Source organism: Pyrus communis, chromosome 13 (genome assembly GCF_963583255.1).
Source record: "Pyrus communis chromosome 13, drPyrComm1.1, whole genome shotgun sequence".
Taxonomy (NCBI): domain Eukaryota; kingdom Viridiplantae; phylum Streptophyta; class Magnoliopsida; order Rosales; family Rosaceae; genus Pyrus; species Pyrus communis.
In genome coordinates, this window is record NC_084815.1 from 8,923,664 (window position 1) to 8,995,752 (window position 72,089).

General features: G+C 37.8%; 2 protein-coding genes across 2 annotated transcripts; both read right to left on the reverse strand.

Annotated features, from left to right (window-relative positions):
• Positions 1-16,492: 16,492 nt before the first annotated feature.
• On the reverse strand, positions 16,493-18,165 carry LOC137711981 (transcription factor bHLH106-like). Its single transcript, XM_068451128.1, has 2 exons — positions 17,808-18,165; positions 16,493-17,102 (listed from the first exon to the last, which is right to left on the reverse strand). The coding sequence occupies exons 1-2, from the start codon at positions 18,102-18,104 to the stop codon at positions 16,677-16,679; spliced, it is 723 nt and encodes a 240-aa protein (XP_068307229.1). The 5' UTR covers positions 18,105-18,165; the 3' UTR covers positions 16,493-16,676.
• Positions 18,166-45,544: 27,379 nt separating this feature from the next.
• LOC137713021 (probable auxin efflux carrier component 1b) lies at positions 45,545-48,942 on the reverse strand. The gene is made up of 6 exons (XM_068452248.1): positions 47,453-48,942; positions 46,942-47,218; positions 46,771-46,856; positions 46,511-46,668; positions 46,330-46,406; positions 45,545-46,216 (listed from the first exon to the last, which is right to left on the reverse strand). The coding sequence occupies exons 1-6, from the start codon at positions 48,582-48,584 to the stop codon at positions 46,150-46,152; spliced, it is 1,797 nt and encodes a 598-aa protein (XP_068308349.1). The 5' UTR covers positions 48,585-48,942; the 3' UTR covers positions 45,545-46,149.
• Between the last annotated feature and the right edge of the window lie 23,147 nt (positions 48,943-72,089).

A 72,089-nucleotide genomic window follows, 5' to 3' on the forward strand; every position in this document is an offset into this window, starting at 1 on the left:
AGTTGTCATTTTCAAATTCACATGTAATCACAAAAAGAAAAAAAAAAAAAAAAAGTTTTTGTAACATGCTTGAAGGAAGGAACTCAAACTAACGCTACAACCCTGAGAGACTTGAGCCTAAACTTTATTTGGAGAGTTATTAATCTGTGATGTTTTTGTTTTTTAAAGTCGTTGCATGATCTCATTAGTTCTTTGCTTGGTTGCTACTTAGAAAGCGTTTTCATCATTATAGATCCAAATACTAGAACTCATGTCCATTTCATTCAAAGCATAAAATTGAGTGCATAACAAATAACAAGATGAAGTTGTTTAGTTAAACCAAAGCCAAAAAGCCTTACCTTTTGCATATGTATTGTAGGTTTAACCCCGTTGAGCCTTAGTTAGCCTATTTTCTTTGTTAGCCACATTATCCTTACCTAGCCTAGAATAGGACTATCCATACCCTTGCTCTTAAAGAATAGTGGAGCATGACTTAGAGAGAATTCCTTTTGATCTACAATTTGCAGAAAAACAAGTGTAGGGGAAGGATTTGTCTTTATGAATTGGTGAAGTAGTACGTTTTGTGTTTCAAAAGAAAGAAGAAAAACAAACGTGGAAAAAGAAAGAGAAAAGAAAAAGTTGTGTAGAAAGGAAAGGAAAAGAGTTGAGAAATAAGTGAGAATGAACTCACAAGTATTGGTTGTTGAAGAAAGGGTCCAAAAGTTTGAATCTGGCCCTAAGTGATGTGTGAATCTTCCCTTCGTGGTTAAAGTTGATTTCTGCAATCAAAAGTGAATTCTAAGTATTAATTTCATTACTTTGCTTGCTATCGCTTTAAGAACTTTTGTTTATCCTTACCTTTCTTTGTTAGCCAATACCTTAGCCCCGTTACAACCCTTAGACTTCTATCTTGATTGTTATATGTTTCAATATGTGGAGTTTGAAATTGGTATGAGCATAAGTTATCCCTGGTTTTCGCGTCTAAGTAGTGGCATTCCATTCATGAGATCATATACATGTTTATGTTAATAATTCCAAAAAGTGCTTTCTTTGTTATAACATATGTGAGTGTTAGTCTACATGGTTACATCAATCTTCTCACATATACTTAGTGTAGGGAGTGTAGTCAGAAAATCTGTGTGAAAATAGAGAGTATGTCCGATGAGGAATTGAGGGATTCTCTAAGATGTCCGGTGAGGAATTGAGGGATTCTCTAAGGCATGTTACTACTTTCAAAATTTTGTTTTAATTGATTATATGGGAGCTAGTGAGTGGTAATTGCGGTTAAGTGTATACTCAAGAGTAAGGATGGCTAAAATCTATGTGAGTAGTGATTTTTAACTTGTCATGTTTCATTGGAAATCCCTGAGGCAATTGTTGGAAGGTTTAAGTTGTGTTTTGGTTTTTTTTTTTTTTTGCTCGGGGACTAGCAAAAGCTGAGTGTGGGGGAATTTGATAGGAGCATATTTATGCAACTTTGTTAACCTATTTCCTTGCATTTACTCAGTTAGTTTCTATTTATTAGAGTGTTTTAATTCATTTTTGTGTGTTTGTAGGTTCAAATGGCAAAAGTGGCAAGAAAAGGCAATTTGGAGCATTTAGAGCAGTTTTGGGCTTGGAATGGATAGCACATGCATGGAGCGAGGTGGATGGATGCTTTTGAATATCAAAAGAGGCTATGAATGTGCTTAACATCTGGAGAAATTAATTCAAGATTTGGATGATAAGGAATCAACCAAAAAAAAAAAAGGAAACATTATCCAAACTACCTTATCTTATCCAAACCTTATCCAACCTTATCTTATCTTATCCTATCCTAATCTTATCCTACCTTAATTCCAGCTGCAAGGGGGAATCAATTTCACATTAAATCACCTAAATATCTGGTTCTAGAAGCCCTATCCTCTGCCCCTAGATTTGTGCCGCACCGCTCTATCCTTTTCCCCCTAGAAATCTGCCGTGCCCTATCCTTGTCCTCCAAGGATTGGTGCCGTGAACCCTAGCCTATATATACATATATTATGCCGGACAAAATCAGAGAGCTTTAGAGAGATTTTCAGAGAGAAAAATATAAAGAGTGCCATAACAAGGAAGGAAGAAGAAGAATGACTTGTGCCGTGACCTGCCATCCAAGGCCATTGGAGTGCTGGAGCGTTTCTGGGTTCTTTCTATCCTTAGTTTTAGTTCAATGTTTAAATTAGATTGGTTTTGTTTAATTTCAAACATGTGGAACTAATTTCGTTTTAGCTAAAGGTGAATTCAAAGCCATAACCATATGTGATATGAATTGATTACATCCAGTTATTGTTTCGTAAAACATGAATGCAATTTACTTCTCTGTTTGATTGATAACTTATTCTTGTATGTTGATTAAGGATGCATACTTAGTTTGCATGCATGAATCTAATGCTAAAATATAAAGGAATTTCTCCTAATAGCTATGAACTTATATTTATAAGTAGTGGAAGTCATTAGTCATGATTGTGTTAAGTAAAACCATGGCAGGAGTATCATGCAATTTATAGTTACGAATGCCATGTCAATGCTTATGATTTTCATAGAACTTAATGATCTTTGATATGTATCTCTATCATGCAATTCATATAAGGAACTTAAAAAGAATAATTTGATTGCGTCGCTGAGTCCAATTCAATGAAATTAGGAAAATCTGAGAGTTAATTAGTGATGTTCATAGTTAAGTTGGGGCATTGTCATTCATGGTTTATGGGAATAATAACTGGAAATCGATTTGTATGCATATGGTTCATGTGTGGAGAAGAATCCTCTAGCTAGCCTTTCACCCCTTAAGTCACCTTAATTTCGTGCAACCTTTACTTAGTTTTGCAACTTATTAGTTTTAAGTTATTTTTCGTCCAAACAAACCCCCTTTTTGTGTTTTGAGTCAATTTAGTTAGATTTTCGTCCAAATCACCCATTTGTGCTTGTTTTGAGTTATTTGAATCAGTTGAGCTTAGTTTTACGTTTTTAAGTCTAGTTTGTGTTGATTAGCATCCCTTCTAATCCCCGGCCTAGAACGATCCCTACTTACGTGTACTACAATTGTCTAAAAAGGGTTTAATTTGTGTGTTATTTTCTATCACATCAACAATGTGTTGTTCAAGGATGTTGTAGGAAATCGATAAGCAAAAGAAATAATTGTTTAAGCAAGGAGAAGAAATGTTCAATCTCCAGGTGGGCAAAAATGAGATGGAAGAAGAAGAGGATAAGGATTGTAAAAAGAGAGATGACGAAGCAATAAGCCAAAGAGCCTCACATTCCCGTCAAGTCATCTAAGATGTGGCTCAAATCTCCAGTCCCAGCCGTTCCTCAAACATTGATAGAAGCAAGTAACGACGAGGTACGAATCTCTTGTACGATTATTTTGTCCATAACAGTGTATTCCTTGATACGTACTTTAGACGTCGTTTTAGAATAGAATGACATTTGTTCAACAAAATCATGATTGCTGTTTGCAACCATGATTCTTACTTTGTGCAAAAGAATGATGTTTTTAATGTTATGGGTCTCCTTCCTGAGCAAAAAATTATTGCTGCCTTATGGATGCTTGTATATGGAGCATCTGCAAACCAAGTGGATAAGATAGCAAGGATGGAGAAATCAACCATTCTTGAGTCCCTGATGAGGTTTTGCTCCACAATCAAATCTATCTACACTATAGAGTACCTCCGGAGACCCACTGAGATGAACTTGCAAAGGCTTCTGAAGAAGGGTAAGGTGCGAAGTTTTCCTGGGATGATTGGAAGCATCGATTGTGTGCACTGGACCTGCAAAAAATGTCCAAGTGTATGGCATGGAGCTTATGGGGACAGAAAATGAGCAAAAAGTATTATTTTGGAGGTGGTGACATCATTTTATACATGGATTTGGCACGCTTTTTTCGGTGTTTCGGGAGCTCGAAATGACCTCAATGTCCTTGCCCAATCCCTAGTGTTCAACGATGTCTTGCAAGGAAAAGCACCAAGAGTCACGTACTGGTTCAACGAACATAAGTACCACGGGCCATACTACCTAGTAAAGGACATTTACCCAAGGTGGTCATCGTTTGTCAAAACAGTGCCACATATATGAAATGCAAAGGAAAAACACTTTGCACGCTGTCAAGAGGGGTGTAGGAAGGATATGGAGCATTGTTTTAGTATCCTCCAAGCTTGTTGGGCGATTGTTAGGGGTGTTGCCAGAATGTTTGATTTAGAGTTGCTTCGATACATCATGATGATGTGCATCCTTCTTCACAACATGATTATGGAAGATGAGTATGATTATGATGTCGTTGATGAATATAAGCTATACACGATGAACAATTCCAAAACATAAATATATTGTGCTCATGATGCCACCGAAGAACCTGTGCAACATGAGCCATTACAAGGGGATGGACGTTACAATGAAAGGCTCATTCAACAATATACTTCACTTCAGGACGCATATATTCACAATGCCCGGCAAATTGACTTGATAATGCACCAGTGGGAATTAAAACAAGCTCAAGAAACTTAAGTTCATTTAGTGTGTTTGTTTTTATTTGGTGTTTATTTGATTTTATTTGGTGTGTTTATGTCATTTGAATAAGGATTCTCTTAGTTTAAATAAATTATGAAATTAAATAAATATACTCTTAGTTTAAATAAAGTACTAAATTCAATAAAGTGGAAACAACATAAAGTACTTTATTCAATAAATAAGAAATTACAACCCAAAGTGATTGGAAAATTATGGGCTTCGATTAAAAACAAATTCTCTAGTCCCTCGTGAATGGAAAATCATCACCTAACCAATTTGTGGTGCTAGGACCATCTCCTCTTGCTCTCGCTTCTCTTGCACACCTCCTTCGCACCACTTCCGTTTTCTCCTAATTCCAGAAATATTTAGAATTCAGAGACATCACCTCTACAAGCTCCATCATAATGTCATGATCTTGTTGAGCCCTTTTTTCTTCTTTAAGCTCTTCCTTTTCTTGCCTATGTAGCTCTTTTTCTCTCTCATTAGCTTGAAATAATCTCTTAGTAGCTGTAGCTTTTGTCTCATCTCTAGCCTTATCAGCCTCAAATTTAGCTATTTCCTACGCCAAAGTCAATTCACCTTGGCGAACAAGTTCTTCCATATATTTTGCTTAATCATTCTTGGAAGCACTCCCTTTTCTCTTTGAAGCCTTCTTACCTTGAGGCCTAATTAGATAACGGGTCGACCCTGACCCATGTTCAGGAGTCGTTTCCAGCACTTGTTCTGTGTTGTTTTCATGAACATGCAAGTCATGATCGGGCGTAGAGTGTAAAAGGGTGTTGTTCATGACAACATTTGGATTTAGGACAATCTTTAACAATATTCCAACATTCCCACCGGGTGAATGATTTGTTTTTTATTTTGGTTTTGGCATTATACCAAGCTTGTGCTTGAAGTGTCTACACAAAGCGGGAGAAGAAATAATTATAATCAAAGTAACTAATGTAAATTTGGGTATAGTACAAACAAATAAATCATATATCGTTACCTGATCTGTGAAATTTTCCTCACTTCGAATATTACTACTAGCTTGTGCCAATGCGTCTATCCAATGACTAAACGATTGGCTGAGTGTTCTCCAACGACTGGACATCGATTCTTTGGTTCTTTTCCCACCAATTTTCTCAAGAAAAAGGGTATGAATAAGACTCCACATTTCTCGCAACTGCATCTCATTACCTGTAATTGGATCATAAGTAAATTCAACCTAGCTGATAGGAGCATATTTAGGCGACTTAGTTGGCTTGTTTTCGTACATTTATGTTGTTAGTTCATAGTTATTTTAGTAGTTTAAGCTATTTACGTGTGTTTTTAGGTTCATATGGCTAAGAAAGCAAAAATGTGCATTTTGGAGCAAAATTGGACTTGGAATGGATAGCTTATGCTTGGAGCAAAAGGAATGGATGAAATTGAAGACCTAAAGGAGTTAGGATTCCTAATCACAAGAGGATTCCTAATCAAATGAGGAATCCTAGTCAAAGAAGGTTTCCTACTTGAAGTAGGAAAGTTAAGCCAAGGTTTCCTATTTTGGTTTAACCTTTCCTAATCCTAAATGTCCTTAAATTCCAGCAAGTTTGAAGGCACCTTATGTATTTTAGGACACAAATAAAGCTTCCCTTGCAACCCAAGTTCCTTGCCGTGCATCCCTTAGGTGATTCCTTTCCTTGCCGTGCAAGGGAGGTCCTTATTTCCTATTTTAAGTCATTAAAACAATTCCTTTTTCACCTCAAACTTAGCCACATCTCACGTACCTTTTCTAGTCCAAAATCCTTGCCTAATTTCAGAAATAAAGCACATTCCCTCTTTCCTATCCTTTGCCGCAAATTACCTTTCCTTTTCCCTTTTTATTTCTGACTTTATGACTCATTTTCCTGATGGATTTGGGGTCTAATCCTTTCCTAAACTATGTAATAAACTCTAGGGATTCTTGCTCCCAAATAAATACCCAAGCCGAACCCTTCATTCAGCCCTAATCACCCTTATATACAATCTGCCCTCATTCACATAGAAACACATCCTTGCCGCAGCCTTCCATCAATCCTTCCACCATTCTCCTATTTCCATACCTTCACCCAAGCATCCATAGACCATCCCCAACCTTTGCCGCACCACCCTACCCTCCTAAATCCATTCACAACCCAGAAAATCATCCACAAATCACCCTAGACTTTTGTGCCGTGACTTAGCAAGGAAGAAGAGAAGAAAGACGAAGCCTTGGACGTTTGTGCATTCAAGTTGGAGTGTTGGAACGTTTTTAGGTGTAATCTATCTTTTGTTTTCAATGTTTAATTCAATTTTCCTTTGTTAACATGAGAGGCTAAACTTGTTTTAGCTAGGAGAGGCTTTGAAACCATGATTATATTTATGATATGAATTGATTAAGTCTAGTTGTGATTTCATAAATTGTGAATGCAATTTACTTAACCGTTTAATGGATAACTTATTCTTGTATGTTGATTAGGGAGGCCTACTTAATTTGCATGCTTGAATTTGGTGCTAGAATATAAGGGAGTTTCACATAATCGTCACAAACTTTTATTCACAAGTAGTTAAGGTTGTTTTCACAATCATGTTCAGTAAATTCCTAGCATGAGTATCATGATGTCATAATTACAAGTGCTTTGTCAATACTTATGACTTCCATTGAACGTAATGATCTTTTGAAGAATGCTTTGGGTTGTCGTATGATGTCATCCAATCCACTAACTTAAGGGAAATTTGAGGGTTAATTAGTGATGTCACGGTTAATCTGGGGTGTTGAGGTTCATGGTTTATCGGAAAAGCAACTGGAAATCAATTTATGTTTGAATGTATCGTGTGTGGAGAAGTATCCCTTGGCTATTTAATCATCCATTGGTTTTTCCCAAATTCGTCCAAATCTGTTTTAAGTCTTTAATTTACTTGTTTTTCTCTTAAATTCGTCCAAAACCAAATCCCCTTTACTTATTTGTTTCAAATCTGTCCAAAAGTGTGTTTTTGAGTCTTTTGAGTCAAAACCAATTGCATTTTCGTCCAAATTGAGTCCTAGAGTCTAAATTGAGTCTTTTTGATTGTTTTGAGTTGTTTTGAGTCTTTTAAGTTTGTTTTGAGTCATACAAGTTTAGTTAAGAGTCTTTTGAGTTTGTTTACGTGTTTTGAAGCATATTTTTACATCTTTGAGTCAATTTTCATTAGATTAGCAATCCCACCTAATCCCCGGCCTAGAACGATCCCTACTTATATCTATACTACAATTGTCAAAAAGAGGGTTTAATTTGAGTGCTATTATTTATCACATCACTAGCTAGAACACAACGTAACAGCTTCAATAAGCATCCAATTCGTACCTGCATCATTAGTCATTTTGTTGGAAACCAATTGGATTGAAACTTTGAGAGAAAGATTGGAATGTGGTTGAAAGTATTTGAGAAAATATGAAATTGTGGTGTTCGGTAGAAGATAATGAGAAGGTATTTATAGAAAAGTAAAATCAATTTTTTTTAATTTAAAAAAAAATTTGGATTTTTTATTAATTTTTTACATTTTTCATTAACTTAATTAATTTCTGCCGTTGGATTAAAAAAAAAAAAAATTTGAAATCCAACTCTCCAGCTTGTGCCACATGGCACAACGGTAATATATCTAATTCTTTTTCCTTTTTTTCTTATTTTTAAAAGCGAATAACGTGGACCCATCTGAAATCCAACAGATGATATTGTGCCACGTCATCTAGCCATTGGGGAGGGGAGGTTTGAATTTTTTTTAATGTTGCAAATCCAACGGTCCAAAAAATATATCTGTTGAAATCCACCGGACGAGAATGTGCCACGTGCCCCCATAAATGGTAACATTTCATACCTTTGGATTGTGGGCCCCATCGATTGAAAAGCTGTTAGTGATGCGCCCTTACGCAAATGTGTGCGACACACGCCTGATGCAAATTTTTTAATTACGTGGCTAACGTCAGCTTTTTAATCACGTCGCTGATGTAACGCTGACGTCAGCCTTGCATCATCCAGCCTCAGGTACTCGGGCCTGTGATTCGAGCCCGCCCTCTCACTCGGGTCCCCCTAAGCTCAATCGCCCACATGGGTTGGAGCAAGGAGCTAAGGCAGTTGGGTAGGAAATTCAGCCGGTCCATCGGGCTATTGAATACGGTAGAGTTGCTCTTATCCCCGTAGCCTTTTTTTCCTAGCCCCTTCATCTTAAGTAAACTAAAATAAAATTTTACTTCCTTCTCTCTCTTCTCCTTTTCTTTCCCCTTTCTTTCCCCAGTACGCAATATCCACACCCCACCATCCAATATCAATATGAACCACGAGGCCACGACCCACCCCATCAACAAAAACAAAATCCAATTTTCGGGTGAGAGTGATAAAAGTTGTTTCTTTCTCTACTGTTTGGGTCTGCAAATCGCAATTTCCTTAAGGATTTGGGCATTCGTTGTTCTAGATCACGTTCATCGTTGTGGCGTCATTTCAAACCCTGGTCAATTGTCGTTCCAAATCGCAGCATTCGTCGTTCAGTGCTACGGCATCGTTTCAGATTGCCAATGTGGGGTGGTCTATGCTATGAGAGAAACAAATACAAAGGGGATTGATCGATGAAGGTAGGAGTTATTTTAGGAATATACATGGGTATTTTAGGTAGAAAACTTTGATTCGTGATGGATCCTAAACCTGGAATCAGAGCCGGCCGTGAGATTTTAGGGGCCCTGTGCGAAAGTGAATTAGAGGCCTTCAAATTGAGAATTAATTTTTTTTTTTATTTTCAATTTTCAGTTTTGCTTTCTATAAATTCTAATAGCACAAACAAATAAAACAAATCAACTGACAAAAAGGTGAATTATTTTTTTCTTAATTACTTAAAGGTCTAGCCACTTAGTACTACAATCTAGTGGTATTCCTCTTCACTTATAAGTGAGAGGTCTTAGGTTTGATTCTTACCAAAGACAAGTTTGAACCACATCATTGCTAGTCTATTGTGATGCTAAGCTTCATCCCTTCTCCTTAGCATAAATAAGATCGTTGGTTTAAAAAAAAAAAAAAAAAAAAAAAGACTTAAAGGTCTAGGGTTAGAATTTTTATTTTAGTTTTGTGGAATTTTTATATTATTTTTATGGAAGTTTATGCATTTAATAATTATAAAGTAAAAAATGATGTTAGCAAAGCCTCGAACCCATTCCCAAACGGATACAGAGAAACATAAGTACCACTTGTGCTAACAGTTGATTTTATAATGTTTTTACACATATTGGTATATAAACGTATATTCATGTAAAATTGAAAAATCGGGGGCCCTGTGTGGTGGCACCACTTGCACACCTTCAGGGCCGGCCCTGCCCGGAATTTGATTACCACCTCTTCAGATGTAATCCAATTCTGGGGAAATCCGGAATTTAACTCCTGAATTGGGCGGACCCCACATAAAATCTGATTCCCCAATTGCTGGTAAACAGCAGAATGCTTCGGGAGGAATTCAATTTTGTTTCTCTCCATTCCACTCCCGATTGGTAAACATGCCATAATATTGGAGATACCCTAATGCACATTCTAAATTTGTTAAAGTTTATGTGGGGAAGTAATTCCGCACAAGCGCAAAACTGCTTTGGTGTTTCTGTAACTAAAAATGAAAAGACAAGTAAGACCTTGTCACTTCAATTTGGTGTGAGCCAAAAGCTCTTCGATCCTGAGTCGGGCTTAGAAAATGAGATGAAAACTAAGCTCTTTTTCTTGGAGTAGGATTCTCTCTCTCTTTTTTTCCCCTCTCCTTCCCTCCCCTCCTATTTGAATGGTCACGCTTAAGCCACGTCAACATCTTATATTAATTTTTTATAGAAAGAGAAAGATAAAATAGAGAATGTGAGAGGAGGGAATGGAAGGGGTTGGAAAGAAGATGGGAGAGAATCCTAATCCCTTTTTCTTTGGGCAAGAAGACCAAGCTCTACATTTCATGGCCAAGGACAATTAGTACTCGTTGATGGGTGACATGCCTTTATAAAGTGGCAAGTTTGAGATTAAAGATCATTCATTAGTGTAAATTTTATAGGCTCAATATGGCCTACCATTATTATCACCAATATTTTTTCAACTTAATAAAAAAAGCCATTGGTGATATTAAGATTGGAATCTCTCATGTATTAATTGTATATTATTTTGTTGTATGGCCGATGAGAGATCCTATTCTCCACCAATTAAAGTATGCATGTCGCTTCTTAAGTGGTTGGTTTGAACTCCAAGTTATCCCACCCATTTTAGTTTGTAACATTTTACTAATGAAGACATGATGAGGGACACCAATTAACAGGCTCATTTATACAAGACACTTAACTTCATCCCATGTCATGCATGACTTATGTCTGGCCCATGATAATAGGGTATACTTTAGTGATCCAACGGATATTTTCATATCGAGCCTTGCTAGGTTTAGTCTCATGCATCTCCAAGCCAACTTGCACTTGTAAACGCTAGCTATGTGTCTAAAAAGTATATTATTCTTCCAATAAACAATTAACATGTAGTAAAATAGTTTTCTTACCAAGCACAATAAACAAACTAAATGATTTTTTTTAAGAACAAACATGTACTGTAGTGGTGGTGCTCCAATATTGGGGAATGTGTCACTTGCAAAGAAGGTTTTCGCATCATGAACATGTGACTAGGTACGTACATGTCTACCTAAATTACATACTAATAAAACATCGTTTGTCAACCAAAAACTAATAAAAGTATTATTTTACCCTTTAATATAAAATTGAAAGGAGATATTAGAAAAGAAAACAATGTGAGCATTAAAGTAATTTTGTACGAACAAATTTTTACTGTTTGTTTTCTAAACCTCATAACTATGTTACTTTATCAGTAACTTCTAAACTCATTTTATCTCTTTCCTAACTACCTACTCCTATTATTTTGGGATGCCTGCCAACATGTTAAAAAAAAATAACTCCTCTCATAAATAAATTAAAAAACAAATATTAATAATATAAAAAATATATTTCTCAACACACAGAATGTGTGATCTTTGCTAGTATATATATATTTGAAGCCTTTAAGGGAAGGGATCTCCATATTTTACAAGGATGATCTACGAGGTGCAACTTGTAAAATATACGGTTCAGATTGATGAAGTTCGATGTGGAGTGGATCTCACAACTAATCCCCATTTTTTTTCAAAAAAGGGGGAAATGGTGATTAGTTACGGGGCCCACACCACATCAAACTTTAATGATCTAAACTGTCTATATTTCCAGTTGCACCTCATAGATCATCCTTGCAAAATATTAGTCAAACCAGAAATATTTGAGGCTTTTAATTGAGTTCAAAGAAATTGATGAACATTTTGTTCTCCAAAAAACATTAAAATTTCATCATGATAATTAAATAGACTAATGGTTTTAGATTGAATTGAATTTTTGTAAGGATGATCTATGAATCGAGACTTACAAAATAGACGGTTCTAGTCATTGAAGTTCGATGTGAAGTAGGCCCAATAACTAATTCCTAGTTTAAAAAAAAAAAAAATGGGAATCCATTCCTTTAAAGGGCCTATGTGTGTGTGTGTGTGTGTGTGTAGGTCTTTTAAGGAAAGAGATTCTTACCTTTTGAAAAAATAATGGGATTAATTTGTGAGACTCACTCCATATCGAACTTCAAAATATTTGAACTGTCTATTTTGTAAGTCTCCATTCATAGATCATTCTTGGAAAAATTCAATTTAATCCGAAATATATGCCCATTTGGTTGTCACGATGAAATTTCATGAATATAGTGGTAATCAGTTTCTTTGAACTCAATTAAATGACACAAATATTTCCAATTTGACTAATATTTTACAATAATGACCTATGCGGTTCAACTTGCGAAATAAACGATATGAATCGTTAAATTTGATGTTATGAGCCACATAACTTTACCTCATTTAGAAAAAGAGGGATCCTTTCCCTAAAAGTTTACGTATCTATATATGCGCATCAATGTTAAGAGAGAGAGAGAGGGAGGGAGGGAGAGGGGAGAGAGAGAGAGAGAGAGAGAGAGAGAGAGAGAGAGAGAGGAGTGAGAAGTTGTCCTCCCTGCAACTCTGTCGTCGTCCAGCAGCTCATCTGGACTGGAGAAATGAGTCTTCCAGTTCCCGCCATTAATTCCAATGCATACAAAATCAAAATACGCCAGAAACTGACAACATAAACCCCAAATTCATAAACCCATGACTTATTCCATCAACAATTCCAAAACCCACCAATCATTTCATACAAATTTTCAAACACAATCAATCATTTCATGTTTGATCTTAGTGACTTAAAGGCCCACTCAGCTAACAGACTACAATATTCATCGGGTACACATGGATTATATAACCATCACTCATTAGAAACCAAGACAAATATAGTCGAATGCAAAATCATTCCCACAGGATGGACTACCATTACTCCATTCGTTATTTTCGTGCTCTGCTTTTTTTTAACGGACTTTAAATTTCTTATTCGCATTAGCAATCTTATATAGATATCTTATAAAAAAAATTACAGATTATTGAATCTGGGATCAACAGAAGCAATTTACAACATTTCAGATATGGGATACAATACTAATTGACGTCTATAATGGAATTAAATTTGAAATCTAGAATTGACCCAAACTGAAATTTCTATTTTGGAAAAGCACTTACATTAGAGGACAGCCCACGAGGAGAGGATCATTTTTACCTCTTAGGTCGAGGTCCAATTCCTGCAGGCTTGGCTAGAAATTGGCCCGAAAACCCACAGTCACCGTTTCTTAGATCTGAAATTGAGAAAATTCGGTTACAAATTTGCAGAAACAAACTTAGGGGTTGGAAAGAGGACTGGAAGATGATTTTGGAGATAATTTGGCAGCCATTGGTGACTAGTGGACGGCGGCGTTGTTGCGTTAAAGAGAAAAGGAAGAGAGAGGATATGAGAGGGAGGAAGATCATTGAGGAGGAAATGGAGGATAGTTTAAGTGAGGTTGTGGTTGACAAGGAGAGCCCGGGGTTGGTGAGAGGCTTGGGTTGATTGGGAAAAGGAGAGACAGAGGAGAGACGGGACGAATTGAGAGGAAATGCTGAGGTTGAAAAGGAAGTGATAGGAGCATATTTATGCGACTTAGTTGACTTGTTTTCTTGCATTTACATAGCTAATTTCTACTTATTAGAGTGTTTTAGACTATTTTCATGTGTTTTCAAGTTCAAATGACTAAGTTGGCAAGAAAGTGCAATTTGGAGCATTTTAGAGCAGTTTTGGGCTTGGAATAGATATCACAAGACTGGAGCAAGATGAATGGACGTTTTTGAATATCAAAAGAGGCTAGGAATGTGCTTAACATCTGGAAGAATTAAATTAAGGCTTGTAAGACAAGGAATCAGCTGAAAACAATATCCAACCTTATCCTTTCTTATCTAGTCTTATCTTATCTTATCCCATATTATCCAAACTTTATCCTATTTAATCCAACATTATCTAAACTTATCGCTAGCTGCAAAAGGAGTCCTTATCCTATTCTAAATACTTCCCATCTGATTCTAGGAGTCCTAATCCATCCAAATAACTCAATCCCTTTCCTCCTTGGATTTAGCCATTTTAACCCTATATATATATATATATATTAAGTTCCTACAGAGATTTAGGGGGAGTCTTTAGAGAGCCTTAAAGAGAAAAAAATCAGAAAAATTGCCACAACTTTGCAAGGAAGGAAGGAGAATAAGAAGTTTTGTGCTGTGACCTGCCATCCAAAGCCTTTAGGATATATATATATATATATATATATATATATATATTAAGTTCCTACAGAGATTTAGGGGAGTCTTTAGAGAGCCTTAGAGAGAAAAAATCAGAAAAATAGTTTTGTGCTGTGACCTGCCATCCAAAGCCTTTAGGATTGCTGGAGCGTTTCTAGGTGTATTCTATCCTTAGTTTTAGTTCAATGTTTATTTTAATTTGGTTTTCAATTATGATGAACATGAGGAACTAATTTCGTTTTAGCTAGAGGTGAATTCAAAGTCATGAACATATATGTGATATGAATTGATTACATCCAATTATTGTTTCGTAAAATATGAATGCGGTTTACTTATCTGTTTGATTGATAACTTATTCTTGTATGTTGATTAAGGGTGCACACTTAGTTTGCATGCATGAATTTGATGCTAAAATATAAGGGATTTTCACCTAATCATTATGAACTTATATTTGCAAGTAGTGGAGGTCGCTTGTCACGATCGTGTTAAGTAAATTTCTGGCAAGAGTATCATGCTTTTCATAGTTACGAATGCCATGTCAATGCTTATGATTTCCATAGAACTTAATGATCTTTGATATGTATCTCTATCATGTTGTTCATATAGGGAACTTGAGAAGAATAATTTGATTGTGTCGCTGAGTCCAATTCAATGAAATTAGGGAAATCTGATGGTTAATTTGTGCAGTTCACGATTAACTTGGGGCATTGTTATTCATGGTTTATTGGAATAAGAATTGGAAATCGATTTGTATGCATATGTGTCATGTGTGAAGCAGGACCTTCTAGCTAGCTATTCACCCATTAAAACACCTAATTTCGTCAAAAGTTATTTAGAGTCTTTAAATCTGTTTGCTTTTACTTTAAATTCGTCAAAACCAATCCCCACCTTTAATATTTCGTGTTTTACTTAGCTAGGACTTGTTTTACATTTGTTTCTTTTAGTGTTTTGAGTCAAGGTTAAGTTAAAATTCATCCAAAGTCATCTGTAGTTTCTGTTTTGAGTCAATTTGCTTGTTTTGTGCTGTTTTGAGTCTTTCTAGTTGTTTTGAGTCATTAGAGTCTAGTTTTCTGTTTTTGAGTCTAGTTTAGTGTTTTAGAGTTTAAAATTGAGTAGATTAGCATCCTTCCTAATCCCGGCCTAGAACGAACCCTACTTATCCATACTACAATTGTCAAAAGAGGGTTTAATTTGTATGGTACTATATATCACATCAGGAAGGGAAAGAGAGAGAGGAGAGGCGGAAGGAACGAATTGAGAAGAGTGAGGAGTGAAGATTGACAAGAGAGAGAGAGAGTGGTATTTTATTTTTTTTTTGGTCTAAAGAGAGAGTGGTATTCTTTTTTTTTTTATTTAAAACAAAAGGCACGAAAATATTATTGTGTTAGTTTGAAATTAATAAACAATCTTATTATTGTGGAAGGGAATTGTTATTAGCATTCCAAAAATCTCATTCTACACTCCTCATAAGTATATTTTTCTTTCTAATTATAGAAAATTTGGAGTGCCAAATGATATTTTTTGAGTGCTAATAACAATTCCCTTGTGGAATAGGAAAAAGTATATATGTAGAGGACACAAAGAACATACTTTTTATTTAAATATATTAAATTAGAGGGCACCAATACTGTTATCGTGTCTTTGTAAATTAATATTAAATTTTCATTTCTGACATTAAAGGGACACGTGAAAGCTGGATGGACATTTGGGCACAAAGTCTCGACTTTCATGCCCAATAATGTGTTTGTGTCAACTTTTTTTACATTTGGGCACAATACTTGGTGCCCTTTATAAAATGTGCACTGTTCCACCCTATTAGTGTTCAAAGGGACACAAACTCCTCATCTGTGTCCTCAATTTTGTATCCATAGCCCATTTTTCTTGTGATGGTAATTTCCAATTTTGAGCTTGTAGACTTACATAAGCGTTTATATATCTTACAGAAAGACTTACATGTCACGCATACACTGGTATCATTGTGTTCCATGCCAACAATACAATGATGTGTAAGTTTTTTTTTTTTTTTTTTTTTTTTTTCTACTTAGTATTGTACCATTAACATGGGACGCTACAATAGCAATATACATGTGCATATCAGTTGCTCGCAATAAGCTTTGTATTCAACATTAGGTGCACTAATATCTATCTACTTCATGATCATAAACTCGTCAGATTCTTATAATTCATCAAATATATTTCTGCAAACTTACATGAATACAAATATCACATGCATGCATTGCAAAAACGGTACTTTCAAAATCCAAAACCCTAAATCAACAAATTGAACCCCGTTGATTACTTTCATTTCCCAACGATGTTTCTCATGGGAATTATTTAAACACAAACCCACACAACTAATTCCAAATAATATATATATAAGAAAATACATATATAGAATCGTAGCCAAAGTTTATATTGAAATTAGCAATAAGTACTAGTACTAATTATAGGACTAATGTGCGGTCTAATACGCGTCTTCTTTTCGATCTTTCACTAGAGTTGGAGCGTTCAAGTAATGACTTCAACGCATTCTGCAAGAAGTTGACTGATTCAATCGTGTGATCTTTGTCTGCGGCAACAATAAACACGTTGCGAATTCTTCCCCCAAGAGTGGCAATTTCAGCTTTGATTGTCTTCAAATGGAGGGATTTTAGAATTTCAATTAGGTCAGGTAGGAGGTCGGAGCGGTCCTCGCAGCACAAAGAGGCCTTGAAAACAATTCTTCCATCGTTTGTATAATCATTAGAAGAAAGTACAGTGATTTCATCAGTTTCAGAAGGGAAGGTCTCGAGCTCTGCGATCTCTGACGTTTGTTGTTTCAGCTCTTTCACTCTCTGGACCACCTTGGCCAACAGGGAGGCTTTGTCTGTCTGAAAATTTTGTTTAAAAAAAAAAATAAAGGAGGAAGAAGAAAGATAAGAAACCCTAGTTGAGAAAAGCACAGCAACTTTCCCAGATAAGCATTTACCCTAAAGCCCAAAGTCTGACTACAACACCATATTGATCCCTTTTTCATTTTCAGAAACGGAATGTGCCACCGTACTTACAATTTGAACAATCAAAAGCTTCAAAGGACCGAACATATCCCAGACTTAGATTCTCATTTGTAATTTGTAAAAGCAATTCATGACAATAAATTCATAGAATTCTTGTTGGCATTGAGTACGTAAGAATGAATTAATTAATATCTAAATTAATTAGTACAAAAAGAAAAGTGTACATTAAATCAGTGAACGTAAAATCTTTGTTTCCTTGGTCAAAAGTAGCATAAAGTAGGATTTCAGGTCCAGTAGTACTGTCTTTTCTCGCCAACTTTTTTGGTTCTCACCAACAAAACATTAGTCAACAAAGAGAAAAAAATGATTGTGGAAGTGAAAAATGATCGATCTAGCGGCAAAGAAAAGTAAACTAGGAGGCGTCAAAGCTCAAAATTTCAAACTTCAAAGCGAAACCAATAGTAAATTAAACAACAATATTATAACCAGTTAACTTTGCAAAAACAAATTTGATAAATATTACCACAAAAATAAGAACAACAAATTTGATAATAATCGAGTATGTATATAGACAGGTACCTTGGAATTGCAAGGAAGAAGGCCTCGAAGCTTATCGAGGTGGGAGTTGATTCGCTCTCTCCTTCTTTTCTCGGCCTCCTTGTGATTCTTGAGAGCAGCAAGGGCTCTATCCTGAGGCGAGGCGTCATGTTCAGTACTAACCCCAGACAACTCCAAAGGGTAATAACTATAATTATTAGAAGAAGAGCTGCAAAAGCTCTGCATAGCTGACAACTGATGATCATTATTCACGCTGATTAAGCCGTTTTGGACAAGAAATCGGTAGAGTTCTTGGCTTTGATGATTACCCGGCTGCATGTTTGTGTGTGTGAGGAATTAGGGTTCTTTCTTGTGATTCTGATGAGTCTTCTCTCTGACTGGTTTCTGTTGTTGTGTAATTTGGACCAACCAAGTGATAGCTATATAAATGAGTGATGTATATGATATGAGTAGTGCTGAAATGAGTGTTGAAGACTTTCGGTGGTTTACTCTTTTCTCTTTAGGGTTTTTTATATATCCGTGAATTTTGGGGTGCAAATGGGTTCCAATTGATTTCTTTACTTTGTCCTTTATTGGGGGAAAAAGTGAACTTCTTATATGATATGAGTGAGAAAAAATGCTAGTTGAGTATTCTATATTTTTCTTAAAATAATACTTGGCTACTCAAAGGATGAGTTGGAATTCTTACTCAAAATTGTTCATTGTCAATTCATAGAACTTTATGTTTATGATCAGAACCATTTATATTATAAATCACTCTATAAATATCGCATTTACAAAAAAATCAATTAAAGCTGAGGTCATTTAGTCATCGAACTATACAACAACAGATGAACAGAATTTGTAAAAGTATTACAAACTGGTTGCGTATTTGCTGCAATAGACTGAATAAACGACCTTATTTTTAGTTCATTTTTTGCAAAGATGATCTTTATAGAATGATTCATAATATGGACGGCTTTGTTCATTAGCACAAAGCTTTATGATTCGAACACAAAGAGTCTTGAGTAGAAGTTCTTACTCATCCTAAATAGCCAAGCTTTGTTTTTTCTTCTTATCACAAACGACAATACTACTTTAATCTATACTAAAGAGAATATCATATTCATCAAAACAATATATCACTTGCAATCCCATATTTTTATTTTTTTCATGACATTTGCCACTAAAAAGATAATATAATATTATTAATTAGCACATCGTTGCTTTTTACAAATAATTTGATGTCTATAGCATTGTATATTTTTATTGTATATTGATAAAATTGTCGCAACCCAGCATTCCAGCAAGACCAAGCTTCGCATTTTCAATGTTACAATGTGTACAACATGACCCACCTACTATTTTACCATGTCAATGTTTCATTTCAAATTAATGGTACGCAAAGGAGAAAGGGGGCCAAAAGTCAAGCCATTTTTGTTGTTCGTATATTCTATTCTTTGTAACAATAAATTGCACAATCACATTTCTAGTTTGAAATTCAAATCAGAATCTATATATCCAGCATAAATATCTTGTTTGTTTAATTCGTTTTAAACGTTTGACATAGTTTTGTAAGCATAGATCGCTCATTTTCTTATGGTCCCTAAAAGAAATCATAGTTTGTCATGTTATTAATTTTTAAACATATAATAAACATATATAGATTTTTGGGTGAGTTCTCCATTTTTTTGAAAAAAAAAATAGAAATTAATTGTAGGATCCACTCCACATTGAACCTTAATGATGCAAACCATTTATTTGTAAATCTTGATTCATAGATTTCCATGCAAAAATTCAATTCAATCTAAAATCATTTGCCTATTTAATTGTCACTAGTGTTCACAATTTTTTTGAACTCAATTAGATGCCCCAAATATTTTCAATTTGGCTAATATTTTGTAAGGGTGATCTATGAGGTGTAACTTGAAAATAGACTGTTCGAATCGTTGAAGTTCAATGTGTTGTAGACCCCACAACTAATCTCCATTTTCTGAAAATAAATATGGGGATCTCTTACCTTTCAAGGCTCATGTAAATATATATATACACACACACACACACACACTGACTCCTTAAGGGAAGTGATTCCCATTTTTTTTTAAATGGGGATTAGTTATGGGTCCATATCACATCGAACTTCATCGATTCGAACCATCTATTTTATAAGTCTTGATTAACAGATCATCAGTCACAAAAGTTAATTCAAGCAAAAACCATTTGTCTGTTTCATTGTCATGATGAAATGACACACCCCGATCGAGATCAGGGCATGCTGGCCGTCACGTGGAAGTGACGTAACCATGTGCACAGTGCGGAAGCTAATAAAATAATAATAAAAGTAGTACGAATAAATAAAAAACCAGCTTTACACAAAGTAATAACAACAAGTGCAAGCGTAAGTGTGAACACAAAGCTCAGAGCACGAAGACCTAATGCAGTCCGGGAGAAAACGACACTACAAAATCACACTCGAAGGTGGTCCTACACTGGTAATAGTCTGTCAGATATGCCGGGGAAATCCTCAGGGAAGCCACCAAAAGTGCTAGCCAACTAAAACCTGGAGGGGCACAAAACAAAAAGTGTGAGTGGGCAAAAACAAAGCTTTTCAAAAAACCATTTCATAAACAAGTTCTAACCCCTCGCCGTAAAACCTGTATACTTCCCAGAAAATATAGTATACATATATATAAATCATGCTCGGAAAATATGCTACACCAGAACCTCGAAGTAAAATGCAAGTGCTCAGGTAATATCACATCAATGTCATATAATCTGTCAGCCGGAGTCACCTAACGTGACCTGTACGGCTGAATCTAGAGCTCAAATCTCCATCTCACTAACTATACCTGCACACGAGTCGGAACCACCTAAAGTGGTCTGTACGACAAGCCTGTGTGTAATATAAGTACGCTCAAGTGCTACAATCATGTGAAGGCTGGGCGAATAATCGCGGGTCACCTACGAGTCGGAACCACCTAAAGTGGTCTATACAACAGGACTGTGCACCTAACTTGGATCCAAGACGAGCATGTGGTGCGGGAGGTGAACATCACGTGAAGGACTGTGCCCTACTCTGGGCGGGAGCACTAACACCGGGGGTGCAGGTTATGAGCTCTCTATGCATCTCAAATCACTACTGAACGTAAACATAAATCATACTCACCTGGCACTTACATGTGCGTCCGCAGCACCAAACATATATAAACATATGCAACTCATAATGCGTAAATAGATGGCAAACAATAAGCATGGCATAAAAACGAATAAACGTCCATTTCACTTTCTGGGAAAAGTATAAGTATAGAGGTATATACGGAAAACCAAAAGCCCACTCACTGGTATGTAGAAGGGTCGTAACCCCTTACCTCGAGTGACCACGCTCGTCCTCGGGATAGGTATCACCTATATGCGAAACAACTATAAAAACATTAATTTTAAAGCACATAACCAACCTTATGAAATAACTTCTCATATGATGCGTGATTTATACGCACACAAATTAAACCCTCTTTTCGTCAAATTATAGTATATGTATAAGTAGGGATCGTTCTGGACCGGGGATTAGGAGGGATTGTTAATCACTTGGATTTGACTCAAAAACGTAAAAACACAATATAAAACACTAAACTAGACTCAAAGAATGTAAAACTAAACTTTAAAACACTAAGACAAACCAAAGACTCAAAATGCTTTTAAAAACACAAACTAAAATGATTTCTAACTAAATTGACATTAAAGTAAAGGGGGATTTAAGTTTATACGAAAATTGAAATAACGAAACAAGTTAAATAAACTAGACAGAATGTAAATATGAAATTGATGAAATGGAATGAATGGATGATAGAATAGCTAAGGGGGTGATCTCCACATATGTTACACTTGCATAATAAAAAGATTTCCAGTTGATCTTTTGATAAATTATAAAACTCATCACCCCGGATTAATTAGGTCCGCTTAAATTAACCGTCAAGTTTTCCTTAAGTTAATGAATTGGATGGGTTAGCGCAACGCAATTCACAACATTCTCCAAAAGTCCTTTACGTGAACAGCACAATAAAGATACAATCAAAGATCATTAAGCATTATGAAAACTATAAGTGTTGACGAGGCATTCGTTACTATGATGAGCATGAAACTCGTGCCAAGAATTCATTTAACGCGATTGTTTATAAGCAACCTCCACTACTTGTGAATATAAGTTCATAACGATTAGGTGAAAATCACTTATATTCTAGCGTCATATTCATGCATGAAAATTAAGCACGCATTCTTAATAAACATACATAAATAAGTTATCAATCAAACGGTTAAACAAATTGAATCAACAACTTATGAAATGCAATTAGAAGTAATCAAATCAAAATGCAAGCATAAACATATATTTCGAATCACCCCCTAGCTAAGGGGGGGTTTAGTTCCTCATACAAAACAAAGAGAATTAAAATTAAACATTGAAATCAAAGAAACACCTAAACATTCCAACAACTCAAACTTGAATTGTATGAACGTTTAGGCCCTCTTCTCTTCCTCTTTATTGTAGCATAAGGTCTAAGGATAGTTGGTTTGGGGGAATGGAAGTGTGGAATGGAGTGAGGAGTGATGGAAATGGAAAGATGGTTTTTGGATTCTAAGGGAGACTCACGGCTAAGAGAGAAAGGGATGTGTTTGTGGTGTGTTGTGTATGAAATGAGATGTGATTTTTGTGTATGAATGCATGGGTTTTTATAGGGGGAATGGGAGAATATGTGGGTGATTGTTTAAGAGTGAATGTGGTTGTTACGATTGAGAGTGCATGTGGATGAAATAATGATGGAAAAAGAGCTAGGTTGTTGGTGTGTGAATGCATGTGTTGAATTGGTGGTGCAATGATGAAAGAGTAAGTGCATGTGTGTGTGAATGGTGAATGGTGGTGCAATGATGAAAGAATAAGTGCATGTGTGTGTGAATGGTGGTAGCTAGGGTGAATTATGATGAATGCATGTGGAATAAAGATGGAGAAGGTGGTGTAATGATGAAGGAGTAAGTGCATGTGTGTGTGAATGGTGGTGCAATGATGAAAGAGTAAGTGCATGTGTGTGTGTGAATGGTGGTGCAATGATGCATGTGAATGCATGTGGCTAAGGGTTGTTGATTGGGCTAGAGGTTTTGCATGGCTCAAAGGATTGTTTGATTGGGCTAGGCCCTTTGTTTTATGTCCAAAGTGCATACAAGGCTTTCAAATTCGTCCAACACTTTGGCTCCAAGCATATGCTATCCATTCCAAGCCCAATTTTGCTCCAAAATGCTCCAAAATGCATCTTTTTGCTTCCTTAGCCATACGAACCTAAAAACACACGAAAATGGCTTAAACTACTAAAACAATTATGAATTAACAACATAGATGCACGAAAACAAGCTAAGTAAGTCGCCTAAATATGCTCCTATCATCATACAATGCTCAAATGTGGTGTATGAATACACCAACGTGATCTACTCAACCTCAGGAACATCCCCATATTTTTAGAAAAAAATTTCACCGTCGCACGCGCCCCCACGCGCCGGCCAAGGCACGTGCCTGGCACACTGACAGCGTCAGTTAACGCCGTCAGGAATATTCCGTTAAAGCCGTTAGGAATATTCCGTCCAAACTGACGGAATATTCCGTCGTCTTCTCCGGCGAGGATCCGGTGCCGGAAAATGGTATAAACTTCAAACCTTCATATCTTCTTCGTTTTTCAACCAAATTTCACAAAATTGGTACCAAAATGAAGCTTACAACGAGAGGAACAAAGCCATACCACTTTCAAGTGCTAAAACACACAGAATCTCACCGGGAAAACACCACCAACTCCGGCCAACCTCGAAACTCACGATCCCGATGTCCAAAACCTTCAAACGAACCACCCCGAGCCTCCTAAGGACCTCACCAAGCTTCCTACAAGCTTGAAATTCCCAAAAACACAAGAATTAACGTGTGCATGAACAGTGACAAAATCGGGTATCCCGAGTTCGACGTGAAAACGAAGGTATCCTTACCTGAAATGGGTATGGTTGAACTCCTACGGACCTCACGAGCATGAATATATACTTTGTTTCTTCGATCTGTGAAGGTTTGGAGGGTTTTGGGGTATGTCCGTACAAATGGGATAGGAAATGGGGAAGGGAAATGGCTCGGGACAGGGTGCAGGTTATGGGAAAGGTGAGGGTGTGTGTGTGTGTGGAAAGGTGTGGTCCACAATCAGTCAACAATAATCCAAAAACAACCACACAACGTAAAAATCACACTAGGGGCAAAATCGTCCTTTCACACTTACGTTTTAAATAATTCCGGAACGGGCTGTCACATGAAAGTTCAATGTTTCTTAGTACATAGTGTTCATCAATTTCTTTGAACTCAATTAGATGCCTCAAATATTTCTGATTTGGAAAATATTTTGTAAGGATGACCTATGACATGCAACTTGAAAAATAGACGGTTCGGATTGTTGAAGTTTGATGTGGTGTAGGCCCCACAATTAATTCCCTTTTCTTTCTTTTTTTAGATGATCTCTTCCCTTAGAGTCTCTCCATATATAGGGTCCACTCCATAATGTATTTCAACAATCAAAAATTCTATCTTTTATGTCTTACCTCAAAGATCATGTATACTAAAATTACCCAAATTCAAAACCATATGACCATTGGATTAAATTTAGTGTTTCTTTGATGAACCATATTCATCCATTTTATTCACTACAAATGAAAGTCTTAATGATTTTAATTTTGTCTAATTTTTTTGCAAAAATGATCTATGAATGATGTACTAAACTATAAACGGTTTGGATTGTTGAAATACAATACGAGTGGACCTACAAACTGGGTGTCAAAATATGTTTCAAAAGCATGTGTCCTTGAATCTCAAGTCTAGATATTATATATATTTATTTTCTACACACATTTTCTTAATTATGACCCTTGATTATTTATTGATTATTCAATGGGTAATGCTATGTTGACTAAATTTACAAACTAAATAATGTGTTGCAATAGGAAATAAGCAAGTTAATCAACACTAGTAATAATCCAATCATCAACAAACACATCATTTGGTTCACAAAACTTAGTTTAAAAACTTGATCTCTCTAGCATTACTCTAAATCAATTTAATGGTTGGAAATAATGAAAAAAAAAGAAAAAAAAAATGTGCGTACAAATCATTTTAAAAAAAATTAGAAATTCTTTTATTTGGGTTAAGAAATGGGTTGGGCCTCGAATATGAAACTAAATATTAGCTTGAACAAGAAAATCTTTTTTTTTTTTTTTTTTTTTTGAGCACGTCGATATATTATTACAATAAGGGGAGGGAGTTCGGCTAAACCACACAATAAGTAACCTAATTTGGTATCGAATTCACCATCTACGAGATTCGAACCTAAGACCTTTTACAAGTGAAGAGGAATATCATCGGACAATATTACTGAGTAGACCTGGCAATTTCTTACACGACACGTAAACGACACGAAAATAATGGGTTTTGGGTCAACACGATAACTAATCGGGTCATTATCGGGTCACATGATAATAACTCGTTAATAATAGGTGACACACCCCGTCCCGAAGGAGGGCATGCTGGCCGTCACGTGGGAGTGACGTAACCATTTGCACAGTTCGGAAGCTTTAAAAATATACAACTTCTAAAATGAAACACCCGAAGGTGAGTCCTTATTTGGTCCATTCTGTCAGAACACCGTTGAATTTCCTCGTAGTCACCACACCTTTGCAATTCTTGAACCTGGAGGGGCGCAAAACAAAATTGAGTGGGTCAGCAAAACGAACGTATTCAAAACCTTCTTTTCTCTTTTGCATATACTAACCCCTCGCCGTAAAACAAGTATAGTTTCCCAGAAAATAACATATATACGTATGTATAGATATGCCAGTCATGCTCAAAGATATATCATTCATGCTCATAAATATGCCATTCATGCTCGAGAATATGCCACAACGGAAACTCATAATCAAATGTAAGTGCTCAAGCGTAATTCACATCAATAACATATAATCTGGCAGCCAGGAGTCACCTAACGTGACCTGTACGGCTGCATCTAGAGCTCCACTCTCAACTCAATAACTGAATCTGCACACGAGTCGGAACCACCTAACGTGGTCTGTACGACAAGCTGGGTGTAATATATATATATGCTCTAGTGCTACGATCACGTGAAGCTGTGCGATAAATCGCGGGTCACCTACAAGTCGGAACCACCTAATATGGTCTGTACGACAGGCTTGCACCTAACTTGGATCCAAGGCGAGCATGCGGTGCTGGTGAACATACACGTGAAGGCTGTGCCCTGGCCTCGGGCGGGAGCACTAACACCGGGGGTGCAGATTATGAGCTCTCTAAGCATCTCAAGCTACTACTGAATACAAACATGAATACCACTTACCTGGCACTTACCTGTGCGTCCACAGCACCAAATACACATATAAATGTATGCCACTACTAATGCATGTGATGATAGTATTTCAATCGTAGCTTACCTGGGCCTCCTCAGCACCATGCAACAGTATGCATAATTATGGTAATGCACATATTAATATATGATGCATATATGACAGGATATTTAATTCGTATTTCTTTTAAAATACGTCAAGCATACGTATATATATATACTGAAAAATAACTGCCCACTCACTGATCACATCGACGTCTCATAGGTCCCTGAACCTCCCCTAGCTTGGTTACATTCTTCCTCTGTATAATTTTCACCTATACAAAAAGTAACCAAATTGACGTTATTTAACGCACATACACCAAACATTCGTCCATAACTTTCTCATACGTTGCTCAATTTGGGTGTATGAATATACCACGGTGATCTACACGACGTCACGAACGCGTGACAATTTTCAGAACTCAATTTGGAGCTCTCACGCGCCCCCACGCGCCCTGTTCACGCGCTGCCCACGCGCGCGTCTTCTTCCTCGCGTCGCCGGACTGGTTTCGCCGGCGGTGGGTGTTTTGCCGGAATTTCTGGGTAAATTTCAAAGTGTCATAACTTCTTCATTTCTTAACCATTTTCGACGTACTATATATCAAAATGAAGGTATTGACGAGACGAACACATCCATACCTTCCACGACCCCTAACTCGCCGTGGATTCGCCGGCAAAAGCCCCGACAGCTCCGGCCAAACTTTGAACTTGTTATTCTCCTTGTTCTTACGTCCATTTTTCACGTAATCTATACCAAAATGAAGCCCTAATCATAATCTACCATGTTGGACTAGTTTTAGGGCCTAAAAACAACGGAATCAAACTTTTCCAAAAATACGAAAATTCGGCCGAACTTACAGTTCGTGATCCCGACGTCCAAATCCTTCAAACGAAGCACTCCGAGCTTCCTTAGGACCTCACCAAGCTTCCTACAAGCTTCAAAATCCCAAAAAACATCAATCTTTACGTGTGCATGAACAGTGCACATGCACAGTGAAATTGAAATCCATGTTTTCCGAAGTGAAACTCACCTGAAATTGGTACCATCGTGTTCGTGTGGTCTTCAGGAGTACGATGGTGGTCTTAGATCCTTCGTTGGTATAGTTTTAGGGTGGTTTTGTGGGTGGTCTGTGTGAGTTCGAAGGAGAGAGAGAGAACTCTCAGAGAATGAGAGATTTGTGAGGGAGGAGAGAGAGAGACAAGGCACGGGAATGAGGGAGAGATTTGAGGGAGGTGGGATCCTACCCAATCCCTAAATCATCAAGTTACAACATATTTTACGCCCCTTAGTCCCGTTTAAGGGCATTTTCATAACTTCACATCCTCGGAATTAAAATTCCGGGACGGGTTGTGACAATAGGTCCTTAACAGGTTTACACGAGAGTGACACTGTCACATCCCGGCCCGGGGCGGATCACTTCTCGGGCCCGCTCCACCACCGTAGCACGATATTGTCCGCTTTGGGCTTACCATTCCTTCACGGTTTTGTTTTTGGGAACTCACGAGCAACTTCCCAGTGGGTCACCTATCGTGGGATTGCTCTAGCCCCCTTCTCGCTTAACTTCGAAGTTCCTACAGAACCCGAAGCCAGTGAGCTCCCAAAAGACCTCGTCCTAGGTAAGGATGGGAATATACATATAAGGATCACTCCCCTAGGCGATGTGGGATGTCACAATCCACCCCCCTTAGGGGCCCGACGTCCTCGTCGGCACACCACGGCCAGGGTTAGGCTCTAATACCAAATTGTCACATTCCGGCCCGGGCGAATCACTTCCCGAGCCTGCTCCACCACTGTAGCACGATATTGTCCGCTTTGGGCTTACCATTCCCTCACGGTTTTGTTTTTGGGAACTCACAAGCAACTTCCCAGTGGGTCACCCATCATGGGATTGCTCTAGCCCCCTTCTCGCTTAACTTCGGAGTTCCTACAGAACTCGAAGCCAGTGAGCTCCCAAAAGGCCTCGTGCTAGGTAAGGATGGGAATACACATATAAGGATCACTCCCCTGGGCGATGTGGGATGTCATAGACACGCGGGTAACCTGTTTCGACACGATAAGAAAAATGCTATTTTGATGATTTTAATTTTTTAAACTACTAAAAAAAACTTACTATAAAATGCAATAGATATAATGAATATGTATATATTGTTTATTAATTATTATTCTATATAAATTTTAAATTTTAAATTTTATTTATTTATTTATTTTTATAGTATATTATAGGCAAAGATTGAGATTAAAAATCATAAAACACATTAAAAATAAAAATATCAAGTAATTTAAATTATAATAATTAATTTCCCGCCTAATATTTCAAGAGTTTCATCCATTTCCCACCTAATGTTTGGAAAATTTTGCAGCCTATATCCATCCATTTCCCGCCTAATATTTAACCAAAACAAAAAAAATAACCAGCTTTTTTTTTTGTGTTATCTCTTATAACATTTTAACTTGAATAAAATAAGTAATAAAAAACATAACTGTAATTTTATTATTAAATATCATCACATACTAATTGAAACATAGTCTAATTAACACTTAAAATATATAAAATAATTAATATATTTATTCCAAATCATCAAAACGATAAGATTCACTAACACTTAAAGTCTTGCATTGGAGGAGAAAATATTGGATTCAAAACTCAAGACTCAAACTCAATATTATTTTTTTTTGGTTAAATAACATTTTTTCTTGTTGACATAGGCTTCACCTTGAACTCAAATCTCATATTGAAATTCAAATTTGGGTCTTACTTTAGCTCAAAACTCAAATATAAATTTTAGGTCTGATGTGCTTGGAGATGTTTTACTTTATATTTAAACTCAAATATGAGAAAAGCTAAACTCTTGATGATAACAGAAAAGCAAGCAAAGTAAGCAAAATGGTAACCTTGGGCTAGCCCAAGCTTTGATGTCTATGACGGGTCCAGTCTAGGATTTCAATTAGATTAGATTTTCTTGTTCAAGTTGTCACTCATTACTAAACTTGGTATTCGTGTCATGTTTCTTGTGTTCTTGTCGTTTTCGTGTCATATCTGTTAGCTTAACAGGTCGTGTCGTGTAATACCCGTTAAAGTAAACGGATAATATGACCCAACCCGTTACCCATTAAGAAAAATATATTTTAAATCAATAAAAATGAAAATGAAAAGCATCATTTGACCCAAAAAAATGTAAAACATAATACTAAATTAGTATATACATACTAAATTTCGGAGTTGACCCCTTCATGAAAGTTGTAAAGCTTTTCATTACAAGTGATTACATTTTTCACACTTCTACAATAATGATTATTAATTTTATTAATTTTTCACTCAAATAAATAACATTCTTCATGAGATTTGGAGGGTTTTAAAAATCTAAACGACCATATAACCATCGTCTAACCATCCATACACTACTACTCTATTACAAAATGTTAAATGTGCAAGGATATACAAAATGAAAGAGTTTTTTATTTTATTTTATTTTTTTAATTTTTTTTAATAAGGTTGTGAAGTCTTTCTCAAAAGTTTAAATCTTGCCAGTGGAACTCAAAGCTTACATGTTATTCCTTTTACAAAATCCTCAATTTTCATAGATCATCATGACATAAGATTTTGTGGTATCTACTTCTATAAATATTTTAAATTGACAATCAAATTAGTTCATTGTATTTATATAGGAGCAAGGAGTGTAGCTGTAAAAAAATCATCAAAATCAGAGTTAAAATAACCGTTAAATCGTGATTTTTCGTTTATAACCGTCGAAAAGTTTTGTCTCGTTACTTGATCTCTGAATGTTTGTTTTTTGCAATTTTTGGTGTATGTGATCTCGAAGCATATATAAACAAGTTTGATGGTTGGATCATTGAAATTAGTTTCATAGGATGCATATCCCATCAAAACGATACATTAACTAACACTTAGAGTTTATTTATACTTTAATTAAGTATAACATAAGATTTGTGGTATCCACTAGTGTAAATATTTTAAATTGAAGATCGAATTCATTCATTGTATTCTATAAGGTCAAGGAGTGTAGCTATAAAAAATCATCAAAATCAGAGTTAAAATAACCGTTAAATTGTGATTTTTCGTTTATAACCGTCGAAAAAGTTTTGTCCCATTACTTGATCTCTGAATGTTTGTTTTTGCGATTTTTCATTTATAACTTGTTTGTATATGCTTCGAGATCACATACGCCAAAAATCGCAAAAAAACAAAAATTCAGAGATCAAGTAACGGGACAAAACTTTTCAATAGTTATAAATGAAAAATCACAATTTAACGTTTGTTTTAACTCTGTTTTTTTTATGATTTTTTACAGCTACACTCCTTGACCTTATATGAATACAATGAATGAGCTCGATCTTCAATTTAAAATATTTACACTAGTGGATACCACAAAAATCTTATGTTATACTTAATGAAAGTATGAATAAACTCATAAGTGTTAATGAATCTATTGTTTTGATGGGATACGCATTTTACGAAACTAGTTTCAATGATTCAACCGTCAAACATATTTGTATATACCTCGAGATCGCATACGCCAAAATTGCAAAAAACAAAAATTCAGAGATCAAGTAATGGGACAAAACTTTTCAACAGTTATAAACAAAAAATCACGATTTAACCATTATTTTAACTTTGATTTTGATGATTTTTTACAGCTACACTCCTTGACCCTATATGAATTCAATGAATGAATTCGATCTTCAATTTAAAATATTTACACTAGTGAATCTTATGTTATACTTAATGAAAGTATAAATAAACTCAAATCTTATCACTCATAATCTAGGATTATGAGTCTAAAAATATAAGTCTTTGCATTGGAGGAGAAAATCAAAATACTTAAACCCATAACCTTTTTTGGACCCAAATATAAGAAATAAGTCTAAAATTTGAGTCCACATATAAGACAAAACATCTCCAAGATGCATGAGGCTTAAAATGTATATTTGAGTTTTGAGTTAAAGTGAGACCTAATTAGGTTGTCTATTGTGTGGCTTGCCGAACTCCCCCTCCCGTTAGTGTAAAAATATCAATGTACTAAAAATACATAAATAAATAAATAAAAATGATATGAGTTTTTAGTCCAACCATTTCTAATGCACATACCTAAATTGTCAAAACTCCAATTTGAGTTTTGAATCCAATAGTTTATCCTCCAATTGAAAAAACTCAAATTTTAGGAATATAAGTCTTTGCATTAGAGAAAAAAATCAAAATACTCAAACCCACCACCTTTTTTGACCCACATATAAGAATACAAGTCTCATATTTGATTTTTAGGTTGGAGATACTCTTTAGACATCTAATTGCAGCCAAGAAAATAGATAAGCTTGATATTGACTTCAGTTGTTAAACAATTTTAGATTTGAGTGAGTTATTTTAAGGACGATCTTTAAGAAAAGTCCTAAAAGTAGATAGTGTTGGGCTATGATTTTCTAGTGCCATAGTTAGACAGATCCGAATACATATAACTCAGAAGTCTGGAAAGATTCATGTTTGGTTCAGGAAGGGATCATGGAAGTGGCCAACCCGACAAATGGACATCCATATGAATTAGCTTATCAACTCCTGAGATATTGAAGGTGGCCATAGGAATGGGCTCATCATGATGAAAAGGCAAATTTGCTATTTTTTCTTTAATCTCAGGCAAAATACGATCGGAGTTTTCGAATCATTGACTCAAGCTCTTTGTCAAACCCCACTCAATAAATTTAATTAAACTTTGATTTGTTTTATTAATTCTTTCTTGATTTGTTTCAAGATGGATCTAAAGTTTTGAAGATGAAGATGGGCTGGGTACAAAATGATTGAAGTTTTTCTATTTGGAGGACACACATTTTGACACAATTTTGTATGGCCCACTTCCTAGTGAATTTCAACGATCCAAACGTCTATTTTTTCGGTCTTTCTTCAAAGATCATATCTACTAAAAGTCACCAAAATCCGAAAACCATATGACCATTGGATTAAATTATAATCATTTTAGTGTTCGTTTGCAAAATCGTCTTCGTTCATTTTCTTCATTATAAATGAATGTCATTTGTCTAATTTTTTTGCGATAATGATCTATGAAAGATGAATTAAAATATAGATAGTTCAGATCGTTGAAATATATATTATATGGTTAGGATCTAAGGACACACATTTTGACACATGTTGTTTGGGCTCCAATTTCATAACTATTTTCAACGATCCGAATTGTCTATATTTCAATTCATTATTCATGGATCAACATTGCAAAAAATTAGACAAATTCAAAACCATTAAGATATTCATCTGTAGTGAAGAAAATGAACGAATACGATTTTACAAAGAAAAATTAACATTTAATCCAATGGCTATATGGTTTTAGACTATTGGATATTTTTGGTAAACATAAATGATTATATTGTTAAAATACATTATATAGTTAGCATTACAAAAACGTGTGTCAAAATGTCTGTTCCGGATCCTATCATATATACATATACACCACATACAAGAATTGGGGTGAATCATTAACAGATGAATCCAAAGTACACAATCACTTCACTATTAAAGCAATTAAACCGTGGAAAGTAGAATAAAACGTCGAAAGTGGGGAATTGTGATCCTAAGTGTCACACGTGCTGCACATTCTTTGAAAAGATGATTAAAAATAGGGTTAAAGCACCGGTGGCTGATGGGTTTCATCATCATATTCTTTACAATCACCTCACTCATTGCTCTCTAAATTGTAATGCTCCTACACATACATACCTTTTCCTACTTCAATTAGGTCGACCTCGCTTATATGTTCTTCCAGTTTCCATACATTCTCAATCCTTTTTTATTTGTGTGATCACGATTAAGATACGTCAATATTTTATATTACTATTACTTTTTATCTTATTATGTTTAAAAAAAATCAATATAAAATGTTAAAGTAACTTAACCATGACCGTACAAAATAAAAAAAGATGAAAATGTATGAAAACAGAAAGGGCAGAGAAGCCGGTCCCAATTAGGTTGCCGTGAAAAGGAAGAGAAAAAGGTCGAAGCACTAGCGGCTTAATAAACATAAGATATTATGCAAACAACGCAGAGTCCTTTCATTGAGATTGGTGTCACTTACAAATAAAAATATATATATGAGAACAACAGTTGATATTTGATATGAGAATAACTTAAAAAATCTCGATGGTACGAGTGAAGGGCTGTGGGTTTCTTTTCACTTTTTACTCCTTGTTGTGGGCTAGGATTTAGAAGGGCAGTGGGTTAGGGTGGGACCTTGTTGACTGGGCTAAAAGTTGGGATCAGACTTCAGTCATTTGCTCTTAGACATGGATCGTTGACTGGGCTTGAAGGTTGGATCGATAACTTGTAAAATAAAAAATCTCGTCTTCCAGATAATTAGCCTGTACATGGGTCCGTGTGGCTGATTTGACGTTATGTGCTAATAAAATAAAGTATATGTACAAAATTTATATATGTTTTTTTTATTAGTACAGAATGCTATTATAGCAGTATATTTATGTAAATCCTTCTCATTTGGTAGATCACATATGAATCACATCTCTAATAGATGTAAGATCAAACAATATAAGTAAACCTAACTTATATTAAAGAAGTGGTTCATAAGTGATTAGCAAATATGATCTACTTAGTATTTTGCATATATAATACCATTTTCTTTCTTTTGTTATTCGTTAATAATCACTATCATTGACTACGATCGAGTGGAAAAGCAAATTGCCTCTTTCTCGAGTTTAAGTTTAACTTGGCTAGATTTGTAGGAGTTCTGCCACAAAAAAAAAAAAAAAAAAAAAAAAAAAAAAAAAAAATTGTGTAGTTGTTGTAGGCATAATTTACTAAACAATTACGGAGGCTATAGAGAGAGAAAGGTGTGGCAATAGTAGAGAGAAAAGAGAGATGTGTAATTGTGGGTGTGTGTTATTCCACTCCATTGTGCCTTTAGTTATAGTAGTAGGGAATATTAATTCCTTACCCTTTAGGATTACAACATTTAATAGGTAATCTACTCCTAATAGGAATATAAGATACATTCTCATATCTACTAGGATTTAGACAATCACATTCATATTCCAATAGGACTGCAACACTCCCCCTTGAGTGTGTAAATACTTAAGTAAATGGTGCATCAGGTCTTTCATAGGAGCATATTCATGCGACTTAATTAGCTTGTTCTCATGCATTTATGTTGTGTTTATTTAGTTATTTTAGTGTTTAAGGCCACTTTTGTGTATTTTCAGATTATAAGGCCAAAGTGTGCAAGAAGATGCAAATTGGAGTCTTTTGGAGCGAAAGAGGAATGAATGAGTTGAAGACTTGAAGAAACGACGAATTCCTACTCCAACGATGAATTCTTACCAAAACGAGGATTCCTACTCAAACAAGGTTTCCTACTTGAAGTAGGAAAGTTAACCCTAGGTTTCCCGTTTTGGTAACCTTTCCTAAACTTAAACGTCCGTATTTTCTAGCCACTTTGAAGGCCTTGTAGGCACTTTAGGACACAAAACCAAGGCCCTAGCCCAATTACACAACCTTGCCGTGCCTTAACCCTAATTCCCTTCCCTTGCCGTGCAAGGGGGGGCACTTTTGTCCAATGTTGTGCAATTAAACCCTATTTCCCTCTCCTAACCTAACCCTAGCCGCACCTTGCAGCCATCCCTTTAATTTCTGATTTAAATCCCTAATTCTAGCAGCCTTTAATTTAATTTTAGTTAATAAAAATAAGCTAGGGTTTGAATTTCTTAAACCCTACACATTTTTACAACCTAGCCGCACATTATTCTCTATTCTCCCATTCATTCTATTCGGCCTTCACACACAAAATCATGCAGCCACCATCCCATTATTCAATCCCAAAAGCCGTAAATCCCATCCAGAGGACAAAACCTAATTTCCTTAAAAAAGCCGTGGCCCCCATTTATCATGCACCCTAAGAAACCAAACAAAAGTTTCAACCTGTAGCCACCATCCCATTTATTTTTCTTACCTTTGCCGTGGCCCCCATTTCTCATGCTCCCTAATTCTCATAAAGCCTTTTTTTTATCCCATTCATTCATATTTTTCTAATCAGCCATTAACCCTATTTTTTCCCCCAAGGCCGCAACCATCCAACCCCATCCACTTTTGCCGTGCAGCCCATCACCCAAAAACCAAAAAGCCGCACCTAAATTCTACCCTAGAGGATTTTTTCAGTCATTCACTCCCAAAAATACATCCTGCCGCAGCCACCATCACCCACTCTCTCCAATTCTCTCCCTAGCCGTCACTCCACACCACCACTCTAATTCACTCCCTTGTGCCGCGGCCAATATCAGCCGCAACCAATTCCAGCCTTCCCCCATCATTGCCGTAGCTATCTCCACCTTTGCAGCCACCTTACACACTTTCCTACACCACCCCATAACCTTGCTGCACCACAAAACCTCCCTAAATCCATCCCTATACCAGAAAATCATCCAAAAACACCATTTAACCTCACTGCCGCAGCAAGGAGAAGAGGAAAGAGGAGCTTCGACGCGCAGAAATTCAAGTGGATTCGTTGTGCGTTCTAGGTGTAATCAATCCTTTGTGCTTTATGTTTAAATTCAATTGTATTTCTCTTTTTGTGAACATGAGAGGCTAAACCCCTATTTAGCTAGGGGTGATTCGAAACCATGTTTATGCTTGCAATATGATTTGATTACTTTTGGTTGGAATTTCATGAATGGTGAATTCAATTTGTTTAACTGCTTGATTGATAACTTATTTGTGTATGTTTATTGAGAGTGCACGCTTAATTTTCATGCATGAATATGACGCTAGAATATAAGTGAATTTCACCTAATAGTTATGAACTTATATTCACAAGTAGTGGAGGTTGCTTATAAACAATCGCGTTAAATGAATTCTTGGCAGTAGTTTCATGCTCATCATAGTAACGAATGCCTCGTCGACACTTATAGTTTTCATGATGCTTAATGATCTTTGATTGTATCTTTATTGTGCTTTTCACGTAAAGGACTTTTAGATGATGTTTTGAATTGCGTTGCGCTAACCCATCCAATTCATTAACTTAAGGAAAACTTGACGGTTAATTTAAGCGGACCTAATTAACCCGGGGTGTTGAGTTTCATAATTCATCGAAAGACCAACTAAAAATCAAATGGTATGCAAGTGTAACATGTGTGGAGAAGAACCTTCTAGCTAGCATTCATCCATATTTTCATCACATTCATATTTACATTCTGCCTTTAAATTACAATCTGTGCATTTAGTTTAATTTCGTCAAAACCTCAATCCCCCTTTACTTTAGTGTCTAATTTAGTTAGAAAGTGTCTTGGGTTGTGTTTATAAGTGTTTTGTATTCTTTGAGTCTTTTGATTTGTTTTAGTGTTTTATTGTTTAGTTTTGCATTCTTTGAGTCTAGTTTAGTGTTTTTAACGTTTGTTTTACGTTTTTGAGTCAGTTTCCAAGTGATTTAGTAATCCCTCCTAATCCCCGGTCTAGAACGATCCCTACTTGCATCTTTACTACAATTGTCAAAAGAGGGTTTTAATTTGTGTGCTTACTTAGTTCGCATCAGTCTTCAGTGATGAAGCAAGTACAGTTGATGAAGTTGTCGGCACAATGAGCGAATGCGAGTCTCAAATTAACGGAAGAATGCATAAAAAAGTAAAACTCACAAAACCCTTGCTATGGTAAAACCCAAGGTGGGAGAAAAATCCATAGACTAAGGAGAAAAGTGAGAAGTTGCATTAAGTCAAAACTATACATCTTTTGGACGTAAGTAGAAGAGCTCTCAAGGGTATGATCAGCCCAGGATGGGTGCCTCGTTAAAACCTAGTTTGGTAATAAAAACCCAGTGGGAAAAATGCTCCTAATTGTAGGGAAAAAGAGTACATTAAGATCAAGTGAGTATACTTCTGGATACTCCCCCTGAGTTTGACATAACTTCCAAATGAGAACTACAAGCATCGCATATGATAGTTAGGCATACCAATTCCTCGAATAAGCTTTTGGAAGGTTGACGTCAGCAGTGACGTCGTGTAAAGGTCGGCAAGGTTGTCTGGGATCGGCTTGCATGACTTCAATCTCCTAATGCTCTGCTGATGTAGATGTAGACGCAATATATCTTGGCTTTAACTTTGTTGATGTATCATGTCTTGGTCGGGTGAATACATGCGGCATAGTCTTCATGGATCGTCATCGGGACTCAACAATCGATGAAAACACAACAAGTACTTCGAATATGCTCAACAAGAACTCCTAAACATGTCTCACTTGTTGCATAGTGAAGTGAGGTGAATCTTGGAACGATTTGAAGATTTCGCAACTAAGGTAATATCGTGGACCTCCAAGATATTGCGATATCCCTAACGGTAAAGACATAACCATTCCGGCATTTTGCCTTGTGCAGGTTTGATAAGCAACCAACGTCAGCATAACAAACAAGGCAAGCATCATTCCGAGGATCAGGGGGTTGGATCTACTTGAGATGCGTTGGGATTGCCCATGTAGTACCTTTAGGGTACGTCTTTAATACCAATTCAATGGTTGCATGTAGGTGTAGTGCTGCATCTTTACCAAGATCAACATCGAAGGAAATGTCCTGTCTAAGTACAATAAAGAGCAGAGTTGAACTTAGATATGAAATTTCGGATTCCATAACCTCTTCAAGGGTCTCATTTGCATATAATGTATGGACGATCAAAGGTATACTCAAAAGTAACATATTCGGGGTGTAGTTCGACTGGTAAACCAAGGTACTGTCAAAACAACGTTTCAACTTTAGGTTAAGGCATAAACGAGTTTCCCAAGATCCTTCATCTCAAATTCCATCTTCAGGTGCGAAGCAGTTTTCTCAAGCTCTTCCAGAGTCTTAGCGAGATTCGTGTCAACGACATAAACTGTAACTCTAGCAATTTGGAATAAGACTTCATAGTTTAACACGCAAGGGCATAATTCATATCCTTGACTGATCAAATAATCACTTAGACGGGTATACCACATCTGTCGAATTGTAAGTGAACACCTCAAAAAGAGTTAAGAAGGTGTTCCGTGGTTTTGGAACTATTTGAACCAATCCATGTAATTCTTCAGGAACTTACATGTAAATCTCCATGTCTATATCCTCATGGAGAAAACACTAACCACATTTCATAATGCTGCTATCAATCACAGGACGTTTTGAGAGAAACCTTGCGCCGCAAGGTGTGCATCATATCGCACTATTTCATTCATCTCATAACGCTTCCTTTCCCACTTGTAACACAATAGGGTTACCTTGGGCAGTGTAGGAACAACAGGTCCAATACGCTCTTTGGTAAGAAATTTGACCTGGATTGTAATTTCAGTTATCCAATCAGTTCTACGCTGTCACTTTATCAACGGAACATGGTTCGATATCGTCGCTTTTCATTTATGTCGATAGCTACCATATAAGTGAAAACATCATCGATGGTAATCTAATTTCAATTCCAAGAACTTTAAGTCTCGGGAGAAATCCGAATTAATCTCATAAGATGGAAATGAGTTGAGACAACAATAGAGTTTAGATTCATTTTATGCTGTGCCTTCCTTTTCTAGGGAATTGAATCATACGAATCGAGTGATTTGTCGTGCTCCAGGCCAAGACAGATTGATTGGTTATCTGCCGGTGTACCAGACCATCTAACAGGGGTGTCTAAACCGTCCAACGGGGGTGGCACACCCTCTAGGGATGTTGACTCGATGTCCGTTGAGTACGTCTATCCTTGCAGGCATGTTTGCAGCTAGTATATGATCTTGTCACTTTAGCTAGATTAGAGGAATGCGTGTGGAGCAACATTCTGAAATCTAGAATTCATTGCACTTGCTTATCACACTTGTGCAGTATAGGGATCGAGATGAGACATAGTGGGTAACGTCCACGCCAATTCACGCCGTTCTACGAGAATGTTAATGTTTTTATCTCCCCCTAACGGCAGGAAAACTGTCTCATTAAAGTGACAACCAGCAAATGAGTGGTAAAAAGATCGCATTCAAGGGCTCGAAGAGAGCTAGTGTGAAGAAGAATCATGATTGACAAAAGATACACATCCTTCTTTGAGGACCCATGGTGGTACGTTGCGGCGGCGCAACTTGGCACGTAGAATGCTCACCCAAATGCGTAAATATGAAAATCGTCAGGTTCGTACCTAGTAACCAACTGTAACGTTATATAGGTTGGTTGGCAATGAGCCTCAAGGCGAACCAACATAACTGCGTACAAAGATTGCATAGCCCTAGGTAGAAACCGAAAACTTCGTACATTTACCAAAATTTGGGCGATCATTTAAATTGCACTTTATGATTACTGGGCCAGGCTCTTTGGGGTGAACATGGAAACTCAATGTTCAATTATAAACCCAAAATACATACAATACGTTATCGAAAATCGTCGATACAAACTCTCCGGCATTATCCAATCTCCTAGACCTTAAAGGATAAGTAGGGTGGTGAACCGTTAATCGGCCATGAGGTTTAGCAGCAATGTGTGTGGACAAACATGTGACTAGTTTGTCAATTCATCAACCAAAACCATAAAAATTTATATGGTCCGCATTTTGGTTGGATGAGTCCATATATATTCCCTTGAATCCACTATGAAAAGAGAATTGTGCCGTGTCTTTGCGAGAAATGATATAGAAAATCAATTTCCCTAATGAGCATGCTTGGCAAAGTGTGCTTGTAGGCACAATATCCTTACTTTAGATAAGGAGATGCATTGTAGCATCATTGTTCGACCTAAGTGTCCCAAAAGGTCGTGCCAAAACAAGTAAACTGCTCAATCACCAGGCTCTAGGCCAGACCCATGTGGTGTATTCCCAGTTGGGAGACAACCCATTGGCCCCAAATCAAAGCTTCAAGCTCATTTTTGGAGGTGGTGCAAAGATATTTCACTCTATTTTCTTCAGTGGTTTCATTTATGATCATTGTCATCTCGAATATCCTTAAAAACTCAACGTTAGGGTTAAGGTCCCTTAAATGGTAATTCAGTACCATAAAATGAGGAGCATGCCAAATGCTCTTAATCAGGTTGGATAGACCTGAAGTCATTGTTAGAGATGTAATTTAGGTGTAAAGTTAGTGTGCGTAGTACACATTCATTCAGACAACTAACTTTCCCACATTCCAACCTAATCACATGTTTAATTGAATCGGTCACATGTATTAAGAAACATGATTCAATTAACTCATAGTCGAGGACAATATCAATAAGATTATCCATAAGTAAAACATACACCAAGCTTGCATCCAAGAACATGGAAAAATGTTCACAAAGTAAATGGTTTACTAAGGGGATTTGGCCAACAAGGTCATCCATGTCAAAGTTCTGGTCTTCCAACAATGTTTGGTGGAGCAAAATTAGTCTCACATATTGACTACTAGAATGGTACTCCTTAACAACATTGGTAGCGGCTCGAACATGTGCATAACCAATGATCTATTCCATTGATATGGAAGTAGGTTTTGCAAGGTTGAGGTTATCCCTTATTCTTGAAGTTTTAGGTTTTAGGTGCCAAGGATCACGCTTCGAGCATGATGCCACACCTTGGTAGGCCCTGATTATATGTTTGTGGTAGTAATCAGATCCAAGAATTTGGTAAACTTCCGCTTTCTACACTGCTACTTCAGGGGTGAGTTAGAAACATAGAAAGACGAGAAAAGTATTCTCCAGTCAAAATTTGATCGGATTTATAAAGTTCAAAATTGTACTCATTCATGGACATAATCATGATGTGCTTTAGGCACTGTCTTTCATGATTAGACAGTCTGTAGGAGCGAGCCAAAGAGCCATGGAATCCTTGATCAGGAGGTATTTCCATTTGTAATGCTTCAGGCGCAAGTGTTCGAATGAAGATCATGGCGGAGGCTTATTCAGCTCTTCCTTGCCATTGTTGGCTTCAATGGTGTCTCAGCTTCTTGATAGTCAAGTGGAGATTTTCATCTTATACCCCACATAAAGTGGTTTCTATTAGAAACGTTCAAATAAGGGAAATCGAACTTGTGACGGTTGGACAATCCACTGAATTTGGAGGGAACAAGATTGTGATTGGTGCTATGGGAAGAAATCATCCATAAGCATCGTAGTTAGAATATTCGAGTTCTAAGACATGGTTTTCATGAAAGACGTTGGGTTTTCATAGGTGTATTATTTTATGAAAACTTCGGGTTTCAAAGGCACTAAATTTGAAACTACAAGTTTAATTTAGTTTATGAACGTTTAGTTCATAAAAGAGAGGTTCCTGCAAGAAACATAGAATGCAATATACTGATTTAAGTATAGTGGATTTGAGTTTCTTCAAGAACTCAAGTGTGAGAGCTTCGTTACTACGAAAATATGTCATGCTTCAAAGAAAAGAAATAAATTATTGAATCGTTAATGTCCAAAAGTGATCTTCAGGTCAATAATTTTGGATTCATTATCAGATTAATGGACTGTAGGTCACTTTTAATTAATTCAATAGATTGAGACCAAACGATGTCGATCGTAGAAGCAAAAATAATAATAACATTCAGGTTAAAATTATTTGAAATGCCAAAAATAGCATTGGGTCAAAAAAACGATGTAGCCCAACACACTTTTGTTGGCTGCAATACACAACCTGTAAAAAATTGCAGGCCTTTAGTTTCGGGTCATGGCTGCAAAGCAGCTCAGATAGGCTGCAAAGGTGGGCCATGGTTGAGATGAACAGTCCATCAAAGCAGGAAAAAAAAAAACTTGGCTGCTTTTGGGCTTGGGCAAAGTTGCGGTGCAGCCTAGCGTGCAAAGCAAGCTGCAAGCTTGCAGTTGAAAGAGGGTTGAGCTGGAGGAAGGCCCAGTAGCGCAAAGGCTACTGGCGATGGGTTGAGGTGCGAGAAGCCCAACACGTTTGTTGGCTTTTGGAACTGACAAGGGCTTGAAGCCTATGCACCTGTGGACCCAAGCTGTAGGCTTGGTCCAATTTAAGCCCAAAAAAACAGTCCAGTTGCATACCCAAGCTTCAAGCTTGGTGTGTTTTGAGGCTGGGTGCAACCACAAAAATTTTCCCAAAAGTTTTATATTTTTTTTTCAACAATCTTAGGGTTTGAAAAACCCTAATTGCTTCTAATTTCTTTCGATTCTTTGACTCACAAATTCCACATAACAATTTAATTGTGCGATGCATGAAACAAATATATGATCATATACAATATATATATATCGGAAGGAAAATATAAACATAGAGGGGTTCATGCATTATGGGAAATGTTTTCATGCTTTATGGTTGTTTCAAATATCTTACTTTATTTTAAGCGTACCTGATTGGCAGAAAACAAATAAAAGCCTTTGAATTTGTAGAAGATCCTTCTCTGTAAGTCGGAATTGCATCTTCAATGCGTTGTATCCATACAATATTTGAGACAAAATCCTTGTTTGGGAAATTAAGCAATGCGAAGGAATGGGTGAAAATGTGAGTTTTAACTTTATGATTTGTTGGTTAAATGTGGTCATAAAACCGTGTGTGAGAAATAAAGAATTTGAAGTAAGGAATCGTAAGTATTGATAGTTAGTTAAACTAGTGTTTAGTTGGGCTTGTTACTGATAATTATTCCCGAAAATAAATAGTTTGGGGAGTAGGGCGTTATAGATTGTGCATTTTACGCCACATTATATGTACATATTTATATATTTGAAAGCACTACGATATGGTTAAGTTTTGGATTGCATCATGGCATATCCATAGGTATATTACTGCGCATAATTATTGCGAATGCTTTGAAGTACGAAGGTGAACGCAGGACGCACAAGTAAGTTCAGGTGAGTATATGTTGTGAAATGTGTGAGGCATGGTTATGATTACATTCTATTTGAAATGATTGAGTTATGGTATGACTATATTTATGTTTTAAGCAACTCCGACCTTGTCGTACAGGTTGCAATGATAGGCAACTCCAACATTGTCGTACAGGTTGCTTGTGAGTCGTACATGCCATATTAGATGCATTTAGAGCTCATAAACCTGCACCGCGGTGTTAGTGCTCCCTCTCGTGGCCAGGGTACAGTCCTTCACGTGATGTTCACCTCCCGCACCTTATGCTCACCTAGAATCCAAGGTAGGTGCACAGGCTTATCGTACAAACCACATTAGGTGGTTTCGACTCGTAGGTGACCCGTGATTATTCGCACAGTCTTCACATGATCGTAGCACTTGAGCGTACTTATTTATACCCAGTCCTGTTGTACAGACCACCAAAGGTGCTTCCGACTCATGTGCAGGGATATTTGATAAGCTATAGGTGAGTCGTACAGGTCACTATAGGTGACTCCGACTTACGTGCTAGCATTGATTGATGAGATATGGGTGAGTCGCACATGTCACGTTAGGTGACTCCGACTTACGTGCTAGCATGGATTATTAAGCACCTGATTATTTATATTGCTGATGAGATGTTGTATCATGGTATAGTCCTGGATTTACTAATTGTATACAATTGATTTCATCCTTATACGTAATATGATTTTCTGGGAAATTATACAGGTGTTACATTGATGGGTTATTACTTTTGATAAGTGAATGGTTTTTTGAAAAGCTTTGTTTTTGCTCACTCACATTTTCTATCTTTGCACCCCTCCAAGTTCTAGTAGTAAAGTTTCCATATCGACGAGAATTTGTGGCACTTCCCAGTACATGTGGCTTCTTATGATGGTATAATCGTTATCTTACCTTATTGTACTCCACTTATGCTCTGTATCACGTGTGTATGGGTCCATACCCGCTCACCGCACACTCGTGTATTTAGGCACTTCTAAGTTTAAATTTATTTATAGTTTATACATTATCACACTTTATGCCTTCATCACCTTCCAGGTGTCGGCCAACACAGCTTGATTCGGAGTCATAATGGACATTCCGGGTCGGGGTGTGTCAGACTAGATGTATAGACTAAATTTTGTAAACTACATGACATGGAAGTTGATGATTAAATTATTACTTAAATGTTGATTAACGTGCTTATTTTTTATTGATGACACCACTGGCGGAGCAACACCAAAGGATACGATGGGCTGTAGCCCAGGGAGAGTTTGTGGTAATATGTATGCCTTAGTGTATGTCCTAATATAATAGACACAAAATTAAAGATATATGTATGTTTTAGTGATATTCATTTTTACTTATAGGTGAGAAGTCTTAGTGATATTCCTATCAGGTGCACACCCAAAATTAAAGAGTCACTTAGTACAACGGTTTAGATTAATTCTTCTTTACTTGTAAGTGAAGTCTTAAGTTCGATTATCGTCAAAAGTGAATTTGAATCACATTATTGCTAGTTCCTTTTGAGGTTTAGCCTAGTTTCTCACCTCCTTAGTGTAAATAATATCGTTTGTCGAAAAAAAAAAAAAGAAGTAAAATTAAATAAAAGATAAATTGACTTCTTTTAGTTTTATTGGGAAAATTATATTATTATCGGAGGAATCAAACAAAATTAAGGATCAAAATTAAACAAAATGTCTAAGGACTAAACATAGTGTCCAAAAGTCATTTCCTATCAATTAAACTGCGATTGCATGCGACAGGATCAACTTGGTGGAAAAGGAACTAATTCTCTTACTCAGTCTGCGAGCGGTCCCTCGTGCTCCCCAATCCAGAGACCAAAAGCAGACAGCTTTACCATCGCTGCCAAACACATCCTTAAAGGGAGACTTAAAGAGAATAAACCAACCGACATGCGTGCTTTTTCCTCCATCGTCCCATCCCATCCATTACGATTTGAGATTATAGAGATACTGGGAAGGCATAAAGAGATGGAAGGGGATCCTCTCAAATCCCTTCCACCTAATTCTACGAGTTTACAAATTTAGATTCTTAAAATTTGATCTAACGGTTAAAAACAAGAGGTTCATAAAAAGTTATAATAACTTTAGCAGTTAAATCAAATTTTAAGAATCCGAATTTATAGTCTTGATGGATTACATAAAAGGAATCCAGAAAGGATCCCTTCCTAAAGAGATGATCTAAGTTACTAAAGTAATGATTTATGTTATAAAACTTACACATTATTTAAAAAAAAAAAAACGAGATGACATAGTAATGATAAACTAATTTCATATAAATTCAGAAAACTACTAGCCTACAAAGCTTTGAGCCTTTGCCCTCCTTCTCGGACTTTGCGGTTGTCATAACATTCCAAAACAATGATATAATTTAATGTACAAAATTTTTTAGTCAACATTATTTCAATGCGATGAGATGTCATAGGGACACAATAAAAGCATAAGAAACTTCTCCTTGAAATGTTTTTACCAATTGCACGACTAAATTTAGGTCACACAACTAGTAAAAACATTAATATAGGAGTACTATTAGAGAGATTAAATTTATGAATAAAATTTGAATACTAAATGATATGTTATTAATAAAATCCAATAATTAACTTTCATGTTATTACAAAATTTTAATCCCCTACTGTTGAGTGGGAAACCAAGTGACGTTCACACAGCTGGTGAAAACATTAATGTGAATGCTAAATGAGTGGGAAACAGATTTTTAATAAAAGTGGTTGCTTCTTTTTTCAAGCCATCCAGTCAACTGTTCGGTTGCAACGGCTTTAAATATCTTGCTGCAGTGCATTGCATATAGATCCCAATCGAGTTAAAATCCACTTTGACAAAAAGGTTAAAAGCAGGGAGAGAGAGAGAGAGAGAGAGAGAGAGAAACAAGCTTCACTTCATCAAAAGAGGCACAAAAGAAAGGTAGGGTTCATAGAAAAAGGCAAAGTTCCAACAAAAGTAGCCAAATTCTAAAACCTTGTGTGAAGAGAACATGTCAATCTCTCTCTCTCTCTACCTTCTGAAAATCTATGTTCTTCTTGTGTTAGGAGAGCCAAAAAACAAAAACAAAAAAACCTAATGCCAAAAGGGTAAATCCCCTACATTATGTTTGCTCAACAAGTTAACAGAGGTTCTCCGTTTCAAAGCCCTAGCAAGATGTAGTAAACTAATGTGATCGGAAGAGCGATTAGCATTCCGAAGATAACCCTGCAAAACACAAAAAACAAGATTTATCAAATGAGTTCAGATAGAATACTACTAGTCTGATAACAGATGTGACGTTTAATCGAACTCAAGATGAAGATTGTTCAGGAGCGAACCCGGTGCTTAGTATGTCAGGATGAACATTGTATTCCTTGGCAAAGACAAACGGAACAATCCCTTGTGGAAGAGCTGCCTGAGAAATCAAACACAACACAAGGATTTTGTTATTCCACTCAAAACTTACAAGGATATCTATTCCCACATTCGATTTGTTATTGCATCCCAAAACTCCCTTACCTGTACAATGGCAATGTGCAACAAAACACCTCGCAGTCCAACAGCAATTGAGGCCGCAGCCATGACAGCCGGCCCAGTGAGGAATCGAACTGCCATAGCAAAGGAAGCAACTGTATTTCCGCAAGCAATCATCCGTGGTTGTAAAGCCATGAACAAGCCTGCAATCCCATTACAAACAATATGCTCATTAGCAATATACTTCAGGCTGTGGTCGTGTATGACACAAAATCTAAAGCATTAACGCTACAAGTTTAACATACCAAGACTAAACATGGCCATTCCAAGACCTGCATCAGACAGAATGGCTATCGAACGGGCTACAATTGCAGGCATAACAATTTGCCACCTGGAAAATCACAACACAGATTATAAGCTTGGGAGTCTGATTTAAAATCCCCTTCGAAGTATTTGTACAACTCAAGTACGCTTACTTGTAGGAGACCAGAGACCAGGTGAGGCCAATGAGGCTGGAGTAAGTGTTTGGATTCCTAATCAGTTTTCGCCACACCATAATAAGAATGAGTCGGGTCATAACGCTAGCAGGCGGCATGGCTGTGGTCTTTGATTCACCACCATTGGCTGTCTTGGGGTGGAGTTCAGTGGTGGAGCTCGAACCCAACTTGGAAAGCACCGGACCTTCCCGATCAGCCCCATTTGAAGCCGGCCTGTTGTCGAAGCTGAACTCATCTCGGCCAAACTCATCATAATCTAATCAACACCAGTTGTGGATCAATATTCAAAGCAATAACAAACAAAAAAACTTCATCCACAAGCAGATAAACATTAGAACAAAAACTTGAAACATTCATCCAGACAAAAATACAAATACAGAAACATCCAAAATGGCACAATCATATCAAATAATTTACACACAACAATCTAATTTAGTCTAATCTAACAGTAAATAGAGCCAAAACAGATTTCCAATTGCAAAAGCATTACCTTTGTGGAGAGCAGCAACCCCAGCAAGTTCATTGCCATATTCTCCTCCTCTGAAAACATGAATGCCTCCTTCCGACACAGGCGAAGCGCTTGAGCTCCAAACAAACATGTGTAGGTCTTTGCCACCATCGGTGCCATTGGGTTGCTTCTTTGCCCCAGCGGCGGGTCCGGTCACCGGAGAGAATATCCCGGCACTGGGAGGCGCCGGATACCCCAAACTCCCCACATTTGCTGCTCCTCTGGGCCCCCCAACTCCTCTAGCCTCCTCATCAAACCCCACATTCCCGTAATTCGACTGCCTCGGACTCGCATTGCTCATGTTTTTCCCGTTCACCATGGAGTAGAAATCAGTGTGGTTAAAGCTCGAGCCTCTGGGAGTCGGGTTTCGCGAAGACTGAAGGCTGTAAATCTCAGCATTGGTGAGATTAGAAGGCCTTGGGGTTAAGGACACGCCGGAGTTGGGTCCGTGGGATCTTCTGGAGTATATTTCGGAGCGAGAGCTCGTCGATTTTCTGACTGTGACATGGAGCTTCCCGTCTTCTCCGACCTCGGCCTCTGTCTGCAACGGCTCTTTTCCGTCCAAGGAAATGATGTCCGAATCGACCCTGAAGGAAATGATGGAGCCGGCGGTGTCCGGGAACTGTTCACCAATGAGGAGGCGAGCGCCTCTGTACTCGAAGAGGAACAGCATAAGAGTGTACCAAATGATGCACTGGAGGACGACGATTTGGACCATGAGGGTGCCGGAGGCGTCACCGTACATGCCCTTCAGAAGGGGTATCCCCATGACTAGAGTGTTGGGCAGAGTGGAGAGGGAGAAAAGAGTGATGGACCACTCGAGAGAGCCTCTGGCGCTGGTTCTCGACCACACGGCTAGGACCAACAGGACGATGACTTTCTGAAGCGTGTCAGCCGCTATGAACCTGTAGTTCATGGCATAGGGGTTGTTGGTGGAGATGAAGTGGAAGGAGAGCAGAGGAACTGCAAACAGAGCGACGAAGCGGTTGATGCCGGAGCATTGGTCGGGGCTGAAGATCTTCCACCATTTCACGGAGCCGTAGGCTAAGATCATGGCCACGTACAGCGGCACAACGGCGGTGAGGACGTGGTACAGGTCTGTGAAACTGATCATGTTTTCGTTTTGGTTAAAGGTAGAGACTTTCTCTGTTTTTGATGGGTTTTTTGTGGGATTTGAGCACTGCGAAGATGGGAAAATGGGGTTTGTATCAGAACGCAGTTGAGATTTTGCAGAAATCAGAAGGAGAATCAGGTTCTGTGGGTGAGTTTGAAAGAAAAATATCAACCCATTTTCGTGGAAAGAGTCAATGACAGAGGTGAGTAAAGTGGCGAGATGAAAGCAATCGCCGGAAAATGACCGGAGTGTTGATTCTCTCTCTAACTACAGTCCAGAGCGAGAGAGAGAGGGAGGGAGGGTGGAGGTGTCAATTGGGGATATGGGAGAGAAGCAAGTAAAGTGGGTTGTATTTATGGCATTCTAATGGCAGACAAAGAAATAAAAGCTGAGGGCTTTTGTGAAGCTTTATTTAAGTCTTTTGGGAAGGGACTTGGGAACAGGCATCTCTCCCTGGACGAAGGGAAAGTGAGTAATTCAGTTTTTGAGAGGGAAAAAGACCAAACAGCATCGAAAGAGAAAAGGTTTGCAGAACAAGGAAAAGCTAGAGGAAGTATATTAGGCTATCTCCAACTAAAGACTGGCTAAAGGACTCGTTTTAGTCCTATGTTCCTCCAAGATTCTCTAAGATATTAATATTTTAATGAACAGTACATGATCATATTTGTCTCCGTCTCCAACCGAGGGCCAAAGGACCATGAGGCCAAACATAATTTATTATTTAAAAACTACAACTTAAATTCAAATCCAACGGCTAAGTGACGTCAGCTAGCCGTTGGATTTGAATTTTTCTTTTGCTATAAATAGGGTGGATATTGAGCTATAATTCACACAACTTTGAATTCAATCTATTCCAATTCAATCTCTTTCAATTCAAGTTTGCAATGAATTCCAACTTTGGATCCTCTTCGGATTCCAACTGGGGGTCCTCATCCAATTCCAAATTGGAAGCAAAATGGGTGCAAATGAGACGAGAAGATGCGGCGTCTAATGAAGAAGTTCAAGTAAGGCGTAACAAACAAAACATAGCAACAGCTATGGCTGCGGCGATGGTGTGTCAGCCAACTAAGGAACAACCTCGATTGGGTGGCTCTATTGCTGGTCGCTCTTACAAACCACGAAACAGAGCGATGTCGCATGCCAATCTGATGAACAACTACTTCAACCTTAACTCGGTGTACACAGAAGAGGATTTCATACGTCACTTTCGGATGAGGCGTCATGTCTTCGAGCATTTACTTCGTGATGTCCAGCAAGTCAATCCATACTTTCGAGAGAAGCGGGACAGAGCAGGCCGCCCTGGTTTCTCACCTCATTAAAAGGTTACTGTTGCACTCCGAATGATGGCCTATGGCTCCCCAGCTAATTCGATGGATGAAACCCATGGTATGTCTGAGTCTACATGCCTTGATACTTTTCAATAATTCTATGACACAATTGTTCAGGTTCATAAAGACGAGTACCTCCGCGAGCCAAATCAAGAAGATCTGAATCGACTCTTTCGCAAAGCTGAAGACTGTGGGTTTCCGGGCATGATAGGGTTATTAGACTGCATGCATTAGGATTGGAAGAACTATCCCACCGGATGGCAAGGAGGCTTTAGCGGAAGGTCGAGAAAGCCAACTGTTGTGTTAGAGGTGGTTGCCTCATATGACACATGAATTTGGCATACTTTCTTTGGAGTCCCTGGATCCCAAAATGACATTACAGTTCTTGGGTGTTCACCACTTTTCAATAATTTGACTGAAGGTAAAGCACCTCAACTTCACTACTACATCAACAACCGTCAATACAATATGGAGTATTACTTGGCAGATGGCATCTACCCAAAGTGGGCGACACTTGTCCAAGCAATTCCAAACCCTAGGAATGACGCAAAAAAGTTGTTTACCATACACCAAGAGGCATACTGGAAAGATGTTGAGAAAGTTTTCGGTATTCTACAAGCACAGTGGAAGATTATTAGCGAATCGGCAAGAGGGTGGAGTCGAGAAAATTTGGACTCCATCATGATGTCTTGCATCATATTACACAATATGATAGTGGAGGATGAGCAAGATGGCTATATTGATGGAGAGTCCGATGACGACCAAAAAGATCCAAATAGGTCAAGAAGGGCTCGTGCAAAAATATATGATGGGCCTAATTTGCCTTTCAATCCAAGAACTGGTAGTATCTCTATAAATGAGTACATGAGGTGCTATAGAATGATATGTTCTCGTGCCACAAACAAGTACCTACAACATGATCTTGTTGCACATCTTTCGGCCAAAAGAAGCATGGAGTAGGCGTTTAAGTTTTATGTTATTAAATGTTTATTAAAATGTTGTTTAAGTTTCATGTTGTTAAATGTTTTTTTTTATGTTGTATAATTTGTATGTTGGTTAATGTTATTTAATGTTATTTCATATTGTTTAATGTTGTTTCATGTTACTTAATTTAATTTAATGTTCTATAATGGCTTAGGAAGTTATAGGAAAAATATATAATTTAAAAAAAATATGAAACAAATTTTGTGAAATAGAAGTTATAGGATAAAAATAGAATTTAAAATAAATTAAAGCAAATTTTGTGAAATAGAAATTATAGGTAAAAAATGGAATTTAAAAAAAAAATTAAACAAATTTTGTAAAATAAAAGTTATGGGAAAAAATAGAATTTAAAAAAAAATATTAAAAATAGAAGTTATAGGAAAAATGTGACAGCCCGTTCCGGAATTCTCGAACTGTAAGGGTGAAATGACGATTTTGCCCCTAGTGTGATTTTTCGTTATGTGGTTGTTTTGGATTGTTGTTGGCAGGTTGTGGATCACTCACACACTCTCCCACACCCCTCACTTTTTCCCTGCCCTGTACCCTTGTCCCGAGTTCCCTCTCTCCCCCATTTCCTATCCCATTTGTACTGACACACCCCAAAAACCCTCCAAATCTTCACAGATCGAGGAAACAAAGCACATATTCATGCTCGTGAGGTCCGTAGAAGTTCAACCATACTCATTTCAGGTAAGGATACCTTCGTTTTCACGTCGAACTCGGGATACCCGATTTTTGTCACTGTTCATGCACACGTTAATTCCTGTGTTTTTGGGAATTTCAAGCTTGTAGGAAGCTTGGTGAGGTCCTTAGGAGGCTTGGGTTGGTTCATTTGAAGGTTTTGGACGTTGGGATCGTGAGTTACAAGGTTGGCCGGAGTTGGTGGTCTTTTCCCGGTGAGATTCCGTGTGTTTTAGCACTTGAAAGTGGTATGGAATTGTTCCTCTCGTTGTAAGCTTCATTTTGGTACCAATTTTGTGAAATTTGGTTGAAAAACGAAGAAGATATGAAGTTTTGAAATTTTCACGATTTTCGAGCGCCGGAGCCTCGCCGGAGAAGACGACGGAATATTCCGTCAGTTTGGATGGAATATTTCTAACGGCGTTAACGGAATCCGTTAAAGTTAACAGAATATTCTTGACGGCGTTAACTGACGCCGTCAGTGTGCCAGGCACGTGCTTACGCGTGGGGGCACGTGCGACGGTGGAAATTTTTTCTAAAAATATGGGGATGTTCTTGAGGTTGAGTAGATCACGTTGGTGTATTTATACACCCCATTTGAGCATTGTATGAGAAGTTATTTCTTAAGGTTGGTTATGTGTTTTAAAATTAACGTTTTTATAGTTGTTTCGCATATAGGTGAGACCTATTCCGAGGACGAGCGCGGTTACTCAAGGCAAGGGGGTTACGACCCTTCTACATACCAGTGAGTGGGCTTTTGGTTTTCCGTATATACCTATATACTTATATTTTTCCCAGAAATTGATTTGAAACATTATACGTTTATATGCCATGCCTATAGTTTGCCATTTATTTACGCATTATGAGTCGCATATGTTTATATATGTTTGGTGCTACGGATGCACATGTAAGTGCCAGGTGAGTTATGATTTATGTTTACGTTCAGTAGTGATTTGAGATGCTTAGAGAGCTCATAACTTGCACCCCCGGTGTTAGTGCTCCCGCCCAGAGTTGGGCACAGTCCTTCACGTGATGTTCACCTCCCGCACCACACACTCATCTTGGATCCAAGTTAAGTGCACAGTCCTGTCGTACAAGCCACTTTAGGTGGTTCCGACTCGTAGGTGACCTGCGATTATTCGCCCAACCTTCATGTGATCGTAGCACTTGAGCGTACTTATATTACACCCAGTCCTGTCGTACAGACCACTTTAGGTGGTTCCGACTCGTGTGCATGTGTAGTTAGTGAGATGAAGATTTGAGCTCTAGATTCAGCCGTACAGGTCATGTTAGGTGACTCCGACTGACAGATTACATGGCATTGATTTGACATTCCTGAGCACTTGCATTCTATTTAGAGACATTTGACATGGCATATTTCTGAGCATGACTTATATATATATATATGTATATTCTATTTTTCTGGGAAGTATACAGGTTTTACGGCGAGGGGTTAGAACTTGTTTATGAAATGGTTTTTGAAAACTTTGTTTTTGCCCACTCACACTTTTTGTTTTGCGCCCCTCCAGGTTCTAGTTGGCTAGCACTTTTGGTGGCTTCCCTGAGGATTTCCCCGGCATATCTGACAGATTGTTACCAGTGTAGGACCACCTTCGGGTGTGCTTTTGTTGTGTCATTTTCTCCCGGATTGCATTAGGTCTTCGTGCTCTGAACTTTGTTCTCACACTTACGCTTGCACATGTATGTTATTACTTTGTGTAAAGATGGATTTTATTTATTCGTACTATTTTTATTATTATTTTATTAGCTTCCGCACTGTGCACATGGTTACGTCACTTCCACGTGACGGCCAGCATGCCCTGATCTCGATCGGGGTGTGTCAGTTTGGTATCAGAGCCTAGGTTTGGCAGTCCTGTACTTTTGTGAGTATTCTAATGGTTTTGGTGTCTTCTGTAGGAATTATGCCGCCTCGTCGGGAACCACGTCGCTCTGCTGAGCCTAGTTTCCCGATGTAGCTCAGCTGGGGGAAGCTATCGCTACAACTATTCATTTAGCGCTCCGCCCTCCCCAGAGGACTCCTCTGGAGACTATGTATAATTTGAAGTTGAATAAGTTCGAAGGCAACGAGGGTTATGAGGGTGCGGAGCGGTGGTTAGGACATATTGAGAAGACTTTTCGTGTTTTGCATAATTAGGGGAATCTTCCTGTCGAGAAGTGGGTAGAGACGACATCGTGGTTTTTGGGTAAGGATTCTGCATCCTGGTGGGAGCAGGAACTTCGTCGTTTGACTCCAGCTGAGAAGATTGATTGGGATGTATTTCGAGAGTTGTTCAGGAGAAGGTTTGTGCCTCCTGAGTATATTGACCGCAAGAAGCAGGAATTCACTAAGTTAAGACAGGGGAAGTTGATAGCAAATGAGTACTACCAGAGGTTCACTGATTTGTCTCGCTATCATCCAGATGTTGCTGGTAATCCGGCGGAGATGCTTCGTCGTTTCCGTTTAGGCACTAAGAAGAAGTGGCGTTCGATGGCAACTACTAACCCTTGTGACACCTACCAGGAGTTTTACGAGATTCTGCTGAGAATTGAGGATTCAGAAAATATGTCGAGCTAGAGTGAGGAGGAAGAGAAAGACGGAAATCAGAGGAATGATGATAAGGGCAAGGGTCAGGCGTCGCTCGGACCTCGTAGGACCCAGAACTTCAAGAAGGGTGGCACTAGTTCTAGCTCTTTTAGCGGTGGCTTTAGCGCCACTGGTTAGGGACGTGGAGGTAGGTTTGCTGGTGGTGCTAGAGGCCAGTGACAGAGTGATGCTGGTAGAGGTAGGGCCCCAGTTTGCCGCAGGTGCAATAATTGACATTTTGGTGAGTGTAGGCGAGGCAGCAGTGGTTGCTTTACTTGTGGGCAGATGGGACACCGGGCTGCAAATTGTCTCCAGAGTTAGCAGAAGTCGTAGCAGACTTTCTTGTCGCCACCTGTACCGATTCAGCAGATTCCTGGTCCTGGTAGTTATGGGCAGACAGGTCGAGGTGGTGCCTATTACTATCAGGGCGATGCTGTTCCTTATGCCTCGGGACAATATCAATATCCCTAGGACCCATATTCTCAGGGTGGTTATCCCTAGTATTCTGGTGGTTATATGTTGTATCGTCCAGTTCCAGCAGGCGGGTCTCAGTGGTTTCAGGGAGGACATATTCAGCAGGGGGAGATTGCTACGAGTAGTGCGGGGTCTTCGAGGTAGTCTGGTCAGCCCAGTCAGGGGCGTGGCACTCAGAGTCGTGGTGGCCAGACGAGTAGAGGTCGAGGTGGACGGCAGCAGACCCAGGGGCGTATTCATAATATTTCTCTGCATGATGCTCAAAACAATCCAGATTTGATCATGGGTACGTTAAATATCCTTGGTTATTTTGCTAAAGTATTAATTGATTATGGTGCTACACATTCTGTGATTTCTCATACATTTGCTCAAGTGACGCAACCTCGCCCTACACCTCTAGGGTATGATTTAGAGTTCGCTATGCCTAGAGGGGAGAGATGTATTGTAGATCATGTGTACCCAGGATGTCCAATGATAGTGGAGGATGTTGTTATGCCAACTGATCTTATCCCGTTGGATATTGTTGACTTTGATGTGATTCTGGGCACCGATTGGTTGCATTTCAATTGTGCCAATATTGATTGTTACGGGAAAATAGTTTCGTTCCATCGTCCTGGATTACCTGTGGTTACTTTTGTGGGCGAGCAGAGTGGGGTGACACATGGCGTTATTTCTGCTATGCGAGCGAATAGGTTGTTATCTAAAGGTTGCCAGGGGTACTTAGCTCATGTGGTGTTGGATGAGGCTGCTCCTAGTAGAGTGGAGGATGTAAGGGTAGTCAGACATTTTCCCGATGTTTTTCCTGAGGATTTACCTGGTTTGCCGCCAGACCGAGACATGGAGTTCACCATTGAGTTGCTTCCAGGTACTAATTCTATTTCCTTGACTCTTTATCGTATGGCTCCCGCTGAGTTGAGGGAATTGAAAGTTCAGTTGCAGGAATTAGTGGATAAGGGTTTTATTCAGCCTAGTACTTCAACTTGGGGAGCTTCAGTGTTGTTTGTGAGAAAGAAAGACGGAACTTTGAGGCTATGTATTGATTATAGGCAATTAAATCGGGTAACGATTAAGAACCGTTATCCGTTGCCGCGTATTGATGATTTATTTGATCAGCTTCGAGGTGCTTATGTATTCTCCAAGATTGACTTGAGGTCTGGATATTATCAGCCGAAGATTAGTAGGGATAATGTTCCTAAAACGGCGTTCAGGACTCATTACGGTCATTACGAGTTCCTGGTTATGCCATTTGGATTGACGAATGCACCAGCTGCTTTTATGGATTTGATGAACCGGGTGTTCCAGCCATATTTGGATAGGTTTGTTATTGTTTTCATCGACGACATTCTAGTGTATTCTAAGTCTAAAGTGGAGCACGTTCGACATCTTACTTTGGTGTTGAAAAGGTTGAGGGAGCACTAATTGTATGCTAAGTTTAGCAAGTGCCAGTTTTGGTTAGACCAAGTTGCGTTTTTGGGGCACGTCATTTCAGCTCAGGGTATTTTGGTGGATCCTCAAAAGGTGGCAGCTGTGGAGAAATGGGAACAACCGCGAACCGTCACTGAGGTGAGGAGTTTCCTTGGTTTGGCAGGGTATTATCGACGGTTTGTTAAGGATTTTTCTGTGATTGCTTTACCACTGATGAGACTAACGAGGAAAGACGTTAAATTTGAGTGGGATGATAAGTGTGAACAGAGTTTCCAGCAGTTGAAGTATTGTCTCACTCATGCACCTGTTTTGGCACTCCCGGACGATAGTGGTGATTTCGAGGTTTATAGTGATACTTCTTTGAATGGTCTGGGATGTGTGTTGATGTAGCATGGTAGGGTAATTGCTTATGCTTCATGACAACTGAAACCTCATGATTTGAATTACCCTACACATGACTTGGAGTTAGCCGCCATTATCTTTGCGTTGAAATTGTGGAGACACTACCTTTATGGAGAGAAATGTAAGATCTTTATAGATCATAAGAGTCTTCAGTATCTTTTTACGCAGAAGGATCTTAATCTTCGTCAGCAGAGGTGGATGGAGCTGCTCAGTGATTATGACTGCACGATTGATTATCACCCTGGTCGTGCAAACGTTGTGGCTGATGCATTTAGCAGGAAGTCTGAGGGCCGTATCAATGCGTTGTACGCTATACTTGCTAATTTTCAAGTTAGACCAATTTTAGTCAATCGGGTGCTTGAAGCTCAGGTGGCTGATAGGGAAACTCAAGAATTGATCCAAGCTCGAGATCGAGGGAGGAGGAGAGACCTCAGAGTTCGTGATTCGGATGGCATGCTGATGCAGGAGGGTAGGATGTTTGTGCCTAATAATTTGGATTTAAAGAAAGCAATTCTTGATGAAGCACATATCTCAGCTTACGCTATGCATCCAGGAGCTACTAAAATGTATCATACCATTCGACCATTTTATTATTGGCCGGGTATGAAGAGGGAGATAGTTGAGTATGTGAGTAGGTGTGCTGTTTGTCAGCAAGTTAAAGTGGAAAGGAAGAAGCCGTTTGGGTTGTTGCAGCCGCTTCCCGTTCCACTGTGGAAATGGGAAAACATTACTATGGATTTTGTGTACAAGCTTCCGTGTACACATAATGGTTTTGACGGCATTTGGGTGATTGTTGATCGGCTTACTAAGTCAACACATTTCATTCCAGTAAGGGAAAAGTATCCTTTGGGCCGATTAGCTGAGTTGTTCATCTCAAAGATCGTGAAGTACCATGGTGTCCCTGTGAGTATTGTCTCGGATCGTGATCCAAGATTTACATCTAAGTTTTGGGTGGCATTTCAAGAAGCTTTGGGTACGAGACTACTTTATAGTACGGCGTATTATCCTCAGACGGATGGACAGTTAGAGAGAACCATTCAAACTTTGGAGGATATGTTGCGAGCTTCGGTGTTACAGTTTGGTGATGCTTGGCACAAACGGATGGATTTAATGGAATTTTCCTACAACAACAGCTTTCATTCGAGTATCGGCATGGCACCATTTGAGGCATTGTATGGTAGATCTTGTCGCACACCGTTGTGGTGGTCATTAAATGGCACGGCAAGGGGTTTATTTATTGTGCAAAATCCCTTCTAAATCAGCAAGGAAAAAGGACTAAGTATTTGAAGATGACAAGGAAATCAAAACCCATAAGGAATAGGCCATCTAGAAGGTAGGAACCCCCAAAGGAAAAGGAATAGAGGCGCCAGATTTTTAGGGTTCTAGAAACAAAGTGTTTTGTGGCAGAAATTGGCATTTCTAGAAGGATTTGGGGCGCCACCTTTGTAGGAGATAAGATAAGGTTCCTAGAATCATGTTTTAAGGGCCAAATTTGTAGGGAAAAAGAGATAAGGGTGCGGCACCTTTGTAGGGATAATGTTAGGGCTTCTAGAAAGCCTAAAAACTAAGGGGATTTGGATAAAACCCACGGCAAAGATAGGATAAGGCATCTAAGGCTTCTAGAAACCCTCCAAGATAAGGTAAAGTGCATGGCATCCCTATAGGGTTAGGATAAGGTGTCCTAAAGTGTTTAGGACTCCTCTTTGTGGCTGAAAACCTTGTGCATTAGGATTAGGAAAGCTAATCCTTCTTCATCTTGGAATTCTTCTCCTTCTTGGACTTGGAAAACTTCTTTGTTGCTGCAACTTGAGGCCATTGGGATTTAACTTTCCTACTTCAAGTAGGAAACCTTGCTCAAGTAGGAATCATTATCTTCAAGTCTTCAATTTTGTCCATCCTCTTGGCTCCAAGCATATGATATCCATTCCAAGCTCTAATTTGCTCCAAAAGGCTCCAAAATGCATCATTTTGCATACTTTGCCCTTAAATCCTGAAAATACATAAAACTAGCTTAAAAGACTACTTTACTAAGGAAAAACACTATAAATGCACAAGAACAAGCTAAACTAAGGTGCATAAATATGCCCCTATCATGATCGTAACACTTGAGCGTACTTATATTACACCCAGTCCTGTCGTACAGACCACTTTAGGTGGTTCCGACTCGTGTGCAGGTGTAGTTAGTGAGATGGAGATTTGAGCTCTAGATTCAGCCGTACAGGTCACGTTAGGTGACTCCGGCTGACAGATTACATGGCATTGATTTGACATTCCTGAGCACTTGCATTCTATTTAGAGACATTTGACATGGCATATTTCTGAGCATGACTTATATATATATGTATATTCTACTTTTCTGGGAAGTATACAAGTTTTACGGCGAGGGGTTAGAACTCGTTTATGAAATGGTTTTTGAAAAGCTTTGTTTTTGCCCACTCACACTTTTTGTTTTGCGCCCCTCCAGGTTCTAGTTGGCTAGCACTTTTGGTGGCTTCCCTAAGGATTTCCCCGGCATATCTGACAGATTGTTACCAGTGTAGGACCACCTTCGAGTGTGCTTTTGTAGTGTTGTTTTCTCCCAGACTGCATTAGGTCTTCGTGCTCTGAACTTTGTTTTCACACTTGCGCTTGCACATGTATGTTATTACTTTGTATAAAGATGGATTTTATTTATTCGTACTATTTTTATTATTATTTTATTAGCTTCCGCATTGTGCACATGGTTACGTCACTTCCACGTGACGGCCAGCATACCCTGATCTCGATCGGGGTGTGTCAAAAAATTTTGTAAATAAAAAATAATAATAAAACTATAAAAAAAAAAAAAATTCAAATGCAACGGCTAGCTGACGTCAGCTCGCCGTTGCATTTGAATTTTTTTTCTTAAGCATTCCTGTCGGTTAACCGACAGGGAAAGCTAAATTTTCTGGCCAACCCCGGGCTAACTAGCTGGCTATTTGTAGCCAGCCCTCCAGCCCTCTAGCCCTCTCCGATTCTGTGGGGCCCTCTCAAATTCCAAAGCCTTCTGGCCTAGCCCTCTGACCCTATGGACCCTTCGGTTGAAGATGGCCTTACCAAACATGGGGATCAACTCACTCTCACAATTCACAAATGCAAACATTTTAGATCACCATTGTAAATATAGAGTATGTTCAGCGTACAATTATAGATAATCTTTACTGTGATCAAAACACGGCAATACACCACTTATTTTTATATAAGTGTTAGGAAATTTTATTTTTTAAGTTGTTAACTTTTTAACACACATATCCCACCATTTGTATAATAATGCGTGGTGTATCATCTCGTATTTCAATCACAGTAAAAAGTCTCTCGTACGCTAAATCATCCATCACGAGTCATTTCACTTAATTCTAGTTAAATTTCACATTAAATATTACTTTTTCAATTAAAAAAAATTAACTAAAGTTAAGTGAAATGACATGTGACAAATAATTAGGCGTATGATAAACATACACTATGGTTGAGGAATCATGTACAAAAAAAGAAAAACTAATGATAAGTCTTCCAAAACTTTGGATTTTAACCAAAAATATGTAATAAGTTTATTTAATAATAAGGACAACACTCAACGCCAAACTAGTCTAATTAAAATGGCCCAAACAATTAGTTTCCGATTTTGCCCTAACTGCAAGCCTTTTTCCGTTTAATATCTCACTGCTATCCTTTGTCTTCCCCATTTCTTACTGACATTATGACAGACCTTCCATTTTTTCGTTCCAATTTCACATCGCAGCTCCATCTCTGTCAATATGCAAAAACCACGTATTCGACCCCCAAACTTAATTTTGAGCATGTCTCAATCTCCATCAAAATCGTACGTAGACGATCTCCGACATCCAAAACGGTATGATTTTGTCCATCTACTCCATTTATTTTTCTTGTTCAATATCAGTACTAAACAAGAAAAACCTGAAAATCCTTATGCTTGTGGTTGGTTTGTGGTCCAGGTTCCAAATGGAGACGACGGTGACGAAAAAGAGAGAGATGCAACCACCTGGCACAACCTGAAGGGAAAACATGGCCTAAATCTCGAGATAATCAGATCCAAAGAGAAAAAAGTATAACATCAAGCCATAGCCTCCATAACCTCAAATTCTTCATCTCCATCCATCTTTCTCTCGTGTCCCCAAGATACATGTGCTCCCCTACCCTTTTGATTAATTTTGACCTCCCTTCCCCTGATTGATTGACCTCAACCAATCAATTCTTAAATTACCTATGTGTGTGTGAGTGTATATGTACATATGTTGTGATTGTTTTCTTGTTTGAGATTTTGCAGAGAAAGAGCCCTAGTGGGAATTTTTCCATGGCAGAAAGCGTCAATGCATGTAGCCATGAAGAATCTGAGGCTCATGGTCTGTTTGTTTCTGTATATGTTTATTTTTTTATTTTTTTCAGCCTGGTTACTACTTAACTGTTTAGTTTATGAGCAAATGTTTTGATTGTGTGATCATTTTTGGATGTTTGACAACCCCTTTAGAGCAACTCCAGCGTTGGAGCCTTCCCCCTGGCAATGCACTATTCAATCCACCTAATGAACAGTAACTGCCCTTAATGAACAGTAAATAGCCCTGGCAATAGAATTTGCATCTCTACCGTTACACTTCAATAGCCCTGGCAATAGGCAATAAAATATTAGTATTTTATTTATTTATAAAATAATACAAAATAATTTTAATTGTAATATCAGATAAGATTTTTAATCGTTCTCGTTGCGCCACGTGTCATTATCCGAAGTATTATTAAATAATACAAAATAATTTTATTTGTAATTTCGGATAAGATTTTTAATCGTTGTCGTTACGCCACGTGTCATTATCTGAAAATACAATTATTGGTGATGGATTTCTGATAAGATTATTAACCAATCACGTCGCGCCACGTGTCATAAGCTGTTCACAATCTTTGAGGATAGATTTCCATAAGATTTTTAATGAATGACGGCATGCCACGTGTCATAATCTGTTCACAATCTTTGAGGATAGATTTCCATCAGACTTGTAACGAATGACGGCATGCCACGTGGCATTATGTACAACCTAATCCTTTCTGAATCCTCTATATAATCCACCATCCATCCTCACAAATCTCACACCAATTTTCTCAAGATCTCTATCATTATTCATAGTTTATGCTTCCTTATTCACAAAAATCTGTATCATTATTCATAGTTTCTGTTTCTTTCTTACAATGTCTTCTTCTTCTTCCTCAAGGATGATGTGGGAATTCAATCAGGAAGAAGAAGAATTGTTTAACGAATCAGAAGCAATGTTCAATCACCAGGGGGTAAGAAATGAGAGGCAAGAGGATGAGGAGCGTCAAAGGAGAGATGACGAAGTAAGAATGGGCAGAGCCTCACATTCCCGTCGAGTCATCCAAGCTGCGGCTCAGATCTGCAGGCCCAGCCGTTCCGGAAACCTTGATAGAAGAAGGCAACGACGAGGTATGGAACTCTTGGATGATTATTTTGTTCCTAATAGTGCATTCCCTGATACGTACTTTAGACGTCGTTTTAGAATGGAACGACATTTGTTCAACAAAATCATGATTGCTGTTTGCAACCATGATTCTTATTTTGTGCAAAAGAAAGATGTTTTTGGTGTTATGGGTCTACTGCCTGAGCAAAAAATTACTGCTGCCTTGCAGATGCTTGCATATGGAGCATCTGTAGACCAAGTGGATGAGATAACGAGGATGGGGAAATCAACCATTCTTGAGTCCCTGATGAGGTTTTGCGGAGCAATCGAATCTATCTACACCGCTGAGTACCTCCGCAAACCTACACACATGGACTTGGAGCGGCTGCTGAAAAAGGCGGAGATGTGTGGCTTTCCTGGGATGATTGGAAGCATTGATTGTATGCACTGGACGTGGAAAAACTGTCCCAAGTGCATGGTAAGACGCTTACGGGGACAGAAAAGGAGCAAAAAGTATCATTCTGGAGGCAGTGGCATCTTTTGATACATGGATTTGTGATAGGAGCATATTCATGCGACTTAAATGGCTTGTTCTCGTGCATTTACGTTATGTTTCTTTAGTTATTTTAGTCCTTTAAGCTATTTTCGTGTGTTTGTAGGTCCAAAGGGCTAAAGGAGCAAAAAGATGCATTTTGGAGACTTTTGGAGCACTTTTGGGCTAAGGATGGATAGCTTATGCTTGGCGCCAAAGTGTTGGACGAAATTGAAGACCTAATTGAAGACCAAAGTGTTGGAACCTTGTTCCCTTTAGTTTTAGGACATTTAAACCTTTCCAATTTCCTTAGCCGTGCATAACATTCCAACATTCCACTCCTTCATTTCAGCCACACTCCCACATATCATTACTTATCATCACCACTTATCACTTATCATAACCACATATCATATCATCATCACTTATCACTTATCACTTAACATGCACCCATCACCTAACACAACACCTTTAATTCACATGCATTCACTCTTTAATTCACATGCATTCACTCTTTAATTCACATGCATTTACTCTTTAATTCACATGCAAAACACCTCCATTCCATCTCCCATTTCAGATTGCATTCCATAATCATTCACTCACCTTTAATCCACATGCATCTTCCATAAATCAAATCAGCCACATTCACTCACCACAAACATTCCACATGCATTCATCTACATATCTAGTTGTCACTCACATGCATTCCATCCTTTAAAACATTGCACATGCATTCCATCCTTTAAAACATTGCACATGCACTCCCATCCATTTCATCATTGCAGCCAACACATGCTTTCACATGCATTTTCAGATTGTCCCCTTGCACATGCAGCCACATATTCATTGCACATGCAATTCCAACCCACATGCATCCTTTAATCATTCAAACATGCAGCCACATTCCCTCATAGCTGTCATGTGCCCCCCATTTCACCTATAAATAAGCATTCATTGCATTCATTCTCATTCATCCTTCCATATTTCAGAATGTAGACATCAAAACTCCCTTGTGCCGTGCCCTCCCTTACAATCCAAACACCATCCTCCTTCCATTTTCACCACTCCCCAAAACATTCACACCATCAAACTCACCTTAGACCTTGTGCCACAACGAAGAGGAAGAGAAGAGTGCCTAAACGTTCATATAATTCAAGTTTGAGTTGTTGGAATGTTTAGGTGTTTCTTTGATTTCAATGTTTAATTTCAATACTCTTTGTTTTGTACGAATGAGGAATGGAAGAGAAGAGGGCCTAAACGTTCATACAATTCAAGTTTGAGTTGTTGGAATGTTTAGGTGTTTCTTTGATTCTCTTTTTTTTGTACGTATAAGGAACTAAACTCCCCTTTAGCTAGGAGTGATTCGAAATATATGTTTATGCTTGCATTTTGATTTGATTACTTCTAATTGCGTTTCATAAGTTGTGGATTCAATTTGTTTAACCGTTTGATTGATAACTTATTTATGTATGTTTATTGAGAATGCGCGCTTAATTTTCATGCATGAATATGACGCTAGAATATAAGTGAGTTTCACCTAATAGTTACGAACTTATATTCACAAGTAGTGGAGGTTGCTTATAAACAATCGCGTTAAACGAATTCTTGGCATAAGTTTCATGCGTATTCCATAGTAACGAATGCCTCGTCAATACTTATAATTTTCATGATGCTTAATGATCTTTGATTGTATCTTTATTGTGCTGTTCACGTAAAGGACTTTTGGAGAATGTTGTGGATTGCGTTGCGCTAACCCATCCAATTCATTAACTTAAGGAGAACTTGACGGTTAATTTAAGCGGACCTAATTAACCCGGGGTGTTGAGTTTCATGGTTTATTGAAATGCAATTGGAAATCATTTTATTATGCAAGTGTAACATGTGTGAGATGAACCCCTTAGCTAGCATTCATCCATTTCAATTCCATTCATTCTATTTCAATTCCATATTTACTTTCTGTCTATTTTATTAACTTGTTTATGTTTTCATGTTTAATTTAACTTGTTGTTCAATTATGTTAAACATGTGGAACTAATTTCTTTTTTTAGTTAGAGGCGAATTTGAAGCCATTTACATATGTTGGTTATGATTTGATTTACTCCAGTTATGAATTCATGAACTTTAGATGTGGTTTACTTTTCTGTTTTGATTAAGAACTTGTTTATGTATGTGGGTTGAGGGTCGACACTTAATTTGCATGCCTAAACTTGATGCTAGGATATAAGGGAATTTCACCTAATCGTTATGAACTTATATTCATGAGTAGTAAAGATCGCTAGTCACGATTGTGTTTAGTAAACCCTAGGCTGGATTAACATGCGTATTCCATAGATATGAATGCCTAGTCAATGTTTATGATTTCCGTTGAACTTAATGATCTTTGTTGAATGTCTCTATCATGCGTATTCCATGGTTAGGGACTTTGATTAGGAATAATTTGGTTGTAATGCGTATCCCATTCAATCCAATGAATCTAGGGAAATCTGAAAGTTAGTTTAAGCGAACCTAATTAACTTGGAGCATTGTCATTCATCGTTTGTTGAAGTCATAACTGGGAGTCAAATTATATGCTTATGTTCATGTGTGGATAAGGAACCCTCTAACTAGTTTTTCATCATTATATTCCATCAATTTCGTTTGTACAATCTGTTTTGTTTCCAAGTTTCTGTTTTAGTTTTAAATTCGTCAAAACCAATCCCCCATTTATTTTAAAGTGTTAGATTAGTTAGAAATACATTTAGTTTGTGTTTATAAGTGTTTTGATTCATTTTGTTTCCCAAATTCGTCCAAAGTACTCAAGGTGCTCAAAACTGCCCAGAAAGTGTTTTTAAGGCAGTTTCGAGTGCTTTGGGTACTGTTTGAGTCTTTTGGTTTGTTTTAGTGTTTTAAAGTTTAGTTTTGCAATATTTGAGTCTAGTATAGTATTTTATTTTGCGTTTTTATGTTTTTGAGTCAAATCCAAGTGATTAACAATCCCTCCTAATCCCCGGTCCAGAACGATCCCTACTTATACATATACTACAATTTGACGAAAAGAGGGTTTAATTTGTGTGCGTATAAATCTCGCATCAATTTGGCACGCCTTTTTCGGGGTCCCGGGAGCTCAAAATGACTATCAATGTCCTTGCCCAATCCCCAGTGTTCAACGATGTCCTGCAAGGAAAGGCACCAAAAGTTACGTATAAGGTCAACGGACGTATATACGACAGCCCATACTACCTAGCTGACGGCATTTACCCGCGATGGTCAACATTTTTCAAAACAGTGCCACGTCCGCGGAGTGCAGAGGAAAAACACTTTGCAAGCTGTCAAGAGGGGTGCAGGAAGGATGTGGAGCGTTGTTTCGGTATCCTCCAAGCTCGCTGGGCGATCGTCAGGGGTGCTGTCAGATTGTTTGATGTAGAGTCGCTTCGATCCATCATGATGACGTGCATCATTCTTCACAACATGTTTGTGGAAGATGAGTACGATTATGAAGCTGTTGATGAATATGAGCCAGACCCGATGAACAATTCAAGAACACGTATATATTGTGCTCATGACGCCACCGATGAGCCCGTGCAACATGAGCCATTACAAAGGGATGGACGTTACAATGAAAGGCTCATTCAACGATATACTGCATTTCAAATGCCAGACATGCACAATGCCCGACAAATTGACTTGATAGAGCACGAGTGGGCATTGAAACAAGCTGAAGATAATTAAGTTCATTTAGTGTGTTTTTTTTAATTTGGTATGTTTATGTTATTTTATTTGGTGTGTTTTATTATTTGGTATGTTTATGTAATTTTTTTATGTTTATGTTTATGTAATTCTTAGTATGTTTATGTTTATGTTTATGTAATTTTTTATGTTTATGTTTATGTAATTCTTAGTATATGTAATTTTTTTTATGTTTATGTTTATGTATATGTAATTCTTAGTATAAATAACTTACCAAATTCATTTGAATAAATATTCAAGAAATTGGAAACAACATAAATAATACAAACAATAAATAATAAATTACAACCCAAAGTGATTGGAAAATTATGGGCTCCGATTACAAAAAGTACTCTATTCATCATCACTTAACCAATTTGTGGTGCTAGGATGATCTTCTCTTGCGGTGCTAGAACCACCTTGGCTTGCTATCGTTTCTCTTGCACGCCTCCTTCGCACCACGTCCGCTTTCTCTGACTTCCAAAAAAATTTAGAATTTGGAGACTTCCCTTCTAAAGACATGTTCATAATCTCACGATCTTGTTGAGCCCGTATTTCTTCTCTAACATGTTCCCTTTCTTGCCTAAGTAGATCTCTTTCTCTCTCATTAGCATAAAATTATCTCTCAACAGCTGCTGCTTTTGCTGCCTCTCTAGCCTTATCAGCCTCATCTTTCGCCATTTCCCTCGCCAAAGTCAATTCACCTTGGCGAGTAAGTTCTTCCATGAACTTTGCATAATCATTCTTGGAAGCACCCCCTTTTCTCTTTGAAGCCTTCTTACCTTGAGGCCTAATTGGATAATGGGTCGAACCCGACGCTTGTTCAGGGAGGGGTGTTTCGGGCACTTCTTCTGCATCATCTTCATGAACATGATCGGGTGTAGAGTGTAGAGGGGTGCTGTTCATGTGCACTTCTGGACCGACTGGCACAACTCTAAATTTAGGACAATCTTTGATAATATTCCAACATTCCTACCGGTTGAATGATTTATTTTTGCTTTTGGTTTTGGCAGCATACCAAGCTTGTGCTTGAAGTTCCTACACAATAAAAATAAGTAACAAATAAATAATACAAATAAATAATTATAATGAAAATAAGTAACAAATAAATAATACAAACAACATAATTATAATGTAAGTCGGTAACAAATAAATAATACAAACCATAAATAATAAGTTATGTAGGTAACAAATAAATAATACAAACAATAAATAATAAATTATGTAGGTAACAAATAAATAATACAAATAATAAATAACAAATAACAAATAAATAATACAAACAATAAATAATAAATTATGACGGTAACAAATAAATAATACCAACAATAAATAATAAATTTTGTACGTAACAAATAAATAATACAAACAATAAATAATAAATTATGTAGGTAACAAATAAATAATACAAACAAATAATTATAATGTAAATTTGGGTATCAAATAAATAATATATTGTTACCTGATTCGAGTAATTTTCCCCACTTAGAATATTACTACTAGCTTGTGCCAAGGCGTCTGTGACAGCCTGTCCCGAAACTATCAAAACGTACATGTGAAATGACTACTTTACCCCTAGTTCGTTTTCGTTATGTTTATTGGGTGTTTTGTGTGGTGTTGGCATGTGTTGGGCCACACACACACTCTCACTCTCACTGTCTCTCTATCCCTTTCCCTGTCTCTCTCCCGTGAACTCCATTCCTTCCTCTTCATTCGAATGCGTACGGACACACACACAAACATACTAAACACCCACAGATCGAGGGAACCAAGACCACAGTCGAGCTCGTGAGGTTGAGGGGAGTGCAGCTGTACCATTTTCAAGTAAGGTTATCACCGTTTTCACGTCGTTTTTACAAGGTCCGATTTGGGGTACTATTCATGCAAACGTATTTTCTCACGTTTTAAGGACAATGGAGCTCGTAGGTAGCTTGGTGTGGTCCCAAGGAGTCTCGGAGTAGTTCGTTTGAAGAATTTGGACGTCGGGATCGCCTTATTCAAAGTTGGCCGGATTTGGAGTTTGGGGACAGGTAAGATCTCGTAGTTTTTGGCTCTTAAAAGTTGTTTGGTTGTGTTCTCCTAGTTTTAGGCGTCATTTTGGTGCAAAAATCACGATAAATGGTTGAAAAACGAGAGAGAAATCGAAGTTAGAAGTTTTTCCAGTTTTCCGGCGCCGGCGACAGCACTGGAGGTTCGCCGGGGAAGGAGACGGAATATTCCGTCAAGTCTGATGGAATATTCCTGACGCCGTTAACGGAATCTGTCAAAATTGACGGAATATTCCTTACGGCGTCAGTTGACGCTGTCAGCGTGCCAGGCACGTGCCTGCGCGTGGCCGGCGCGTGGGGGCGCGTGCGGCGGTGGAAAATTTTTCTAAAAATTTGGGTGTGATCCTGAGGTTGTGTGATAGGAGCATATTCATGCGACTTAAATGGCTTGTTCTCGTGCATTTACGTTATGTTTCTCTAGTTATTTTAGTCCTTTATGCTTCTCTTGTGTGTTTTCAGGTTCTAAGGGCAAGGTATGCAAAAGGATGCCTTTTGGAGCCTTTTGGAGCAAATTAGAGATTGGAATGGATATCATATGCTTGGAGCCAAGAGGATGGACGAAATTAAAGACTTGAAGTAGGAAAGTTAAATCCTAAAAGACCTCATATTTAAGCATCATTGAAGACTCCTACGCATTTTAGAACACAAAAACAACATTCCTTGCAACCTTAGGACATTGTCGTGTGTTTCCTTGTGTCCCCCTTCCTTGCCATGCAAGGAAGGGCTTTGTTCCCTATTTTAAACACTTAAAGCATTCATTTATCATATCATTCATTTATCATATCATTCACTTATTATAAGCATTCACTTATCAAACCATTCACTTATCACTTCCATTCACTTATCACTTATCACTTCCATTCACTTATCACTCACCACATATCATTCATTTATCACTTAACATATCATTCATTTATCACTTAGCATATCATTCATTTATCAATTATCAAACCATTCACTTATCACTCACCACATATCATTCATTTATCACTTAACATATCATTCATTTATCACTTATCACAACAACAACCTAAAACACATGCACATGCACCACTAATCCCTTCATTTTCATGCCATCATTTCTCACCCCCCCCTTTTTGCCGTGCAATACACATCAACACATTCCAACTTTTCTCCTTCTCTTTGCAGCCACAAGTCACATGCATTCACACATAATCATTCACCCTATCCATCTTACATTCCACAAACAATGTCACATGCAAAACAACAATCATTCACACACAAAATAGCACCATTCACCCTTGCCGTGGCCTTCACTCACATTTCCAGCTTTCCACCTTGCATTTCCACATACATTCACTTCATCATTACACACCACTCATTCTCTAATTCCACATGCACATTCAATCATTCACTCAAGCACCCTTGTGCCATGTTTCCCCCTTTGTTCCCACCCATCACATGCATTATCATCAAACAAACAACCCTAACCCGTGGCATTCACTCCCATTTCCAGCATGCATTCACATGCATTTTCAGATTATTCCTTCATCATTGCATCCATTCCTCATGCATCCTTCATCATTGCACCACAAAACACTCATCCCACACCCTAACCCGTGGCATTCACTCCCATTTCCAGCTTGCTTATGCAATTGCAGCATGCATTCACATGCATTTTCAACACCATTGACACCTTTGCCGTGTATCCCCTTCATCATTCCAGCATTCCACCTAATTCACATGCCTTCATTCATTCTTTATTCCACTCCATCTCATTCACAACACAACACCCCTCAAACACTTCCATTATTCCCTAGCCGTGAGCTTCCCATCTTCCCCTTAGAATCCAAACTGTGAGTCCCCCTTCCACCATTCTTCATCCATTTCCATAATTCCCCAAACCTCACCTTAGACCTTGTGCTACAACAACGAGGAAGATAAGAGGGCCTAAACGTTCATACAATTCAAGTGTGAGTTGTTGGAATGTTTAGGTGTTTCTTTGATTTCAAAGTTTAAATTTAATTCTCTTTGTTTTGTACGTATGAGGAATGGAAGAGAAGAGTGCCTAAATGTTCATACAATTCAAGTTTGAGTTGTTGGAATGTTTAGGTGTTTCTTTGATTTCAAAGTTATGAGGAACTAAACCCCCTTTAGCTAGGGGGTGATTCGAAACTATGTTTATATTTGCAATATGAATTGATTAACTTTCGTTGGAATTTCATAAGTTGTTGATTCAATTTGTTTAACCGTTTGATTGATAACTTATTTATGTATGTTTATTAAGAATGCGCGCTTAATTTTCATGCATGAATATGACGCTAGAATATAAGTGAATTTCACCTAATCGTTATAAACTTATATTCACAAGTAGTGGAGGTTGCTTATAAACAATCGCGTTAAATGAATTCTTGGCACGAGTTTCATGCTCATCATAGTAACGAATGCCTCGTCAACACTTATAGTTTTCATGATGCTTAATGATCTTTGATTGTATCTTTATTGTGCTTTTCACGTAAAGGACTTTTGGAGAAAGTGGTGAATTGCGTTGCGCTAACCCATCCAATTCATTAATTTAAGGAGAACTTGACGGTTAATTTAAGCGGACCTAATTAACCCGGGGCGTTGAGTTTCATAATTTATCGAAAGACCAACTGAGAATCAATCTTGTATGCAAGTGTAACATGTGTGGAGAAGAACCCCTTGGCTATTCCATCATCCATATTTTATTCACATTCATATTTACATTCTGTTTTAATTGCAATTTGTTCATTTAGTTTAATTTTGTCAAAACCTAAATCCCCCTTTACTTTAATGTCAAATTAGTTAGAAATCAATTTAGTTTGTGTTTTTAAGAGTTTAAATTTAATTCTCTTTGTTTTGTACGTATGAGGAATGGAAGAGAAGAGTGCCTAAACGTTCATACAATTCAAGTTTGAGTTGTTGGAATGTTTAGGTGTTTCTTTGATTTCAAAGTTATGAGGAACTAAACCCCCTTTAGCTAGGGGGTGATTCGAAACTATGTTTATATTTGCAATAAGAATTGATTAACTTTCGTTGGAATTTCATAAGTTGTTGATTCAATTTGTTTAACCGTTTGATTGATAACTTATTTGTGTATGTTTATTAAGAATGCGCACTTAATTTTCATGCATGAATATGACGCTAGAATATAAGTGAATTTCACCTAATCGTTATAAACTTATATTCACAAGTAGTGGAGGTTGCTTATAAACAATCGCGTTAAATGAATTCTTGGCACGAGTTTCATGCTCATCATAGTAACGAATGCCTCGTCAACACTTATAGTTTTCATGATGCTTAATGATCTTTGATTGTATCTTTATTGTGCTTTTCACGTAAAGGACTTTTGGAGAATGTGGTGAATTGCGTTGCGCTAACCCATCCAATTCATTAATTTAAGGAGAACTTGACGGTTAATTTAAGCGGACCTAATTAACCCGGGGCGTTGAGTTTCATAATTTATCGAAAGACCAACTGAGAATCAATCTTGTATGCAAGTGTAACATGTGTGGAGAAGAACCCCTTGGCTATTCCATCATCCATATTTTCATCACATTCATATTTACATTTTGCCTTTAATTACAATTTGTCCATTTAATTTAATCTCGTCCAAACACAATCCCCCCTTTACTTTATTGTTCAATTTAATTAGAAATCAATTTAGTTTATGTTTTAAAGTATTTTTGAATTCTTTGAGTCTAGTATACTGTTTTATATTGTGTTTTTACGTTTTTGAGTCATATCCAAGTGATTAACAATCCCTCCTAATCCCCGGTCCAGAACGATCCCTACTTGCACCTATACTACAATTTGACAAAAAGAGGGTTTAATTTGTGCGCGTATAAATCCCGCATCATTGTGTAGAGCACGTTGGTATATTCATTTGTCCAATTTGAGCAATGTATGAGAAGTT

Coding starts and splice junctions, on each gene's coding strand:
- LOC137711981 (XM_068451128.1), bottom strand. CDS start 18,104: ATGCAGCCGGGTAATCATCAAAGCCAAGAACTCTACCGATTTCTTGTC. Junction 17,103..17,807: donor TTCTTCCTTGCAATTCCAAG/GTACCTGTCTAT, acceptor CAAAATTTTCAG/ACAGACAAAGCCTCCCTGTT.
- LOC137713021 (XM_068452248.1), bottom strand. CDS start 48,584: ATGATCAGTTTCACAGACCTGTACCACGTCCTCACCGCCGTTGTGCCG. Junction 47,219..47,452: donor GGTTGCTGCTCTCCACAAAG/GTAATGCTTTTG, acceptor GGTGTTGATTAG/ATTATGATGAGTTTGGCCGA. Junction 46,407..46,510: donor TGCACATTGCCATTGTACAG/GTAAGGGAGTTT, acceptor TTGATTTCTCAG/GCAGCTCTTCCACAAGGGAT.